General features: G+C 39.8%; 1 protein-coding gene across 3 annotated transcripts; it reads left to right on the top strand.

Annotated features, from left to right (window-relative positions):
* The first annotated feature begins 26,796 nt into the window (after positions 1 to 26,796).
* RPN13 (regulatory particle non-ATPase 13) lies at positions 26,797 to 69,971 on the top strand. 3 transcript variants are annotated; one of them, XM_087695943.1, is made up of 14 exons: positions 26,797 to 26,937; positions 27,028 to 27,120; positions 43,493 to 43,549; positions 43,635 to 43,673; positions 43,805 to 43,879; positions 43,955 to 44,021; positions 44,115 to 44,181; positions 68,349 to 68,482; positions 68,601 to 68,624; positions 68,708 to 68,802; positions 68,896 to 68,973; positions 69,066 to 69,120; positions 69,227 to 69,419; positions 69,533 to 69,971. In XM_087695943.1, exons 1-13 carry the CDS (start codon positions 26,890 to 26,892, stop codon positions 69,388 to 69,390), a joined length of 996 nt encoding a protein of 331 aa, XP_087552069.1. In that variant the 5' UTR covers positions 26,797 to 26,889; the 3' UTR covers positions 69,391 to 69,419; positions 69,533 to 69,971. The 3 variants fall into 3 exon arrangements, with proteins under 3 accessions (XP_087552069.1, XP_087552068.1, XP_087552067.1); XM_087695942.1 differs by having other exon boundaries at positions 69,522 to 69,971; XM_087695941.1 differs by having other exon boundaries at positions 69,227 to 69,971.
* The last annotated feature ends 2,118 nt before the right edge of the window (positions 69,972 to 72,089 follow it).

The raw sequence follows: 72,089 nt of genomic DNA, 5'->3' as shown, positions 1-72,089 counted from the left end.
ATATGGACAAATTGGAGGAGGTTGGATGTGGAGCTAGAAGAGCAGAAGAGACTAGAAAGAGAAATCAAGGAGCAAGAGCAAAGAATAAGGGCCTTAGCCCAAAGGCATAATGAAAGCTTGGAAGAGATGAAAGAAGAGCAGATGAATGGGTGGGTAGGAGTGAAGGAAGTGTAAGAGAATTAGCAAGCCGACGAGCCCTTGCAAAAGGTGACAAAGTGTTAGCAAAAAGCATGGTAGAGGCCACAAAAATAAGCTTGGAAGCCCAACAATGTGCCTTCCTCAACACTCTCTTAGATGCCACACAATCAAAAGAGGAGAAGGCCGTTAAATCATTAAGGAGAAAACTGGAGATTGCCCATAGGGCTTTGAGATACATGTTGCACATCCAAGCACAAGTAGTAGGGCCCAAGGAAGGAGAGCCACAAGAGCAATGGGGAGAGGAGATGCAAAGGTCGACTAAAGATGCAGGGCCAATTTGAAATGGGGTAATAAGACAAGGAGATAGTCCCATAGCCTCCCTCTCCACAGCCTGAAGTACAATAGGAGGTAGACACCACTACTAAAAGAAAAGCAGAGATTAGAAGGAAGATAACAAACATGTTGGACCATGCACAGAGGAGACTGAAAGCTCAACCAACAACGGCCCCAAAAGCACCCATCCCTCCAAGAGAAGGTTGTTTCCCTGAAGAGTGGAACACAAAACTCATAGTATGGGAATAGAAAGAGAGTGGCTGTGACCCTTTCGACTTTAATTTCTGATTTCCCACTACATTGAGTAGAGTGTTATTAACCAAGGTGGCGAAGGAGGTGATTAATGTAGGAAGAAAGCTGGTAGACATGTAAGTGGTTGAAAGAGAGAAGAATCCAACCTTACAGAGAATGGAGGCTCCTGACTACTAGGAGAACAATGTCATGGAAGTGCCCAGAATGGTGAAGGGCTACGAGTGTCGACCAAGGTGGAGAAGGTGCATCTAGAATGACAACATGGACACCTGGATGTCGTTCTGCAACATCCTACCCTTTGAGAGGAATAACTCCACCTACATGCCATATCCTAAAAGGGTAGGAGTGGACTTCAATCCAGACATCCATGGCTAATATGACTTCCCAAAAATTTCCAATGTCAATAATGCTAAGCATGAGGAAGCGCTCATCTTTTCTGAGAAGGACTTGTATGCCTCCATTGATCACTTTCTCAATGAGTTCAACTCTTGCCTAGACCCTGCCTTCCTCACAACTTGTAATTACCTTAGGCTCCTTAGAATATTATTAAGTCAATATCCTACTCTGCAAGAATACTTCCTCCCACCACTCTTTTTTTATCTCAATGACAGCATAGATAGTTGTGCAATGGCTAGGCTAATGATGCGTGCTACGCTCTTGCCATCTTTTTGTGTAGCCCTCGTAGAGAGCATGAGCGACAGCCGTTTCACTAGCTGCAACCATCCCTTTTTGTCCACCACCCCTCAATGTTCAAATGAACCTAAAAGGATACATGACGAGGAAAAGATTTCTTAGTAGGTCCCTTAAAACCCCCCCCCCCCCCCCCACTTCTCCCTCTCATGACCACGGCAATGAAGACTAGCTTCTTATCACAATTTGTTTCAAAAAAAAGGGGAAAAAAAAGGAAAAGAAGAAAAAAGAGAGAAAAAGAAGAAGAAAGACGGCAAAAGAAAGAGAAGAGAGAGGAGGAAAGGACAAGAACAAGTCAACATAAAAGAAAATCACAAGAAAAAGCAAGAAACTCATGAGTGTCACAATCACTGCACTTAGGGGTCCTCAAGTTAGGTGCGCCCAGTAGCTTCTATCATCCAACTCCTTCCTTAAACCCCTAGCCCATTTTGATCCTCCACTTCACGCTTAGGGTGCATCAATGGCAGGGCACACCTATGGAGGTCAACCTCGCCTATGGTTAGACTTACCTCCCTAAACTACACCCACTGTATCTCCCTACAGCACGAACTGGGTCCTCAAGTGTGGAACAACACTTGGCTTGACCCAACTTCCAGTTCCACTAGCGTGAGCACAATGCATCGCATGGTAAGGTAGACATACCCCCTAGGCCATGCACTTTTCTTCTCTTTGCAGATACATTCAAATGCTCCTAACTAATGACATGGGAGGCCTTGCCATCCATTCAACATCCCCTCAACCTCCACCATCTCCATCAATTGACAAGCTTTTTTCCCATGATCAATCCCCACAAGGCCCCATCATCAACTCACACGATCACTCTTCAAATCTTTGAGCCTCATCAACAAAGATCCGTAAGTGCCATGGGACTGGCACTCAACTAGGAGGGGGGTAATGTCAACCTCGATACGAGATGGAAAAAAAATCAAAATAAGGAATAATGCAAAAAAAAGGCAAACCAAAAAATGAATAAGAGAGGAAAGGCCAAAAGTGCAAAAGGTCAAGTCGAAGGTGAATGCACATTTTAAAATGCAAAGGCATTACCAAAATTTTGTAAAAGAGCACCAAGCTCCCTCTTATGCAAATTGTAAAATCTAGATGGGCATAGGTGAAGGGATAAAGCAACTAGAAGGGAATAGGGAAAGAGGACCTTGGCAAGATGCCCAGTCATGAAACTCAAAAAGTGAAGAATCTCATTATTTAGTGTGTGGCTAAAATGGCTTCTTCTTTCTCTCTTCTTCTCTCCTTCTTGCTTGTGTGTGCTTGTGCTTGAGAGAGGGAGTGTGAGAGAGTGATCTTCACTTCTCTTCTTTTGACCCGCTAACCCGCTGACAGCTTCTCTTGACCCGCAGACAGCTATGGAGAATGGAGCTCAAAGGAGGAGGCATGAGATTTCTTGAGCTTGCAACTAGGATCATGGAGCTACCAGAGTTCTTGCAAGAGGAGGCCACTCATTCAGGCATCAAGATAAGCTCACTGCACCCGTGGAATCGAAGGTGCGTCGGCTAGGTGAGAGATAGTCATTAGAGCTCACTTGAAATGCTTGAATAATAAGTGGTATGTGGGTCTTGGCAGTTGAGCATGAGCCACTATATGGGCCATATTCTATCTGAAGAAGGCATAGCTATAGATCCAAGAGAGATAGTAGTTTTCTGAAAGACCAAAACTCCAACTAATGTGTAAAAGTGATAGAATTTGTAGGTCAAGTGAAATGGTATAGTAGGTACTTAAGTTACTTGTCACATATTTGTTTTTCCCTTGCCATTTTAACCAATAAGGTTTACTTTGTGCAAGAATTCATGCATTATTTACTAGGCAATCAAGTGATCTTTCATGTGGACCACTATGTTCTCTTGTTCTTGATTAATGAACCTCAACTATAACAAGCAGATTGGCTAGATGGATGTTGCTATTACAAGAGTTTGATTACAAGGTCATTAATAATTCAAGGAAAGCACATGCAGTTTTGATAACTATCTCAATAGATTGAAGAATGATGATGTAGAAAGAGGAGTTCATGATCACTTACCCGATGTTGGACTCTTTGAGGTTTAGGTAGTAGACCCAGATTCATATTATGACTACCTATTACATTTCTTACAGGAAGGAGTCAAGCTAGTATATCTTACAACTGATCAAAAAAGGAGGTTGGCACTGAAGAGTCAATCATTTCAGGTTATTATGAATACATTATATAGAAGAGAAGTCGATAAGGTGTGTATTTGAATATGAACATCCATTAGTTCTTCATGAAGCCCATGTTGGACTATTAGGCTGTCATTTTTTCAGGGAGATTATAGGTAGGAAAATTTTGCAAGCTAGTTTGTGGTGGTCTACTATATTGAAGGATGCCCATCAATATGCTAAAGAGTGCTTGTAATGTTTGAAGGACGGTTAGCCTCTTGACAAAGATAGGATGCATGATCACCTTGTTGTTGAGAGTGTAAGCACGTGAACTCTCCTTATGGTGGAGGGGATTAGGGTAGCTGAGTGTGAATGGTTCTTAAGGGAAGGGGAAACCCGAACCCTAGCTAGCTGGGGCTATATAAACAGCCCATGGGTCTACATCAACTCATGAGTGAGAGTGACCCAAGTTGTACTTTCATAAGCAACTAAATAAGCAAGACTTTTTCTTGTACTTATGAGCTCTTCTCTCCCTCTTGTGCACACTTCAATCTTAGCTTCCACTTTGATTTTCCACATGGTATTAGAGCCATATTTGATCCTTGAGCTTCCCTTAGCCTCTTTACACACCTAAGTGCACAAGAAGATCCTTTGCCTTCTTATTTACCTTCTTTTCCACCATAGCCAGCTTGACCCCCTAACCTTGGAGGAGTTGGCATGTGCACAGGAGGCAGTATTAGCTCCTGATTCCTTCTGGAGATCTCCTCTCTATCTCAAGCTGCTTCAGTGCGGCACATTAAATGCAGAGATTAGGCGACGTGGAGGGCAACATTGCAATTTCTTCCAAATCTAGCACAGATTTTGCTAATGCCAATTCAGTTGATCGGCGAGGCATGTAGTTGGACACAATCTTCACGGCTATCATAGGGCTATTGTAGCCCCTATAGTAGCCATCTCGCTCTAAGAGGGGATTAACTTAATTCCTTTCCTATTGTCTGTTGTGACCAAAACCCTAATTGTGGGTTTTTTGGTAGCCATAGCCAAGAAGCTTCAAGCTTCCTATTTTTCACTTTTTTTCAATCTAGGAATCATTAACAGTGATTTTAATCACTAAAGCACATGCTATAAAGTGTATTCTTGATTTTTTAATAGCTTCAACACTCAGAGGACATCATAAGCTCACCGAGAAGCTTGCTCTCAACACCAGTAATTAGTCAAGTATCTCACCAAGCTTGACAATGTAAATACCTAAACATCTCAAGTGGTCTTAATCTTGAGATGAGTGCTTCTAAGCACTGGAAAGGTATTTAGTGACATTACTACTACTGTTGTATGATGAAACATGAACATTGATGTGATTGAAATCTCCTCGGACTCTTCACCAAGTGTCGAAGTTATTAATCAACCTTGCTCTTTCACTAAACCACAAGGTAGGAAGGAGCCAGAGGTCCAATCAAAGTTCACCTCATTGAAACCTAAGAAAATAGTAAAACTTAAATCAAGGGTTGTCCGAAGGAAAGGACTGCCAAAAACTTACCTTGAGCTATTACATATGTATGATTTCCAACATTTTTGATCCTTACAATTTTAAAGTTGGTTATCATTTGTAAGGCTATCAATTCTGTTAGTCAGTTCATACTTGGCCATTTGTAAAGGACTAGACATTACCATTGCCTAGGTTAATCGGTAAGACCTTCCTATTATGGTCATGGCTTATGCAGATGTAAGGCCTCACATCCACAAGTTTAATGGAAAAGATTTCCATCCTTGGCAAGTCTTGGTAAAATATAAAATGATGGAGCGGGGCTACTGGCCCTTCATAAAAGGGACCAAACATTAGGAGAAATATGGACTCTCTTTTTTGCCCCTTAAGGAGTGAATAAAGAAATATAGGCCTAACCAATGAGAGAGCTGGGATTCTAGATTCATGTAACATGAATCTTCTACCCATATCTTGGCCCAAATCTTCCCTTAGCAATAAAATAAGGGGAAATGTGGGGAATAAAATGCTCACACTTCCTAGAAATTTGTGACTCAAATTTTATGTTTGACTTTTCATTTCTTCCCTTTTCAATTTTCCCCTTTTTTTAGGCGGAACTCAAATTTATCATATCTCGTTCCCCTCTTCTTCTTTCCTGATGAAATCTTACAGCCTCATTGTTGCTTGCCCTATCTGTAACCCTGTGAAATTTCATTTCCTCTACACAAACACAGAGTGAGTTTCACATGTTTTACGAGAGTAGAGCTTGTTCTACCAAAGCCCTAAGATTTTTGTCACAAAACTTTACATGTATATTGTTCTCTTCTATAGATGTTTTATAGTAAAGTTTTATCTCATTTGGACAAAACTTGTGCAAGTTATGTGCATTCTTTGACATGTAATTTCTTTTGTTTTGGTACTCTAGGAGTCTCTTACAATCAAAAACAATGATCTTTTGAACACTCAACTTCTTCTTCAACATCTTATAGTTTATTTGTAAACAAAGTTACAGGTATGTTGTCTTGTTTTTTTGCTACTCCATAGTTAAGTTTTGTCTCATTTGGACAAAATGTATGCAAGCTATATGCATACTGAGTTTTCCTTTCTTTTTTTACTCCAATAGTCTTCGAGGGTGGAGAACAATGATTTTTTAAAAACTCAACTTCTTCAACATCTTTGGGCTTCTTTGCAAAGAGAGCCACAGGTATATTGTCACTTTTTTCTATTGCTCCATGGTCAGGTTCCAACTCATTTGGACAAAGCCTATGTAAGTTATATGTATGCTTTGACTCGATATTTCTTTTGTTTTTGTACTCTAGGAATTTGTCAGTGAAGGAACAATGGTCTTGTTATAAGTCAACTTCTTGTTCAACATCTCTAGGCTTCTTTGTGGAAAGAATTACAGATACAATGTTTTTTTTTTAATTGCTCCATTTAAATTTCATTTCATTTGGAGAGAACATTTGCAAATTATACACATGGCAATAGGTAACTTTTCTATTTGGTTATCATAGATGTCTTCACAAAGGAAAAACATCAGTAACATACTTGCAGTGGAGGTCTTTAATAGGAAAGATAGTGACGGTAATTGCATTTGTGATAAGTACTATAAGTTGGATTGGATTTTGATGCACCCAAGTACTCGAGGGAGTTTCAAGGTCAGGCGTAAGGATATTGCAGACCCTAGCAAACATTGGAAAGGTAGAATTTTAGAGTTCAGAAAAAGTGTTTAATGGAACAAGTACAGTAACAGAAGTGTTAATCCAATATGTTTATACGCACAAACAAATCTCTGTACACGACAAGAACTACATTGCAAATTATAAGCAAAATAGTAAGTTTTTAAATTTTATCATTGTTTATTCTTTTGCATCAAAGTTGCTTTTAAAAATCTTTGCAGTGTTCTAATTCAATCTTGTTTTACTAACAGCTCTATATATGTTTGGCATGAAGACATAGGTTCTTTGATCTATGATAATGACACTGCAAGTCAACTTGCAACTCAAAATATCTTTTTTTATAATTTATTGCATGTAGTAGAAAGCCAGATATTGTAGCATGTCCCATTGCCGCCACTATCTAGTGGTGAATGGTTGATTGGTAGCTTGGAGTTGTCACGAGCATGTAAGTCCAATATAAAATCTGACATCAATAGTGCTATGAAACCCACCACTAGCTCCAAAGATGTGCATCTTAGTTGGTTTATTCCATTCTCATTGTTTACACATTTGTTTGGTTCATGTTATGTTCTGAAGAAAACAAAGATTACTTATCAATGCACGTGTCCATCCAAGGAATGGATAAGTCAGCTATTGGGTGAGTCTTGGCAAGTCAAAAGAACACATTTTGATGAGACGATTGAATGCAAGGTCAACCAATCTGATCTCACATTCATGTAAATCTTTTTTACTACTTTGAATGCCTTGATTTAATTGATATAGGTATTGCTTAGATCAATTCTTGTGTTGTTTGCATTTACTTACTATTATTTTTGTTTTTATTACTGGTATTTAATCGTTAGACAAACTTTGTGCATTCGCTTTTGATATAGAAGATTGTAACTTTTGTGAGGGGAGTGGATCAGCTTGGATCAAGATACTCGAGATGAGACACATACAGCTCTCATAGATGGGTTACCTTGTGGAATGGTCATAATCCTTTTGTGGTCAATGCAAAGAGCCATTGGCCCATTTCTTTTCTAAGACAAGAAATCCAATTAATGTCCAATGAACCCCTCTACAACTTCTATTTCAAGTTAGATAATAGAAAAGTCAGGATTCATAATGAGCAATCCATGACATGTAAACAATGTGTTTCTCCACATATCCTTGAGATAGTGGAATACTTGTAAATTTTTTTAAATAAAGAATGAATATATATATATTTTTAAGCCTTTTGAGTGCTTTCAATTTAGATAATCTTAGTTTACTATGATCCAAGCGTGCAATAATACATACTGTAATTAGTCAATCGTACTGGTTAAAATCATAATTAAATTGCAAGTTGGAGTTCTATAATCTATGCAATATTGTCTTTGCATAATGATATATTGTAGCTCATCTCTTCTACTTATTTCTTAAAATTAAATATTAAATTGGATCCAAGGGATTTTGAAGATCTTTTAGATTTCTTTTCTTAAAAAATTTCTATATTTTCTGTAGTTGGACTTGAATATACTCAACGATCCAAGTATATTCGAGGATATAATAATGTAGAACGAAGCATTTATCTATATGAGTAATTTTAATGGTTACTTTAAAGTATTGAAATAAAGAAACTAAGGTAAGAGTTTTAATTTAAAACTTTAGGGTTAAAAAAGAACCTTTATTTAAAACCCTAGATACATAAAAGCTATAAATCCAAACTCATTTTCACTTTCATTCTCTATTTCCCTATACTTGTGCTCCCCTTCCTTCTCTCTTTGTATGCCATGGCTACCACTCCCGCCTTCACCACATGGATTAGCTCCACATGCTATGCACACATAGAAGACCAGATATACCCTAGGTTTTGTGTGACCTTGAGTCTAAAGAACTCGCTTTCCGTCATAGATCCTAGCTCTAGTTATATTAGCATCGTTTTGTGATGCGGCAGACCCTCTCACCTGCTCTATTCCAAACTTTGCTCTCAAATGGGTCCCCATAGATTTCCTGTATAGTTTACGTGCTGGATTAAGCCATGTAAAGGTAATAAATCAAGCCCTCATGCATGTGGGACAACATCTTCGTGCCTAAGCAGTGTCCACCTTATCCCAGGACCACGCCACAATGGATCTCATTGAGCGTGATGCAACATTTGCCATATATGTTTTGTGCACTGAGGTGCAAGAGGACTGTGAGGAAGACATCGACACACCCTCTTGGCCATAGCTAGAGTATTTTGAGAGGGAGCCTGAGGAGATCACACTTGATCCGAGAGTAGAGGTAGCACAAAGCTTAGCCATTGTGTACCCACCTTCTTGCCCTATTGAGATGCCGACAAGTGATGAGCCATCCATCGCTTCTCTCCATGCTATCATCATCGAGGGGGTGGAATATTTACTTATACAAGATGTACTAGAAATTTTGGAGCTAAGGGAAGAAGAGCTATATTGTATCATGGTGCGTGATGCACCTAATGATTTCTTAGATTTTGATATACAAGATGCGCCAGCACATGCTGATGAGGTGGCTCAATATGATGGCACGAGTGTCGATGACATCTCTGCCATTGTGAGCATCCAAGACCAAATTGAGAATGTGGTGCCACAGTATGAGATCTCAAATGAGGAGCTCGAGTGGTTGCAAGAAAGCATATTTGGATCTCGACTTGACTACGTAGTACCTTCCCAAGAGAGAGACGAGGGTGGCCCAGTTGCAAGAGCAAACCTGGATGCTCCATTATAGCAGCAGATAGATGATGCAAAGAAGGTAATGTTATCGGATTAATATTATCGGATTCGCATCAAAATTTACTAGTAGAGCCTCTAGGGCATCGGGAGTGTGCACATCAATTTCTGCCAGGATCGGCAGGCTCTAGAGCTGCCCTGGCCAGAGGCTTATGTCTGGGAGCTTGAATCTGTGAGCCTCCGAAGGGCAGCTCTGGGGCCCCGATCCCGAAAAATTTTGATGTGCACACTCCCGATGCTCTAGAGGCCACACTCCCGATGCCCTAAAGGTCCTATTGGTAAATTTTGATGCGAATTCGATGTATATATCTTTACCACACTCCATGCATAGTGAGTTTGACACAATGAGTCTGACAATGAACTTGTGTGATGTAGGACATTGCCTATATAGATGAATTTTCATCTAGACAAGGTGGTCAATCTGGTAGCTAAGGAAGGGTGCATGACTCGACAATGAAGGAATATATTGGCCAGCTTGTGAGCAACATTATTGTATTCCATAAGACATGCTCTCCGGCTTTTGCTGTGAACTTCTTGAAGTTGAGGGTACTAACAAAGGCTGGGCCCTTCAAGACCATCCCAACGAACTCTAGCTTGGAGAAAGTAGTGTTGCTTCGACGCTCAAAGCTCCTCTACTTATTCTCTAGTACTAGTTCTGGGCCACTTTTTTCCATGGTGGCCCGTGGCATGGTTGCTGGTGTTGAAGACCCTAATGTCATTAGGCAGGAACTACTAGGGAAAAATGTGTTGCTGCCTATGATCAAGAATAGCTTTGTGACCATGGGGAGTCTAACTCAAAGAAGCCCAGGAGAGTAGATATACTTTGTGCCAAATGATATCTCATCACCAATGTAATGTACTTTGTAATCTTCTCTTGAAGTAATGAAAACGTATAATTTTTGGATTTGTGTGCAATGTAGTTTGTCATACGCCTTGTTTATTATTATTTTTTACTTGAATGTTACGTCTATTTATCGGATTTATATGCAACACAATTCGTACCCTAAATTTAATACGTAGTGCTTTATCGAGTTTGTGTGCAATATGTATTCATTCAAATGCATGTAACGATAACTCAAAGACATAAATAAAACAAATAACAAGTGAATAAACAAAAATAAGATGCACCAAAAAATTTGTATTCATATTCATAACATTTTACATGAGATCCATTACAACCAGGGTTTTACAAAATCTCTTTGGAAGCTACATTCCATTTATGTTTTGGTAGTACACCCCTATCGTTGTTGATCTCTGCGAGGACTATTATTCGCTGAAAGAACCTCACTATCCGCAAATCCCTATCGGTGATGGTGACTCTCCTTGCATGTAATGTTGCATAGACCGAGTCTCCGAACAAGTCGATGACGTAAGCTTCGGTAGCTTCTTGTAGTGCAAGGAGGGCTTGGGTAGTCCAACGATTGGGTTGTTGCAAGCATGTTCCATCTAGGAAGTGCCTCCTACTGTTCTTAATGAGTATGCCGTCTATAATCTCACGTACTAGCTTTTGGAATGGAGCCTTTGGTATCAGGAGGTGCATGGTCTTCTAGTAATGGCAGATCTCACGAAGAGCCACTGTGCATGGCTTCCATCGACGCTTACGATGTTGGCGTGGTGGTGGTGGATCTGGGGGTGATGGCCTCTACTTAGGATTTCTAGGGGGTGTCTTCAGGCCGCTTACTTGGTGCGTGCCATGTTTTCTAGGAGAGAAAACTCAAAACTCAAAAGTGAAATGTGTAAAATGAGGTGAAACTTAAAACTTATAGCAAAACTTTTTAAAAACCCTTAAACCTAAATTAATGTATCCATACTTTGGAAAAATATAACCAGTGATTTGATTGACGTGAAATTTTACATGTGGACTCCTCTAGGGTACATCAACTACCAAAAAAAAATTGGCCTCATCAGAAGTCACTGGGACACTTGTCCGGAGGCTTGCATCTGGGGCCTACCTCTGGACAAGTGTCCCATAGACTTTTGATGGGGCCAATTTTTTAATATCCATGGATTTTTATGATGCCCAACATGTGGGTGAAGTTTCACTAGATTTCAATTTATAAAATTGACGGTTCAATCATTTTTTGAAAATGCGTTAATTGGATTATACTTCATTGATAATAGAAAAACTCACCACCGCACAGAGTGTATGCAATTGCATATTAAATGTGTTGTCAACCATACTACGTGAAATATTGGAAACTTAAAAATTCACAAAAAATAAATCATGGGTCAAATGGAATATCGCATATCAGATATAGTGTTGCCAAATTGCTAGATACAGTAAAGATATAGTGCATCGGCCCATGTACAACTGATCACTAATGTGTGCGTGATTGCGCATTGAATTTATCCTTAACCAAACTACTTTCAAATTTAGAAACTTGAAAATACACACAATGCAAATCATGGCAAAATAGAATATCAAATATTAGATTTGGCATTACAAAACCATGAAATACACGGTAGATAGTGCATTGCACCAAGTACAACTAGAGCTAGGCAAAATTTAGCTCCATTTTGTAGACCACTGCTATCAAATACTTGAAGGTCTACTGGAAAGATAAACCAAAACTAAGCTCCTTACAATCTACAACCAAACCTGAGCTAAAAACATAGATCCAATTATAAGGTAGCTTCTTAAAGCATATTGTTGACATTAAGATTAAATGCATCCTTGTTATTGCGGATCCTACGAACAAGAACCATATCTATGGGCTTAATAGTGATAGGTTGGGCATGAATGGCTAAAACTTGAGAATCACCTATTAGATCAATCAAGTAACTTTTAGCTGCTTCTTACAGAGCAAGCAAGGCTTGGCTTAACCATTGCCCCACATTCATTGCCTGATTCCTTGAAAAGAACTTATGATGCCCTAACTGCAAATCTTGTAGTATTTCTTGCACCAACCTAGAGAATGGTGCCTTAAGAATAATCAAGTTGGCACTCTTCTTGAATTTCCTTATCTCACATAGCCTAGTTGTGCTTGGTCTCCATCTTCACTTCTTATGTGTTGGAGGACATGTATTACCAGCTAGAGCAGTAGTGGGAGGTGGAGCAACTGGAGCATGTGGACCACCATTTCTAGACAATGCGAACCATCATTATTGACCACACTAGGGACACCATTGTTGGACACAGTAGCACCACCATTATTAGTTGCAGTAGGGCCACCGTTGTCGGCCACCAAGGGACCTTTGTCACTCATAATATGCTCACTAGATTCGGAAGGGTGTTGACCTCTTGCTCTTGTAGGTGCCTTCTTGATAGGAAGCTTGGAATGTGCCATGGTTGTGATGATGAAGGATAGAAAGGTGGAGGGTAGAGTGAAGAGTAATGGGAAAATTTGAAAGGAGAGACTTGACTTAAGTACGAAATTTTTAAACTTATTGTGGTGTAAATGAACTTTGAAATTAAAAAACATAGTTCAAAATCGACTTTGAAAAACATAATGACAAACTTTCGAAGTTTTAAACAAAATTTGCAAGACATCTCATGTTAAATATAGGAGTATTGATGTGTCATATCCTGGGTACCTATGCTCTCTCGTGGACTCTAAATGCATCAAAAGTATTATCTTTATCTAGGTTTCCAATTCTTGCCATCTCTCTCTTGGGTTGCCAACCATTCTGCGTGGTGTTGTCTAGCTGTGTTGTTTTCATATCTTGCTTTTCTCACTTCATATATTGCCCTACTTATAAATTCTGCTTGAGAGGTTTTGGACTTCTTTTCTTTTTCCTCATATCGTATCTCCAATCTCCTATACCACCATTGTAATAATTTCCTCATAGAATTGGAATCATTGATGCCACCTCCATGATTAGTTGCCTTTTGAAAAGCACAACGAGCTTGCCAATGAGATCGTTCCATGCCTTGAGTTGACCATACTGCCAAACTTCCTTGATCTGCAAAGTATGGACCATGTGCTTCAAGTATATACTACATAAGAAGAGAGATTAGAAACACAAACTAATTCAAAATTATGATTTTTTTTTGTAATGGTGACAATATTGACCATGTAGTGTGTTATACTATTTGTAGTCCATGCCTCCACCATGGACTTATGAAATTTAGCAACTATCTCTTTAAATGTATTGGCATCACCATCCCTAAACCTCAACTTTTGTAAGAGAGCTGCTAATCTATTTAGGTGTATCCACACTTCTGCCTTTGCAATCCTTGTTCGTCCCCCAATGCTCCAATCTGGAATAGCAAGGTGCAACTTTCTCCATGCTTCATACTTCTCTGGTTGTTTTACAAGTATATTGCCTTCCTCATCTCGAGTGAAGATATAAACTTCCTAGCCTTGGGTCCGCCAAAGTATGGTTTACAAGGGATATTTCCACTCTTTCTCAATTTTTTCTCGTCCTTTTTTATTTCTACTTGGCCCCTGTGCAATCCAACTTCAGAGAGGACTCGTTCTACCTTATTGCATGTAGCATCAACTTCTAACACAACCTGCATCTTGTATGCAAAGCATATATATTCATATACTAGCTTTTCAATTATTCTAACCAAACAATGCAACGTGCAAAAGCAAACCCTTGTTAGTGGTATTTCCCAAATAGGGCGCTAGTTTGGATCCATTGGAACTAGCATTCCATTTCTCATGACTTTTTGATAATGTGTTGGAGTACCTTGTTGTCTTGCCTTGGCAAGCCATTCTTTCTTTCCATCTTTCCCTTTCTTCCTAGTTTGCATGTAGTATATGCACGAAAATTTTGCATTCGCTGCATTTGATAAACCAAACATGCACTTCAATGTTTTTAAATCACCTGCAAGATGCCATTCAACTTGATAGTCCGCAAACCCCTCGATGTGTAAAATTGCTCTATTATTTTGTTGTTGAATAACACTGGGTATATTAGTGAGGTTAAAAAAAACTTTTAAGTACTTCATGGTTCTCCTTTGGTACTTCAAATGGCGCAAGCCACCATATTTCATTCTCTGACTATACACTGAAGTACAAAGGATGGTTTTCATCAATGTTGGGATCCAATGCTCGATTCATAAGTGTTATACTCACACATTCAAGTTTTTGCCCCTTAATAATCTCACTCTCATCAAGTTTGAGGACAAGCTTGTCTCTACATTCTTCCATAGACGTATTGTAGAACTTGACCATAGTAATCTGAATCCTACATATATCCAATACAAAGTTGTTGGATGCATTAAATACAAATGCAACTTCTTTGAAACCATACTTCAATATGTGTGTATTTTCCAGATGTGTTGGTTCACCAGTTAGTTCTAAAACTTTCTCATTTAGTTGTTTTCGAGCCTTCTTCACATGAAATGGTTTTGGCAGAGGCATTACTCGCTTAGTTTTGAAGACTTGCTTAAATCTTGTATCCAATTGTTGATAGAGCATACTATACGACTCAAAACTCATTCCCACCTTGTCACATAATCCCTAAGCATCCGTAGCAGCAAACAAGTTGCTCACATCCCTAAGATGTTTACTTGCGACACCATCTACAATGTCCCTGAATTTACGATTTTCCAATGCATTTTTTACCATATCCTTGCTTAAGACTTTGACAATAGTAACATTCTCTGCATGAGGGAACATATTTCTCATTGTAGCAGATTGAACATATATCTGTCTATGATATTGTTCACTTTCTTTGGTTAATTGGTGAATTGGTTTAACTAATCGGATGTGCCAACATGCTTCTTTGGTTTTTAAAGTGGGCCCAATCTCCAAAGTTTTTGTGAGCTTCCTCTTTATGCTTGAATTCTCCTTCTCCAAGTCCATAACTTTAGACTATAACTCCATATTTTGCACATGTGTAGCCTCCATAGCATCTTCAATGACAGACATTGCTTGTTGTAGGCTCTGGTTCTCCCTATCCTTCTCAGCCAATAATCTATCCTTTTCCATCAAAGATTGCATATTCCCTTGCAATCTTGTCTGTATATTGTCAAGGCTTGATGAACCCCCACTAATCATTGTGTGACAAGTCTGCATGTGTATCCATACAATCCTTCATTGCCTTCACAAATGAACTTTACAAATGATGTAATCCCTTCAAATTGTGGTGGCCTTTGAGTGACTGGATCAAGTGGATAAATGCACCCATCAACCCAAAGGTCCACCTTTTTTTCCTCTGTATTTCTTTCTTGTTGCATCATCCCTTTCTATAGTTCATTTGAATATTGGTGCATATTCATCCTCCAATTGAAAGTGAATATCTCTCTTTCTCTTGATACGTCCTGCACTTGCATCATGTAAAGAAAAATATATGCCAATTTTAACATTACACAATTACACCCCTTTTATTAATAATAAGCTAAGGAGTAAACACCAATTTTCTGATCAATAGGAAGAATGTCTAAATATCTGGGAGCTGCATGTTAGCATCAATCCAGCAGCATGGAGCTAATTCTGGATTGGCTCAAATGACACAATAACACCCCTCTGATTCACTATATCTATGTTTTTTTTAACCCAATTGGATCTTGTCTCTTTCTTTTGATTTTAGTCATGATAGACCCTAATTAACCCCTAATCTGCATGTAATCTTAGCTTTTAATCTACCTCTAATCAGCATCCAATTTTATATTCTGTTCTATCCAAAATATTCTCTCTCTCTCTCTCTCTCTCTCTCTCTCTCTCTCTCTCTCTCTCTCTCTCTCTCTCTCTCTCTCTCTCTCTCTCTCTCTCTCTCTCTCTCTCTCTCTCTCTCTCTCTCTCTCTCTCAGTGGAGCCGGTGGAGGTATAGATCTCAGTGGAGCCACAGTTCATATCTTACTATATGCAGATGACATTGTGTTGGTCTCAGACTCAGCTCAGGGATTACAGCAGCATTTATTAGCATTGGATGATTTTTGCATACAGAGAGGCATGACAGTGAACCTTGGTAAAACCAAGGTTCTTATATTCCATACATCAGCTCAGATACGCAGACAGAGTATTTTCATGGCAGCAGGAGGGAGTATTGAGGTCACTGGATCATATGTATATTTGGGAGTCACCTTTACAGCAGCTTCAGGGACTTTCTCGATGACACAGGCAGCTCGTGACCGCCTCACTAGAGGATACTCAGCATTGGCTCTTATGGAGCGACAGTGTTATCAGGCACATTTCCAGGAGCCCCGCACCAAGGGGTGGCTCTTTGATACTCTAGTCACTCCAGCACTGATGTATGGAGCAGCTATATGGGGGCCAGGCCTTGCCGATTATGTATGGACATTGATGGAGAGACCTCAAGTGATCATGATATCTAGATTGATTCGTAGCAAGGCTTCAGTTCCACATGACATTGTGCGAGCAGAGCTTGCCACACCGCCCATGCTAGTCGAGGCATTATTTCAGACAGTCTGCTTCCTACACAGATTTCAGGATATGGACAGAGATCGCATTGCATATAGAGCATATATGGCATCTCAGGAGATGGCTCGAGCGGGGGATACCACATCATGGTATGCACAGACTAGAGCTTGGTTTGACAGACATGGGCTGGACATTGATAGACTCCCACCTCTTCTATATGATACTCAGGCTCCCACTTACACCCTCTCTCTCTCTCTGAGAGGAACAGAGTCATCAGACAGGAGATATGACATATTTATATACAGAGGACATGGGTCAGCCCTGCACAGCCACTGCCATCGAAGATGGCACATTATTATACACAGTTCTTGAGCATATCAGAGCAGGGATTCATAGAGATTCCGAGATATATGCAGATCTATATGCCACATCGATTGAGAGTTCTTATTGGACAGCTCAGGGTATCATCACATCAGCTTATGATTGAGAGTGGCAGAGCCAGTGGCATCCCACGGGAGGAGAGGATATGCCCCCTTTGCAGATCAGAGGTGGAGAGTGAGGAGCATTTTGTTCTCAGATGCCCGGCATACTCAGAGTTGAGATCTAGATACACATTGAGCAGCTCACTTCAGGGATGTATGACTGATATGGACCAGAGATCATTTGGCCGTTTTCTGGGAGAGGCATGGCACATCAGAGAGCAGAGCACACAGCGGGTCCCAGTCAGAGAGGGGCCCACCCAAACGACTATTACACAGTTCTTTCAGACAGACAGAGTGAGAGCTACTATACCAGCCTCCAGCCAGACCTCCGGGCTCACACTACAGCAGGCTGAGGACCAGCGTACCCGACGCCGCACGAGGATCCGGGGGTTTCGAACCCCACAGCCACACCGACAGGAGATCCGGAGGATTCTTGATCTGCATCGACAGCAGACTGAGATCCGACGACACTCGACACATTGGATCTCAGATCTCCAGTTTGCTCTTTCTCCACCGCCGATGTACCACATCCTGCATCTAGGAGGGATCACCTGCTATTAGCGACTTCGACAACTGCTACTACATCCCAGGATAGTATATCTCCCTGCATCTGTTACATATACACATTGCACCACTTTATCACAGCCGACAGTTGTTCCCCTATCACAGCCGACATTTGTTCCCCTTTTGTAGCCATTATCTGGAGTACCAGAGCTACATACGCACATACACATATACGACACTTATCACACTCACATCACCGTATTTTCAGTTTCCAGTTTTTAGCTTTTCATTCAGCACTTTATTTTGGATAGCTGGACCTCATCAGTTGTATCACAGTTTGTCTCATAGGCCAGTTTTGGTCTTTAGAAGACGTTAATATAACTTTCTTTCTCTCTCTCTCTCTCTCTCAAGAAGAATTGATCAAAGATATTTAAATACATTTATACAGAAGGTTGGCTAGTGAAAAACAATAACATCATCTTATCTTCTATCCTAATTTACTATTTGTCACTCTATCACTTATTTTCTTAGTTTATCCCACACGGTCCTCTCTCTTTCTCCCCTTCTCCCTCCCTCTCACACACACACACACACACACACACACACACACACACACACACACACACACAATTGACACTTAAGGATTAAACAACAACTATGAAGAATAATAATATCACAGAGATTAAAAAAATAAAGATACCTCCATTATCACTTGATTGCTTGTAGTATAGAGTGTTGAAGACGAAGATATCTTATAGCACAGTACTGAAGAGGGAGATTGATTGTAGCAGGGTAGAGAGTGTTGTAGATAGAGATTATTTGATTTCAGTAATGCTATCAAAACCATTCCTAAGATTGCTTGTAGCACAGTAGAGAGTGTTATAGATAGTACTGAGCGTTGCTTCAGAAGAATTCGTATGCAAGAAACCGTATTTTGGAGGGAAGGAGAAGAGTACATAAAATTTCAGACAAAACTAGAGCTTTGAAAGGGAATGAAGAAATGCCCAGAAATAGGCATATACTTGTCCAAAAACGATAAAAATTTACAAGAAAACTCTTGAGTAAAAAAGGTATCTCTAGGTAAAAAATAATCTTAAAATATAATGTGTACGTCATTTTATATCATTTTTTAACTTTCGCCCTTTTAAAAAGTAAGAATGAGAAAAATTTTAATATATTTTCATGTTGAAGAGTCATGAGGGCATTAAAGAGCCATATATTAATGATTGGCTCTATTTTTAGAGAAAATAGAATTGTATTTTTTTAGTTATGAGGATTTTGAGAAAAAGTGACCTTATCCTACAGTTTAAGAATAAAATAATAGGTGAAATCTATTGAAAATACAAATACGAGATTTGCTTGATTATAGAAAATCTCTTATTCTAATTTTATTTTGGAATGTCTTTTTAGAAAGAGAGAGGTGAGAGAAACCCCTTAAGGGTCAAAAAAGAGAGTCCATATTTCTCCAAATGGTTATTGATCTATCAAATCCACGTGATGTAGAAGATGATGAGTGAGCTCAAGCCATCATCATGCTTCATTTGAATGAGTCCCTAATTCATCATATTGACCAACTCTCCACTGCCAAGGAGAAATGGGATGAGCTTGAAAAGCTCTATGGTGCTACAAGGAAGAACTCCAAGATTTTTCTAAAGATTGAATTTTTAAGCTTGGAGTATAAACAAGGAGAAGACCTAAGTAAGTTTATTTCACATATGAAGGGGCTCATGGCACAGCTGGCCTCCATTCAAGCACCAATTCATGATGAAGTTGCCATTGCCATCCTTATGGAGGTTGTAAAGAAGGTCTTTCTAACCCTTATGACTACCCTTACCAATATCCCTAATCCAAATTTGGCAAGTACCATCTAGACATGTCTGGATGAAGAGAAGAGGAACCATAACAAAGGCACTTCAACATTTACTTCCCGTGAGCAAGTGTTAGTCCATACAGTTTTTACAAAGTGCTCTTTGTGTCATAAAAAATAGCATATTTTAAGTAATTGCTAGAAGAAATACAAAAAAAAGAAGTGCAATAAATGTAAAAAGATTGGGCATATCACTAGTAAGTGTCCCAGTGTTCCAGAACCACCTAAGGAATTGGAGGCTAACTTTGCCTCCCAATCCATTGAAGATCGACTTTTTTGAATCTTGTAAACTCTCTACCTATAACCATCCTTTGTAGCTTGACTTATAATGGCATCTCATCGTGGATTAAGGGGGGGCATCCTATCATGCTTTATCTAATGCCACTTGGCATGGAGGGGGGGTGTTGAGAGTGTAAACATGTGAACTCTCCTTATGCTGGAAGGGATAAGGGTAGCTGAGTGTGAATGGTTCTAAGGGGAAGGAGAAACCCTAACCCTAGCCAGCTAGGGCTATATAAACAACCCATGGGTCTACATCAACTCTGAGTGAGAGTGACCCAAGTTGTACTTTCATGAGCAACCGAATAAGCAAGACTTGTTCTTGTACTTGTGACCTTTTCTCTCTCTCTCTTGTGCACACTTCAATCTTAGCTTCCACTCTGATTTTCCACACTTGTTTTACCGCTTGAGCCATTTTAGAAATGGGGAATGGACTTTGTTGGACCTATTAAGTTGGCTGCAAAGAGGACATGTTATCAATATATTTTGATATGCATTGACTTTGTTGGACCTATTAAGTTGGCTGCAAAGAGGACATGTTATCAATATATTTTGATATGCATTGACTACTCTATAAAGTGGGTGGAAGCTCAAGCCTTGAAAGACAATAAGGCAACTAGTGTGGCTAAGTTCTTATATTCTAACATTATGACTAGGTTTAGATGCCCTATACAGTTGGTCAATGATAAAGGTAAACATTTTTTGAATCAACTCATTCAAAAATCTACATCTAGGCACATGATATGACATAAAAAGTTTACCCCATACCATCCAGATGCCAATGGGTAGGCAAAAAGCTCTAACAATATTTTACTCTGTATTTTGAAGAAAATAGTTAAAGGCAATAGGAAGGATTGGGATGTTGAGTTAGACTCTACATTATGGACATTCAAGATAGCATGCAAGGTTACAAAAGGACTTACATCTTTCAGGTTGCTTTATGGGTTAGAGGTAGTTGTGTTAATGGAGTTTGTGGTTTCTAGATTGAGAATTTGCTATAGAGAAGAAGTTGGATCCTAAAAGCTCAGTGCAATACAGGTTGGAATAGCTCCTAAAGTTGGAGGAGGATAGGGTAATAGATTCCTATGTTGCAGGAATTGCATAGTCTAGAAGGTAGGAATGCATGAATAGGCACATAAGAAATAAAATTTTTGAAGAGGGGGATTGGGTTGTGGTATATAATTCAAGACTTGGAAAATTTCTTGAAAAATTAAGGCTCGAGTATGCTTGACCATTTATTATCCATAGGAACCTTGGACAAGGCATAGTTTTCTTGAAGGACCTAAAAGGCAATGTATTGAAACCTGCTGTGAATAGCATTAGGTTGAAAAGAATGGTTCAACCCTATTATGCCCTCATTAACCTTATCATTCCTACTTAGGGACAATTGTTGTTAAAGGACAGTTATTTGTGTGAAGGATCATTGAATGATGGGAATGACTTGACTTTTGGCACAAATGGAATAAAGCTCCAATTAGACTTGAACTTTGCATTGTAAATGAAGCATGACAATGCTCGGGTTTCTTTGTCACCGTTGTTCTTCTAGGATCGTGCTAATGTAAACACAACGACACACATTCGGCAATCATCTACACAGAATCTTGTACTCTCCAAACATGCTAGGATAGACATGGAATACGACAATGATATTGAGTATGGGGACGATGACAAGCATGGGTAGCCTAAAGAGGGTGAGATAACTTCTAAAAATAGTAACATTCTTTGAAGCCCAAGTAGTGTGATTACCCCATTTGTAGATTCAAGCCTTATTCTTGACATTGATGAGGATGCACATCATGAGTGGTTGAAGAAAATCAAACTATTTGAGTATGCATGCTTGCCATGGGAGAAAAGGTCTTCTCATGTTCATGCTTCGATTCAATTCGATATACTTTGGCAAACAAATGGCCTATTGCAGGAAAGCTTGAATTGTCAAGTGAAATGGTTGCTCGTGTGTTTGCTCTTCCATTCAATGATAACTCGACATCTCAAAGATTCTTGGAGGAACAAATGATTGATGCTTTTGGAGATCCCATAGGGCTGAGGAATGTGTATATCTTGAAAAAGCTTGATGCATTAAGAAAGCTCCAGCTTAGTTGGTTTATGGAAAGGTTTATGATGTTCATCAAAATTGATAGCATTGCATGGGAGACATATAACATCATACATTATGTAGAGCATGTTGGTAGACCGAATTGGGCAAGATTGATGTATGAGAGAATAATGGCTAAAATTAAAGTCTCTAAATCAAATAAAGTTTTTCATAAGTCTTGAATGGGTTGTTATCTTGATGTACTTTATGAGTTGCTAGGACTTTGCATCATGAATTGACATCTGAATATCTTCTGAATATAAATGTAAATAGTGGGTAGGATAATGCAATTAATGTTGATGATAATTTTGATGGTGTTGAGTAGTTTCGACAGGATGATGCTCTTGATGTCATGTTTGATGGTGATGCTCATAAACATGCTATTTATAAAGTCCTTCTAAAGTTGGACATGAAGAACCTTATGCTAAATATTTGGCCCATGAATTTGTCAAGAAGGTTAACATTGATGATGCCATTGATGTCTCTGCGGATGCAAAAAAAGAGGACAAATTGCATATGCCTAAGTCATAGGGCCAAACACATCTCAAGAAGAATATGAAAATAAGGAAAATTTGGCTAAAAAGTGGATAGGCAGGATGATAAGCAGCAACATGTTTCTAATGAACCTAAACTTCATGATAAGGGTCAATATATGGGTGATCATGTAGATGTTCATGAGGCCAATGTCCCTTGTTCTTCTTGATATTCGATGGGCTAATGCTTTGAAAATTGGCAGTATGACAGATGTGTTTGATGTTGTGCAAAAAATTACAAGTTATCTCCAACAACATGATAAGGAGAGTACTCAATCAATGGCACTAATTAAAAATTTGTAGGTTTAGCTTCATGACCAGGAGTTCGAATTTGAGAGCTTGATGCATCAGGCTGTAGCATATGCAATAGGAATTTGATGCCATGAAGTTGAGACATGAGGAGAAAATTGTAGCATTGCGGTAGGCTATTGCAACAAAGGGTAAGATGTCCATTGTTTGTTATGAGAAATGGACTAAAGAACCTTAGAGCAATGCATAGTTGAAATGAAGAGTTTTATGGAGATGCATGTTCAGTTGCAAGTGGAGCATACGTTATTACAAGAAAGGGTTCAACCTTTGTAGGAAGTTGAGAAGCAAATATTGAAAAACATAGAGGTTGATGTTGATGCATCAATGGTTTGGAAATCTAAAATTCAAAATATCAGAGATGCTTTAACTGGTTGATGTCAAGAAGGCACGGGAGATGGTAGTTGAAAGATTCACTTGTGTTATATTTCAACCATATTCAATGCTCAAGGATATGTTTGTTTCAATAGATACTAATTCATTATTGCAATAAAAGGAAATGTTGGTCCATAGGGTTCATGAGTTGGAAAATGAATGCAATAAGTTGGTCGAAAAGTTGGATAATGCCTTAGATGCTGAGGAAGAGTGATGATTATGTTGCTTCTTTGTTGCAATAGAAAGAGTTTGTCTACCAACATGGATGTTGTGCTTAAATATGTTATTCATGAGGTCAACGTAGAGTTGACGGGAGTGAAACATGAGTCTTCTTTGGAACTAAGTGGTGATTAGTTAGTTTATGAGGTGTTTTCTTGCATTTCCATTATACCTTATATACCTAGTTATAGTCTCTAGTTTCCATGTTAGCTGTACTTTCTCTTTTGTTTCATCACAATCACTAGCTTCATTTTGTTGGCACGTAGGACTAGTTATACAACTGCACCAGAGGGCTTTGAGTATCCTAGAGGAGCTCTACTCACTGCTGCTCAATGTGGCTGTCAAGGGATGCAAGCCCTCTGGCAAGGTATAACTATGTTCTTTGGGCGAGTCTTCATATTACTTAGTTTCATATATCATGTCACTTAGCTACATGTTGGTGGGTTGTCCTAGTCATCCACTAGGTTGTGCCAAGTGTTAGGGCTTGAATTGCTCATCCACCTTAGGAATCATATGCATGTAGGTGTTAATAAAATCATCATATGTAAAGTAACCTGGAATGTCATGTGACTTCATTTGAAGAGTGGTGTCTATCATGTGTATCATAATTGTATATTTTCATATATTTGATCATTTGAAATGTGAAAGATCTTCATGACAACACCTAAATATGGTCACTTATGCCTAATTCTATGAATCTGTTGTGATCTCCTAAAAACTAATGCTATCTACGTTAAGTTATTCATTTAGGAATGGTCATGGTGATAGTAATCTCATTGATATTTTTCAAGAGAACAATGCTTTGTGAATGATTATAATGTGTATTTTCCATTTGCCTCTTGGTCCTAAATATTAAATGTTCAATATGGCTATAAATCGATTCAAGAAGTTGTCTACATCACTAGGGATATTTTAGGCGAATTGATGTTTCTTGTGTTTCTGTTGTGGTCTTGAGAGGCCATAATAGTAGCCATGGTGCTCTATGATTAAAATATTGATCTACAACACTTCACTCCCACATTCTAGATGGCAAGACCTAACTAACTACACATGATGTATTTCTCTATGAATATGTGAAGAGTGTCATCAAAGCCTCCCAATGTGGTGCAAAGCCTTGTAGATGCATGGCAAATGGCCATCAAAATGGTAAAATGGGTTCGGGCCTAGATAGAAGATTTGATAACACTTTGAATCAAGTAATTTTGTTTCAACTAGTGCCATTTCATTCTCTTTGGCGATTGCAATATGACTATCAACTCATGTGATAGGTCACATGGTGGTCCTAGCATGATTAAGGAGAAGAAGATTGCTTGTGGTAGTTACTGAGCATTAGCAAAGAGCTTGTTGATTTGATTGAGTTAACTAGATAACCTAATCACCAAATTACATGGCATGATAAACAATTCGGTGGTTACAATAAGAGTCAACAAATTGCTAAATTTTTAGTTGTAAAGGTTCAATTGAAGACACTTGATATGTTGGTTGGCAAGTTTGCACCTTGTTTCTTTTTTCAGGCTTTGAAGGCCAAGTAAGCAAGGGACATTGTTGGTCATTCCAAAGATGATGATGGTAAGCCAGTTAAGAAAGAGGAGGAGATCATAATGAGGTTTCTCTGACATCTCTCTCCTATCATGGGCACATGACCTAACTTGGTGGATAGAAACGAAGAATGCATCTATGCCTTTTTTAGCCCTATCAAAGCTTTTGTGGAAATACAGGTTTTTCTATCACTAGAGAGACCTTTCTCCACTAAGGAACTTCACTTTATTATCAAGAAAATGGAGAAGGGGAGGGCCCTTGGAATGGATGGAATTCTATATGAGGCATTTCTTGCTTTATGGGATATGTGTAGCAATGACCTTTGCTCTTTCTTGAATGCATGTAGGACTAGTAGCACCATGTTAAACGAGAATAATAACGGCTTAATAAGGCTTATTCAAAAAGGGAAAACGAAGAGATCACCCAACCATTATAGACCCTTAACCATGAAGAATGTGGCATATGAAGTCTATTCTAAAGTGTGAGCTTCGAGAATCAAAGTTGTATTATTGAAGTTTTTGTATCTTGCATTCTATGGTTTTGTGCACTAAAGGAGGATACATGATGTTATCATAAATCAAATCTTTGGAGTTGATTATGGATTGGAGCAATAGGAAAAATACCTCCTCAATAATATGGATCTTAAAGCCTATGATAGAGTTAGTAGGGCTTTGCCTTATGGATTCTATCTTTGGTGGAGTTTTATGTAACATGGCAAGAGCTATGTTTGCTAATGTATATGTTATTATTGGTATTAATGGCTATTTCTCCCCCGCCTTTGATTTTGAAGAGGTTCGTGAGGCAAGGTTTCCCACTTGCCCCATTTCATTTGCCATGGTCACATAGTCACTCCTAACCCCCATTGATTTCAAACTCCAGTAAGGAGTGATCAAAGGCTCTCAATGCCCAATGAGAGAAGCTTTGCTAACCAAATGTTTATAGACAATAAATCATATATTGTTGTGCTAATGACAAATCTAACCAAAAGTTGCTTGTTGCTATTTATGAAGAGTATGCCAACCTCTCATCATCGGAAAAGATCAAGATGCAAGATCTAATTGATGATGGAGATGGAGTTGTTGCCTTGAGGCCTTCAAATTAATCAAGAAGGGCCAGAAATTTCAATATCTTGGTGCTCCATTGGGGATTGTTGTCTCAATGAGATAACGATTTGATTGGTGAATGGCCGAATTCTAGGCTAAACTTTAATAAAGAAGCAAACTTGTCTCGATCTAGCAAGTTGCCTCATAGCTCTCAAGTCCATCTTGACTTCTATGATTGTATTTAATGCATAAATATTCCATCTTACTAAAGCAAATTGGAAATGAATGGAAAGGCTATTTAGAAGCTTCTATTGGTCTTTTAATGGAAGGAAGGGTTTGCATACGGTATCCTAGAAGCAAATGACTTTGCTCTAATAATTATGGTAGACTTAGTATAGAGTCTTTGTATTCAAAGTTACTTAGACTCACCTTTCAATTCCTAAAAAGACTTGATGAACAGCAACCATGGTGCTTTATGATTAAAAGCTAAATTTGCAACGCTTCCACATGCTATGTGGCAAGACCTAACTACACGGGATGCATTTCTCTATGAAGATGTGAAGAGTGTCATCAAAGCATCCCAAGCGGTGCAAAAGCTTCTAGATGCATGGTAGATGGCCATCAAAATAGTAAAATGGGCTGGGGTCTACATAGAAGATTTGATAACACTTTGAATTAGGGAATTGGTTTCAAGTAGTGCCATTTCATAATGAGTATGTGTGCATTAAGTTTGATGTTTGGAAGGGCCACTATATTCGTAATATAAACCTACTCGCTTTAGGAAAGACAAATATACGCGCTATTTGATCAAAAAATTCCCTCCAACATTTAAAGCTTAAATGTATTTAATAGAACCGATGTTTGGCTTGCATATTGAGATCTTAGGTTATCTTCTTCTCCAGTAAGTAAGTAATCACGTAGAAGTACCGACAGTACTCGTCTCGTCTCAGTTGTCACTCTTTAGACGGAAAGATGGCGTCTTCCTCTACCTCAAAGATCCTCGGGCCCGACAGTCACGAGGTACCGTTTGCATCCCCTGTTGTTCCTCTGTTTCGATCGTACAGATGCCGGCGAGCAAGCTGTGATTTTGACGTCCGTTTTGCGGAACAGGAGACTCTGCTGGAGTTCAGGGCGGGCAGAATGATTCGGGAAGGCAGCACTGTCAAGCCCGACCTGCGCAAGGGCCTCTGTCGGTTACTACGGGTGCGTCTCGCATTGAATTCGTGCAACATTTGGACAGTCGATTTGTAGAATGCTCAAATTGACATTTGTGCAGCATTGTGGTAAAAGATTCGCAGATTATTGAGCTTTCATTTGCATATAAACCCTCTCTAGGAATATCGAGGATATCTGTCTCTGTAGGCAAGTCAAAGCTTGACGGCAAGTGGACATTTTCTGTTCAACTGAATGGGTGTGACATTGTCTTTTGGTGCAAGTAGTAATCACAGAGCTCTAGCTTTAGTGACGGTGTCTGGGGTTTCCTTTAGTAGGCTACAAGCCCTGAGTAATTATATGAGCTAGAATGCTTAATGTTGGATTGCCTCCCAGCATGCCGCAGGGTCCCATGATTAAGGCGTGCCAATGTTTTTAAAAGGTTCCTCCCGTGCCAACGCATTAATGCCAGAATCAGAAAACAACCCTCTTGAAACTACATGCCCTATTATTTTGGCTCATGGATGCCTGTGCATGTGAGTAACAGCAGATCATGTTATTTCTAAGTTGTATTAGATGCATCCAGTTTTTCATTATGAATAATGAGCATTCTCCTCAGAACAATTCTCAGTAAAAAGCACGAGACTGTTGACTTAAGAAAAAAAAACTGTTTATCATCCATTCTTTGTGTACTGCTGCTCAAAGTTCAGTGTCATTCAATTAGTATGCTCAATCTATGACTGTATTTACCAGCAAGCTTATTTGGGCTGGTCTTGGTGCTGTTGTAATACCTGCTGTATTTACCAGGAGACATTATGTTCCCGTAAAAGTTGAAGATTATTCCTTTACCTTTTGCATTAAAGTCTTATGTCAGGACCTTTCCATGGTTGCTTCTTGGATCAGTGGTGCTTTTTGGAGCCTTAAGGTGCAGTTATAGACTTCTAGAGAGGTAACCTATGGGATTTATTTTGAGGTGGAGTGGTTTGCCAACTGGGAAGTCATTTTGTGATGGTGTTCACCTATTTGTCTCCAGATTTAGGTCTTGTGCAACATCAGGCTGGGGAACATCACAAGCTTTATGGCTGAGGTCATTGTGTAGTTTGACCAAGCTTCTCCTACATGTGTAGCCAACATATAGGCAGATCTAGCCCCATAGTCCTGTACCCAGTTCCCAAGTTGGGCTGTCCTAGTAGAGGTAGTTTCTGCTCTTTAGCATCCTTATTACTAATTTCCTCATACACCACACGAAGGAGCTGTCTATTTTATCTCAGATTTTGCCAACTATGAAATTGAATTTCTTGCACAATGCCTTCATGCCTTATGTCTGGAGATATATTCCCACAGCTTTTTGTTGTAATTTTGACGTGATTAGATCAAGTGTGTGATTGGCGATCTTTAAATTCACTAGAGGATTGCATCCTTTCAGCCTATCAATGTACACAAGACACTGTTGTATGCATCATTCTTGTGATTGGTATATGGATTCCATTTCCCAAGCATTTTTTGGAGTTCTCTTCTTTGCAACGTTCTTTTGTGTTTTTCTCTTTTGTTCTTGTGTTTAGCAGTTTTTACAACATTTGTTTATGCTTCCATTGTTGTATCCACTTTTGACATGGTATCAAATTTCAGGACTAGGGTTTTGTTTCAAGTTCGTGTTTTGGTTTTTTGAACTGCTGATTGGACTCGTTCTTACTTGTTGCGACTGATTTACAGCTTAGGCGACCATCTTTTAATGATTCTTGGCCTGCTTTCATCAGCGTTTTGGTGTCTACGAGTTGAGGCGACGTGTTTCTTGGCGAGACGACTACATTTATTGTAGTTTAGGTCTCCATTTTTGTCATGAGCTTGTGCATTTTGACTGTTTGTCCTTGTGAAAGGCTGGGTGATAGTGTTTTAGGTTGGGTCTAGGTGTGTGTGTGTGTTTTTTTTTTCACTTTATCCACTATGTGTGAACTCTCTCGTATAGTTTGTGCTCTTGGTTTAGTTGTATTCTCTCTCTCTCTCTCTCTCTCTCTCCTCTTTTTTCCTTTCTTTTATAGTCCTTTCCTCTTTGATGGCTCCCCCTTCTTATGACAAATTATGGCCTTGATTACCTAGCATGGAGTGCTGTTGTGAAGGCATGGTTTGTGCAAAAGTGGTTATGGTATGTGGTGTCTAGAGTTTTTAAGCGTCCTACTTCTCTTTCAGTTGATTTCGATGAAGACAACTATGAAGAAACCCTGTTGATATGGGATAATAATGATTCATGTGCTTATTTTGCTCTTCTTTGTTGTGTATCCAAAGAATTTCTTTTCACGATCACCTCTTGCAGGAGTGCTCTAGAGATTTGGTCAAATCTTCAAATGTTATACAAGGCTTCTTTGTCTATATATGTCGTCGCTCTTTATGGCTAGTTCTAATAGATGAAGTTCGAGTTGAATGATACGATTCAGTCTTTCTTGCTTCGTGTCACACAGGGATAGGACTAGCTTCGCCACATGCAGTCCACCCTTCTAGAGGCTCATCTTATGGCAATTGTGCTCTATAAGCTCTCTTTGGAGTTTAATGGAGTGGCCAACACTTTGAAGTGTCAGATGTCATCGATACCTATCAGTTTTCTACAGATGTTCTCAATGTTGATTGAGCATGAGACGTCTTTGCAGTAACAAGGGAGGCTTCCATTGCAATCTGATAGCTCCAATGAGGCCTTTACAGCTTCAAAGAGAGGTGATAGGAAGAAGAAGTTGAAGGCCTAGTGTTATCATTCTCAGGAGGACATGAAATTTTGAGATGCTTTAATCTTGTCGATAACATTTGATTAAGTTATAAATGAAATGTGCAAGGTTGTTTAACACATGTGATGCACATGGCAGTCATTTCATGGTAATAGGCCAAGGACCCTAAGGACGCAGTGGGTGTCAAAGGCAAAAGTTGTAATAAGTTATGCTTGATAGGCATTAGGTGATACTTGGTGTCAGATTTGGGCCTAAACCAATTTATTGGCCACTAATGTCTGTGGTAATATCAAAGACTAGGTATTAAATAATTAATTAATGTTGGTCTAAGAGCTAATAATTGCCCAGGGATACTTGGAAGACAAATTGTTCGAGTCAATTTAATTATTGGCTTGTGAATTTTTTTTTTTGAGTACTAGAATAACTATTAAATTAATTTTCAAAATTTAAATATTGAAAATTAATTTGATAAGCTTGATAATGCAGAAAAGTGGGATTAGAAGCCACTTGGCAAAACATCCTATGCAAGTGAGAAAAACGTTTTTAGGGGTTGGTGGAAGTTTGTTCCATCACTGTGAGAGAGGAGAAGGTTGTTAGAGAGCAAGGGGATGCTGTTAATGTGATTTATAGCCCTCGAGGATCAATCCTACAGCATATGACAATAGTTTGGAGTCCTCCAGGAGTAGTTGACAGCAACCCAAGGTCCTCCTGGTGCAGATGACACAGCATATGACAATAGTTTGGAGTCCTCCAGGAGTAGTTGACAGCAACCCAAGGTCCTCCTGGTGCAGATGACAACATACAAGAGAGGGCAACAGTCTTTTTGGTGGTCCTAAGCTGTAGGTGATAGCTTTCATGACTGTTTGAGTAGGGCAGCAGCGATTTTTCAGCGTTTCTCGCAATGAAACGTTGAAATTTCTCTCTACAGCATTTTCTCTCACCCCCAATCATTTTCCAAGTTATTTCATGATTTTTCGGTAGATTGAGCTATTAGAGGAAGAGATTTCAGTTAATATCTGTTGTAAACTCTAATTTATAGCAAAAATTAGAGTTTTGACAGCCGCCTCGAAATGCGTGCTTAGAATTGAGGTCCTAGGACTTAAATTCTAGTAGCTGAATTTGAGAAATTTTAGGAAGATTCAAGAGGTTGGCCAGCCAAAATTAGATTCAGGACTGGATTTGTCTTTGAAGTAGCAGGGTGAAGGCCAATTCCCAAGCAAACCAAGGGGCCAATTGTTTGGAGACTTGTTGGTTAATTTTGACAACAAGAGGCACTTGGATTAGCGGAGGAGATCAAAGGATCTTAGTTGTACTCCTTCCATTTGCAATATAAAATAAACAAGTACGGCAATGAGTGCCAATTTTGGGGCCAACAAGATGTCCAATGTCCAAAATTAAAGTGGTAAAGTGTGTATTTTCAGTTTATGTGAACTTTATGCTGTTATAATTAGTACTTAATCAGAGTATTTACCACTCTATTCTGAGAAGGAAGGTTGGTTTCAAGCACTATGATAAGAAGGGACATTTGTATAAGGATTGCTAATAGTTAGCAAACTGGAGGAAGAAAAGGAAAATAAGAAGGATAAGGATTCCTTGTTGAGTCATCCTCTTTCTCAAACTTTAATTGGGATTCTCTAGCCAAGGTCAAAGCCAAGGCGTAGACATGATCATCTTCTTCAGATCGCAAGAAGAGTTTGGCGCCCCTCCTTCTTTGGATTTTGAGTATACGTGATGTGGTTCTCTCTCACAACTCTCCAATGCCTGAGAGGGAGTGTGAGAGTGTCACGTGGCTACCTAACAATTTCCTGGTAATACGTTTTAGTCGTCCATTGGGGAATTATCCTAGACGGCTTCACCTCACACTCGCGAGAATGCACGGGGTCTATCGTCTAGGTTTTCCTAAGTCCACCCTGTAACGGAAGGTATCGACCTTCCCCACGAGAATCAACCTGTAAGCTCGGGGTCCTAATTTGACAATTGAAGTCTCGATACATCAGCTAGCTCCATCGAAGGTGTCCCACAAGGGCTTCTCGTTCGACTGGAGCGATCGTAGTTATCCTTGGTTCATGGAGTGCAACACTTTTTCCAGCAATTGGTTAGGATTCAGGGAACCTTAATGGAGTTTTGGCATAGCCGCCGCACCTTTCCTCTAAGATAATTCCTCATCAAGGTTTTAAGACCTGATTCTAGGTAAGTCAACGCTCAGCTCTACCTAATTTTTCCTAATTAACGTTTCGTTCAATCTCTTGAGAGAAGCTCCCAGTTTACTGGGACCACCCATCCATAGGACGGATTTGTCAGGGATCTCGTCCATCCGCTTTCCACAAATGGTTTTCTTTAGTTTTCTAATTACCTATCACATTAAGTTATGACATATGAAAGCAGCTTCGTTAATTAACCCGTTATCACATGTTTCTTCGCATAATTTTAGGACACAACACAAAGACAGAAAATAGTATTTTGGTAAATACAATGCTTTTTCTCCTCTGCCTATGTAGAAGATAAACCTCAGTTTACTGGAAAATCCCTTTTGTCTATGCAGAAGAAAACAAAACCTCTAAGATTTCCATCTCTTCACTAGTACTGGGGACTCCAGGATCCCATCCTGATTCGTGCGAGGGTCAGGCAGTTCCTAGGAGCGATCGAGAGATTTACGGCCAGAGCCCCCTTGGCATTTCTGTCTCTTCCTGTCTAACAGATTCCTCACCGAGTGACCTCTTGCCATCGGGGCCGGTCGAAAGCTCCTTGCGGTCGGCAGTACAAAATAATCCCCCTTGGAGTAGGGTTTCGCGTCTAGCCATGGAGAAGGCATAGCGCAATCTTTTCTCTTATTATCTTGATTCTATATTTACAATCAGATTTTATTGTTGCAAGCACGATCAATATTTCTTGTGCAACCATCAATGCATGCACAAATAAAAAAGAAATAGCATCAAGTGTTTTTAGCATAGGAAGCAGTCCACCCAAATTTAGGGTTTAACTTTTAAGGTTCCACCTTATTCTTAGGGTTTCGCTTCCTACTTGCAACTCTTTTTCGGGATCCGCAAGTCTTTCGTGAATCTGAAGTCTATTTTATCCTTATTTTAGGTTAGGTTTTTTCAATATTTTAGGTTAGGTTTTCTCATTGATTCATACGTGGGTCAACTCATGATATTGATGCTCTCGTTAATATAATCATTAATATTAACATTGTGTGTGCTTTCAACAAGAAAATAATTGGACATTTCTTTGTTCTTGTATAGCTTGTCAAAAAAAAAAAAAACTCACTCAAGACCTTTAGTTTATATCATTACTCTATTCTATCTACTTGAGACAATATGAGCTATTGATTTGTGTTTTCTTGGGCTAGGTTATTAATTGTTCATATTCTTCATTATATTCATAATCTAATCAAGATCAATTACCCTTTTGATACTCCTTTGCTTCGCAATGTCAAGTTTTAGATAGTATTTATGTTATCTATCGCGTGCTTGACCGGTCAATTTTAACTTGGCGATCATAGCTTGATTAGCAGGGGTAGTTCCGGTGGCAGTAAAGTAGTTCTCCGTGGTCTCAATCCAAATCCTTGCCTCAGCTTCAACGTCTTTGTCCTTGCCATCAAATTCCAGTGGCTAAACCTGCTTAAGGAGATACTTCTTCTTTTGAATTTGAGTCGGACTAGCGATAGCTGTATTACCTTGGGTTATCATAAGTTTCACAAATTAGTTTAGTGCTTAAACTTTTGAGCTTCGTTTACACATTAACATATCTTATTAGTTTTGTAAAACATGAAGACTCAAAGAACACAATATTTTTGCAAAATCTAGCCACTGTTATCTTTTATTATTAGTAGCCATATGCTACGATTTTTACAAGTAAGGGATATTTACACAATATCATAAGTTTCACAAATTAGTTTAGTGCTTAAACTTTTGAGCTTCGTTTACACATTAACATATCTTATTAGTTTTGTAAAACATGAAGGGTCAAAGAACACAATATTTTTGCAAAATCTAGCCACTGTTATCTTTTATTATTAGTAGCCATATGCTACGATTTTTACAAGTAAGGGATATTTACAAACAGTAAATTTTTACAAATAGAGATACATCAAATTCGATAGGATAGGTTGGATGCTATGTACAATTTTCAAAACAAAATATCATTATATTTTTCTTTTTCAGGGATGGATATCGATTACATTTATGTAGAAGAAGGTAGGCCAATTGCTGTCTATGTCCAGAAACCTATACTGTGGAAATGACAGGTCCGGAAAACCATGGATACGGTAATCTTGATACTTGCGACGTCCTTGGATTATAATCCTGTCGATTGGGATTACCTTCAGTATTTTGTCATAGACATAACGGTCTAGACGTATCTACCGACCACTGGTAATCATAAGTGGATTCCTTCTATACGGACAAAAGATAAAGGCCTCAACTACTTTTAAATTTCTCATGCATTCAAGGCGTTTTAGATTAGTTTGCATGTTGAAGAATCGAGGCCTCGATGTAACAATAACGCTCATTCCAGAACCATCTTCTTTTGCGATTCACAGGGGTTGGATCATATAGGCGATTGAGTATCCTCATCATTTCTCGTTTCCACTCGTCATCCGTAAATTTCAGTGCAGATGTGTACATTGCTCGAAAAACAAGGAACTGGTTCTAGGCTGCATTATTCTGTCAAAGTTTATCCCTTAATAATCAGCAGGCTGATTATTACTTAGAATAGTTGGTCTTAAAAACCATAGATATTTTTAATTTTAATTATGCTTTGATACCACGTGTCACATGCCTACCTAACAATTCCCTGGTAGCACGTTTTAGTGGTCCATCGGAGAACTATCCTAGACGGCTTTGCCTGGCACTCGCGAGAATGCACGGGATCTATCATCTAGGTTTCCCAGAGTTCACCACGTAACGGAAGGTACCGGTCGTCCCCACGAGAATCAACTTGCAAGCTCGAGGTCCTAATTTGACAACAGAGGTCTCGATGCATTCGCTAGCTCCATTGGAGGTGTCCCACAAGGGCTTCTTGTTTGATTGGAGCAATCGTAGTTACCCTTGGTTCATGGAGTGCAATGCTTTTTTCCAGCAATTGGTTAGGATTCAGGGAACCTTAACGGAGTTTTGGCACAGCCGCTGCACATGTCTCCTAAGATAATTTTTGATCAAGGTTTTAAGACTTGACCCTAGGTAAGTCAACGCTCAGCTCTACCTAATTTTTCCTAATTAACGTTTCGTTCAATCTCTTGAGAGAAGCTCCCAGCTTACTGGGACCATCCATTTGTAGGACGGATCCGTCAAGAATCTCGCCTATCTGCTTTCCACAAATGGTTTTCTTTAGTTTTTTAATTACCTATGACATTAAGTAATAACATCAGAAAGCAGCTTCGTTAATTAACCCGTTATCATAGGTTCCTTCGCATAATTTTACGGTACAACACAAAGACAGAGAAAACAGTCTTTTGGCAAATACAATGCTTTTCCCCTTCTGCCTACGTAGAAGATAAACCTCCGTTTACTGGAAAATCCCTTTTGTCTGTGCAGAAGAAAACAAACCCTCCAAGATTTCCATTCCTTTACTAGTAATGGGGACTCCAAGATCCCATCCTGATTCGTGTGAGGGTCATGTAGTTTCTAGAAGTGATCGAGAGATTTACTTTCAGAGCCCCCTTGGCACTCCTGCCTCTTCTTGTCTAACAGATTCCTCACCTCTTGCCATCGGGGCCTGTCCAAAGCTCCTCGCGGCGGTACAAAATAATCCCCCTTGGAGTAGGGTTCCGCGTCTAGCCATGGGGGAGGTATATCGCGATCTTTTCTCTTATTATCCTGATTGTATATTTACAATAAGATCTAATTGTTGCAAGCACAATCAATCTTTCATGTGCAACCATCAATGCATACACAAATAAAAAAGAAACAGTAGCAAGTGTTTTTAGCATAGGAAGCAATCCACCCAAATTTGGGGTTTCTATTTTAAAGTCCCACCTTATTCTTAGGGTTTCGTTTCCTACTTGCAACTCTTTTTTGGGATTTGCAAGTGTTTCGCGAATTTGAAGTCTATTTTATTCTTATGAAAAATTTGGTATTTCCACCCTAAAAGATAATATGGGCATTTATACCTATGGCAAGTAGTCCATGCATTGCCTTGCTCTAACCCGCTCTTAGCAAGGTTTCAAATGCTTTTCCAAGTCTGTTTAGACTTTAGAATTTATATCGAGAAATTATTATCAATATCCAACAAGTCCTACAGGCTTTCGATATTTATTTAATTTCTCGATAATAATAGTTTCAAGGTTGTCGAGTATTTTATAGTTGTTTTTGCTTCAACATTCTCGATACTTTAGGTTAGGTTTTTTTATTGATTTATACGTGGATTAACTCATAATATTGACGCTCTCGCTAATATAATCATTAATATTAACATTGCTTGTGCTTTCAGCAAGAAAATAATTTTTATTTTATTCTACTCATATTCCATGGTTTAATCGACGATGTTCAACCATTTGTCGAACTTTCAACGTTATCTAGAAAGATCAATTTTCATTTAGCTATGTCCTAAGTGCAATGCTGATTGTTTTTTTGAAAACTTTATTCTGAGCAATGCAAAAATCATAAGTGCAATTTTTCTTTCATCTTTCACACATCGAAATATATTTCCACGCACTTAGTTTTTGCGTTTCTAGTATATATTTTTCTATACAATTTTTTGTTGATTTAATGCATTGATTATTTCATGATATTATCTAAATAAATTTTTATAAATTATTATAAAACTTATATGCGTCTGTTTATCATTAGCAAAATGAAATAGAGAGCCACTTTTAGGAAAAAATTATAAAATATTCCATTCTTTAATACCGCCTATCTTTTTATTATTATTATGATCACATGTGTCATTAACGAAATAACAATAAATATAACGAAATAAATCATAATTACGATATTTTCTTAATGACAGGCATATAATCCTTTTTCAAGTGAAAGAGTTTTTTCATTGAATAGTTAATTATTATATTACTTAGGCTATTTTCTTAAGCGGCAGTTCACATGCATTTTCTTTAAAATGCGTTTATAATCATTTAAAGCCAAATATAGCAAAAGCTTATAAAACATTATTTTTTTCCAAACCCATGAGATGTTACCTCTCTCAGGTTTGTTATAACAGGGGTTTCGCCAATTCCTATGGCGTCATATTTTCCATCGGCCACGTTCTTTGCTTCCCTTGCTTCAAATGGGCTTTTTGAATTTCTACGATCTCGTGGGGCCATGGATGTCAGGCGAAATTGACGTGGTAGTTTAGTGAGAGTTGATGGTCATCCAAAATTTTTTTGCTAGCGTTTTGCTTAGCGATATGGCTGTATGGAAGGAAGGCGTAATAGGGGGTAGAGAAAATGGAAATAAGGTAGAAGAGGGGTATTTTACTTCTTCAAGGTTCAAGCTACAATGGAAAAGAGAAGTAGAGAAATTTTTTTATCATCACCAGGTCTTCCTTCTTGCTTTCTTTGTGAAGGAGAAGGGGTGTATTTATAGCCATGAGGGGGAGCATGCAGTTGACTCATTCTTTTGGCTACTTGCTAAGAGCCAAGTGAGCTTGATTTAAAAGGCATTTTGATTGCCTACCTGTTGGATGGTGGCATGGGGATAATTTTTAAATGCTTTTTCTCCCTCCAGGCGTAAAAAAGGTCATGATTTTTTGCCTATTTTAAAAAAAACGTCTTTTTTTTCTTCAAAACGGTTTCATTTGGTGGTTTTTGCCCAAGTTACTTTATGACTTATCTAGTTTATAAAGTCATGCTATACTCTTTGATACTTAATTTACTCAATATCATGCTCGTTCTTGCACGTTCTTTATCTATTGATTAAGGCTTTTGCAATTTGTCTTGCGGTTATGAATCAATGCGATCTTTAACACATTAAATGGAATTGGGAATACTAAATCAAATAGAATGCGAGAAAAATTATGATCAAGCCGCCGTAATATTATTTACGAGGCGTCTTTGCTTTTTGTTGGCTGGAAACATCGAGACATCTTCTCGTGTCGGATTGCGGAATTGATTTAATGCAAGACTCGATATTAAGAAAATTATGTGTGGTCACTTATGTGATAGCTCGACGAGTAATTTTTTTAAAAACGCCTCAAGCCCGAATTGGTTTCTTGATATGAAATGTTGTGGCGGGAATATTACAAAGGGGGTGGTGCAGTAGGGCCAACGAGGGTCATCTATACAGATATACAGGTGCATAGGTTCTAGAGAGGGACTTTCTTGATGCATTGATTGAAGTTTGGCAGATTTAAATCCTAGAGTTGGGATTGACATTGAGGTTTATGATGGGCCATTACTTGACATAGAGCGGGATTGACTCCTAGTTCGAGCTCACATGAGGGGGCACATTGGCTGTCTTGGCTGAAGGTAAAGAATTCATGGTCACTTATGTTCAGAGGCATTTTTAACATGATGATCTTGTATGCTATTGTGAGACATTGTTGACGGACATAGAGATCTGTTATGACTTCTCTTTTTATTTAAAGACGGTACGATTGACATTGACATCATGTTCTCTTTAAGGCACTTTGGTAGTGGCTTGATCATCCATTGTGTGGGTATCCATGGTTTTAGTCTAGTGATTCTTTGTTGTACGAACTATGATTAGACTTTATCATTGTATTCTTGTATTGTATCAGATGACCCATGATCTGAGAGAGGGTGTCACTAGTCTAGACAACTCGTGTGAGTTTGAGTTATAATGGGCATGGCTAGGCATTTTTAGGTATTTTATTGTGGTGTCTATGATACTTATTTGAGCATTTTATGCTTGTCGACTTGTTGCGATTTTGGCATTGTTTTCTTCAATTCATATAGAGCTCCCTCCTCAGTTAGTTACATTATCACCTGTAGGTTTTGTGAAGAGAGGGAGTCGGTGCCAGTGCCTATGAGCTAGTCACTCACTGTTGTATGCATCATTCTTGTGTTTGGTGTATGGATTTCATTTTCAGAGCATTCTTTTGTAAATTCTTCTTTGTATTGTTCTTTCCTGTTTCTCTCTTCTGTCCTTTTGTTCAGCAATTTATTACTATGAGTGCACAACGGAAGAGAAACATGAATACAAAGAGAAGCGCACACACACACACACACACACACACACAGAGATTAACGTCTACATGAGGGCAATGTGGCCTATGAGACAAAATCCAGAGTGCATCCATGTCTAATGTCATCTCATCAGTAAGGTAAAGATAACATTATAAGTAAGTGGGTGGCCTATGAAACAATATTGAAAATAACTATACGATGGGACTATACTAGGGTTGAACCATTTGTAGTGTTGTTCCATCGATAAAAAAGAAAAGGATTCTTTTACGTCTTCTATTTCTTCAAACCCCTTCTTTTCCGTCTACTCCTTTCCCCTCCTTGAATCTCCCTTCACCGGCTGTCTCTTACCCCTGCGGTAAACTTTCGACCCCAAACGCTCTGACAACATAGCCCAAAGCGTCAATGAGAACACTAGATCAAGTTGATGACGATGGTAGCACTAAGCATAGAGAGTTGGAGTGCACACTTGTAATGGAAGATTGAAGATTGAAGATGAGGACACTAGATTAGGTTGATGATGATGGCAGCACTAAGCATAGAGTCGGAGTGCGCGCTTGTAAATGGAAGACTGAAGATTGAAGAGTGTGTGTCTCTGTCGAGTGAGAGGTGCAGCTATAAATAGCCAAAACACCAAAAAATTGGCTGACTTGCTCTTGCAGGGGCCATAAATATTGACCGACAAGCAATAAATGCTGGTCATTGAAGAGAAAAATGCCAAAAAAATAGGGGGGACCTCGGAAAAAATCCTAGATGACAATGACCATGTCTGTAGGTGTAGGCAGATTGTGGAAAGCAGAAAGTGGCGTAGGAATGCAGATAGGAAGTTGACAAATAAAGAAAATGCACCTAAACTGTTGGAGCTCCTACATCTCCGTTAGACTCTAATAGGAGCTCACAGTGACGAGATGACAAACTGACATGACTAATGTAGGCAAGCTAACAATTACAGCATACGTTTATGCTTCCATTGCTGCATCCACTCTTGACAATGTGCTTGAGTATCTTGCAGATTGCCTTCATGCCTTATCCATTTTGTCACATTTTTGACATGGTTACCTTATGTGCATTATTGATTGGTGATCTTTCACTTCATTAGATAGTGAAATAACAATTTTCTTTGTAAGCAAGTTGACATTTTGACCAAGAGCAAACACTGTAGGACCTAGTTTGAGGCATACAATCTTGATAGGATGTGCATATGCTCAAAGCTCTAGTTACAACTGTATAAAGGATACATGCTCGCAAAAAAAAGCTTCAGAATTTACAGCATGAGAATGAAATAGCTGCAGGAGTTATTGGAGAAAGAACTAGTGTAGCTTGCCCTTCAAGAACCATGAACCATGACCCAAAACACTAAAGGATTTGTAGGTTGAAAAAGGATGAAGATGTGACCAAAATTAAAGGTGATCTGATTTTGAACAGCACAATGCAGTCCAAAAATTTCGTATTTGTGTATAGATGTTTTGACTAGTTTGGCTTGATTGATTGAATGGGCCCTTAGAATGATTTCATGCCCTAGACAATGATTTGTGGGAAGTTTCAAGACTTTTAGGTTCAAAGAGGTTAGGAATATAAAATTGGGGTTGAGCATGGCCAAAGTTTGGGTAGGGGCCATGTACATTTCATTTAAATCTATTATTATTGGCTGGAAATTTAAGTCTAGAGACCAAGTTTGCATGGGCATGTTTGACACTTGGCAGTTAGCTAAGTTTGGGAGCCATGCAAGGTCCTCTGTGACTGTTTGGGGCAAATTTGGATTCAGAGGGTGGAGAATTCATTTGTGGGCTGAGAGAGAGCAGCTAAGCCATCAAAGTGACTTGGTCTGGGGCTGTTTTTGGGGCAGTGAATAGCAAGAGAACCCTAATTTCAGTAGGGTAACTTGATCTACAACATTTTCTTGGGCTGGAACAGCAAAATGACTTGATCGATGACACTTTTTGGGGCTTGAATGGTAGGGTAAACTATCCTACTGCATTTTTTGGGGTAGAAATAGAGGGCAACTGTTGTGCAAGCATTTCTCTTGTGAGAAAGTTGGATAATTCTATGTAATCAAGTGCTTATCTCTTCTTCCTCAGCAAATTTGAAATCTCTCCCCTCAATTTGCTGTTACAAACTTGATTTTAGCATAAATTAGGGTTTAGCAACTGGCTTCATATTTGTGCCGAAAAATATCAGCCATTTATGAAGGATTATTGCTATAAATCTAAAGATTAACAACAAATTTGAATTTTGAAGAGATCTGGTGATCTACAGCAAGATTGATCTGCATGTTGTTGAAGTTCTGATTTGCCCTCTTTATCATTTAGAAACAAGGGGCAAATTGAGGATTAATGATGTTGGTGACTATTTAAGCTGGAAATTGATGATAGTTGCTTTTTTAGGGCTGAAAATCAGAGATTTTTCTCTCATGCTTCTGCTTTTTCGGATACATGTGCAATCTAGCAATGGAAATTGGAGATTTGAGCCTTGGATTTGTACACGATGTGTCATGAGGACATGTATTTTGGAAACCTCAATTAACATGTGGATTAATTTTTAATCACATGATTAAGTAAATGTTTTACATGTGAGGTGCAACTGGGGTTAAAGTAAATTTATGAGCTCGAGACCCGAAGAAATCACAGGGATGTCAAAGGCAAAAGTTGCTATAAGTTATGCCACACATGTACTTGATGGTATCTGGTGCCAGTTGTTGGCCTAGGCCATCCATTTGGCCATAAGTGTCAATTGGTGACACTAGAGAAGTGGCATTTAATGGTACCTAACGTCAATCTGATGGTCAAAGATGGCGCAGAGATACTTGGGAATGGAAGTTGCCTAGCCAATTTAATTATTGGCCAATCAGATTATTTTTCAAGGCACCGAAATAATTATTAGATTAATATTCAATATTTAAAGGCTGAAAATTAATATTTAATTATGAAAAATGTTAGAAAAACCATTTGGGAAGGCTGCCACTTGTCAAAAATGCCCATGCAAGACTAAAAAACGTCTTTAGAGGTTGGAGAGAGGCATTTTTATAAATTCAGCCTGCAAGAGAGAGGAAGGAGAGACTGTTGGTTTGATTTGCAACCATTGGAGGACCTTCTGAGGTTGTCAAGGGCAAGAGAAGACCAATCAACAGCAGGAAACAACATCTACAGGCTGTTGAGACGAGGCAACAGCAGTAAATGATTGATTTTCTTCAGTTCTTTGCATCTGCAAGCTGTTGTGGCAGGGCAACAACTGCATTTGATTGACTTTCAGTCATTCTTTGCGACAAAACTCTGAATTTTCTCTCTCTACAGCTTTTCGTCTCATCTCCCAACCATTTCACAGTCGTGCTCCGAAGATCTCAGCATTTGGACCCATGGAGGCTGAGAAATTTCAGATTTCTCTGATGTAAACCCTAATTTGCAGCAAAATTAGGGTTTACCAACAGCCTCAGGAAGTGTGTCAGAAATTGGATGCTGTAAGACTTGGATTCAACAGGGTTGAGGCTGTTTTTAGCCTATTCAAGTGGAGGGACCAGCAAATAATTGAATTTGAGGCGTTTTCCATCTCTATCAAAGCGGGCGAAGGCCAATTGATTGCCCGAATCAAGGGGCAAATCGGATTAAAGACTTGGTGGTGATTCATCACAGCAAGGGGAGTTGGAATACCAAAAGGGATTGGGAGAATCCCATTTTAAATAAACTTTTTCTCTAATAAAGCTAAAGAAATACCAAAAGGGGCGCCAATTTTGGGGCCAATCGGGTGTGCATTGTCCAAGATCAGTAGGTAAATTTGTATTTTCAAATTTGCACTAATTGTTTGTTGTTGTAATTAAGTTGTAATCAAGGATTTACCACCCATCCACGGAAGGAAGGCTGGTTACATGATGTGTTGCTAATTGGGGATTTGTTGATCTGAGTTTGAAACCAGCAAGGTTTAGGGTTTGCATGGCTAGGTTGGAATGCGAGCATGCATGCCTTAGTGATTGAGGAAGGTTGCTGATGTAAATTCGATTAGTGGACATCATGCAACTGGAAAAGAATTCAATTTGAGCTTGCTTAATGGTTGAATCAAGGGGCAAATTGGATTTTATGATTGCTGGTCATAGAGTTGTAAGAGAATTGGCTCGATTGATAGAGGAAATTGGGAACTCCAAGGCATATCGACCATCGAGACAAGGCCTACCATCTTCTTGGCGATTTGAGTCAAATCTCAATTGTACAACTACTTTTTTTGAATTAATGCAAAAAGAAATACCGCCACGGGTGCTAACATTTTGGGGCCAACCGGGTGTTGGCTCGTCTCAATTCTTGAGGGCATTCTAGCTCAAGGTGGTAAAATGTTGAATTTTCAATTCGTCATTTATTTTATGAATTTATTGCTTGCCGTAATCAGTATATTTTAAGGTTCCACCACCCTTCTATTAAAAGGAAGGCTCGTTTCAGGTAGGTGGGTGAATATATCTATGTATTAATATACATAAATAAGTAAATAGGTCGATAGAGATTTATCTATAAATCCATAAATAAGTAGATAAATAAGTGAATCAGATTTGTTATGATGTGTGCACGTGCATACATATGAGAGAGAGAGAGAGAGAGAGAGAGAGAGAGAGAGAGAGAAACCACAACATTATGCATGCATTTCAAAACAGGGAGAAGGATTTCTGCGAGTTCAATGGCAGGAGAGGACATTAGATTCCCTTGAAGATGTATCCTATGTCCTGATTTTTATTAGTGCGTAAATGTGTGTATATGTAATCCCAAATTTGAGATACAACTCCTTAATTTAGCCAGGATATACTTGTATTTCCACACGAGGCAAATTATGAGAAAGTACAGTACAGTTGCCCTTCTGAAAGTTCTTTTCTGGCTTTTAAGTATTACTTTTTGCCTCCCTCTTTTTTGGACACACTATATCAGTTACAACTCATAATTGCTTGTTCACTGGCTTGAGTATTATTCAGGTACAACAATCAAGCGGGCGTGTTTATATATTGAAATTTAAGAATGATGACCGAAAATATTTTTTTTGGATGCAGGTATACTAAATCTGGTAAGTTTGGATTGTGTATAATGTTTGAAAAGATTGTGATTCAGCTGTGGGCCTACTGCAGGAGCCAAATGAGAAATCAGATGATGGGATATGTCGCCTTGTTGATTTCTACTTAAATCCTCCTCCAGGTTCACATGAAGGCCTTTAATTTCACTGTAGTGTCAAACAAGTTCCTTTATTTATTATCAATCGACACTGATACTTGGCTGCAACATGAACAGAATCTGATGACGAAGAAGAAGAGCCAGCATACATTTTTGAGACAGTCGCTCAGGATTCTACTTCCAGGTTCTTATACTGTATCACTTCACTGCTTCAAGCAATAGTCTCAAAACGCATAACACCTTAGTCTACGTTCAGCTTTTTACTTATGTTAGTGTATCTTGTAATGGGTCCAGGCAGCACTTATAGCTACTGCTCTAGTGGAAGACCCACTGTAGATACAACAGTTTAGGTCCACATATTCACTAATTGCAAGAAAATCATGTGATAAAGGTCACTTTTTCCAGATTCTCCATGCTTCCCGTTTGATCAGTATAGCCCAATGTCTCACCAATCTAGAGGCTTAACCAGAGGAAGAAAAAGCCTCAACTTGGTATGAGAAACCAAACTATACCTTATATGATTTGATCATCAAACCAATGGGAGTGGGTTGATGCTTTACTTGCAGCCAGTAGGACAAATGTACACATTCCTGGGCTGATACTTTACTTGCAGGCAGCAGGTGTAACGTGTCCTCCTAGTGTCATCCAGGACACGTCTTAGCAGTCCATCGGAAAGGATGTCTAGAAAGCTCCACCCGGCACTCCCATGGAATGTTACGGGATTTGCGATCTAGGACTTTCTGCATCTGCCACGTAGCGGAAGTATCCTAGCCGTTCCCACTTAGGATCGACCGGAATTAGGGTTTTTCTGATTGGTCATTAACTAACAGCAACTAGCGTCGGACCCCAGCGAACTACTTTACGCAGAAACGCTAGGTCCGAAGCGGATTCACGCTGCACTTGGTTCAAGGAGAATGCAAAGCTCAACCTCTCTGCCATAATGCATAGTCCCATTCCGTTCCCCTAAAACAGCGTAAATCGGGTAAGACATAACTCTAGGTCATCGCTTCCGTTGTTCATCTTGATGATTATCTCGCTGTTCTTCGAGATTTTTGAGAAAAGTTCTCGGCTAACCGAGACCACCCAACCGTAGGACGGACCCATGACCCATCCTCCGCACTTTCCTCGGTTTGTTTTTAGTTATGTAATTATCTAACACATTGATTTGACATATAACAATCAGCTTCTTTAATTAATCCATTAAGCACTGGTTCCTTCACGTAATCTTATCACGTGACATAGAAAAACAATATCAAGTAAGTTCTTTATTAGCATTTCATCATTTTATCTTTTGAAAATACAATGAGTTCCGCCCGTAGGCTTGTCCATAATCTGCCCGAAGGCTATCCAGTAATCCGCAGGGATCACTATTCCAAGCTTCCGCCCGTAAACTAGTATGCGGGCATCGAGATCCAATCCCGAGTCACGTGAGCCTCTTGCGCAGGACCCGGAAGGCGAGGGATTTACGGCCAGAGCCCCCCCTGGCACCCAAGCATCCTCCTGCTCCAAGTAGAGCTCAACGGAGAGACATCTCGCGGCGGGTTCGGTCCACGTTCCTGGCGCGGTTAACAACCCCCTTGGTTAGGGTTAGACAGGCAGTCGGGGGTAACTGAAATTGCCTCTCCCTTCAAGCCTTCAACCTGAAGTATAGGTATTCATTTAATTTGTAATTCATAATTCAAACAGTGCTAAAAAAAAATCTCTAGCAAGCACAAACATTTCCATTAAAATCGATCGTGTTGTTTGGCAAACTGCTAAGGAATTATTCTTTCCTTTTGAGTGTATCAGCACTCGTTCCCAAGGTGTCTTGTAACTTGGCGAGATCCTTTATAGTCCGGGTTAGGGCGTACCTTATTAACCCAACTTGGTCAACCCTAAAGTTTATTAGATATTTTAGTTTCCGGTTTATAACTTTCCTTATTTAGAAGGATATTTACGAATACGTTCTTTTGCAAGATAACTTGCGTAAGGATCTGCCATCTTTGTTGAGGTTATTTACCCTTTCGTCTTGTGAACCAGTCACAAGACTACATGACTTCAAACTTGCTGCGCACGTCCTACATTGAAATAATCTGTTTAGGTTTCTTTAAGCTGACGTATGTCGAACCTAGGGTTTCTTTTTAAGAACCTCAGGGACAAACCCTAGTTCTTTATCTTTACGAATTTATTGACCCTACAATAAGGAAAGTAGTCAAGTGCTTAAGGTATGAATGTTTCTTTGGTCTTTAAATCATTTCTAAGGCATATTTTTGCGGGCATGGTATTTCTAAGTTTAGATTGGTTTGGTTATCTTTTGGAAGGTAATATTGATCGCCTCATCACGGTTTTGTTATCCTTGTGACAATTGATTTTTCAGTCGGTACAATTCAATTTAATCTTCCTTTTTTCCTTGCAGACGAACTCATGCAATTAACAATCGTTTCCCTTGCTAAGATGTGCAATTAGCAATGATGACTTCCTAGTAATTTGAGCAACAAAAAGAACCTTTCATGAATTTAATCATTTACAATGATTCGTTGCAAAAAGGAATAGGACTAATGGTGCAAGATACAATTTCTATACCTTCAGGATTTAACTGAAATATACTACTATAGTAAATAGATAATCTTGCTCGTAATTTATAATGTATGATGCTATTCGAAGGAAACTATGTTCTATACATTATCATTCATTCAAATAAGCTAAAGTCCTTCATTACAAATAACTCGGACAAATATATCCTATCCCTAACAATTTCTCTTTGCATGATTGACTTAAAACCGAATTAAAGCCAAGAAGAAAAACCTGGTTTTGGGGTGAGATATCCACATGGATACCGGGAGATGAATCTCCCGCAGCTACTCCTTGGACTTTCTTGGGCGGCATCGTAGTTCGAATGTGAAGGTAGCTTTTACTCTTTCTTCTGGAATTCCACCGTCTCTCTTTCGAGGCAAGGTGTCGTTAAAATGGTTGGTCACGAGAAGGAATGATAGGACCTTTAGATTCTTAGATTCTTGGGAGAGGAAAAGATTTACAAAGCCTAAGAAGGTCCTATAGGGTCTATACTTGGCAAAAAGTTTATGGGTGAGTGTGGTTTTGCAACCACAAGAATCCTTGGAGAACTTTGACTTGGGGTAAAAGGTATAGAAGGCACTTATTCTCCTTCCTTGCACTTCCTCTACTTTTTTCTTCTCCTTCCCTACTCCTTCTCCTTCACTCCTCTTTTTTTCCTCCCTTTTTACCCTTCTATCTCCCTCTATTCCTTCTCTACTCTTCCTCTTTTACTCCTTTCTTACTCTTCTTTACCTTTTCCTCACCCTCTACTTCTTTCATACTACTCCTTTCTCCTTCACTCCTCTCTACTTCCCTTCCGTATCCTCTACTTTCCTTCCTTATCTTTTATCTTTCCCCACTCTTCCTCCTTCACTCCTCTCCTTCTTTTCTTTATCTTTTCCCTACTCTTTCTCTTTTACTCCACTCCTTTTCACTCCCTCTACTTTCCCTCTTTTACTCTTCCTCACGGGCTACTTCTTCCTCACGGGACAACATCCGGGCCCATGATGATGGTTTGGATTTGGGGTCCAGGGGGGGGAAAGAGAGAAGTAATGGGGACACGGGGGATAAAAAAAAAAGCTTAGGGGTTGTGAAAAAAAAAGAGTTATGAGGGGGGGGGGGGGATGAAAAGGTTAAAAGGGATACTCGGGTAGGGTGAAAGGGGGCTTAATTAGCCCCTCCCTTAGGAACCTTCTACAAAGAAGCTTCCTTATCACGTGGCAGGAGGGGGGGAAAGATAATCTGGCAGGGGGGGGTGGCGGGGGGGGGGGGGGGGGGAGGAAACTAGAAGTCAGACGGTGGCGCTGTGGAGGGCAGTTGTAGGTGATGGGCGGCAGCGGCGGCTAGTGGCGGCAGTATCAGCCGGCAAAACTCGGGTAGGGCAGCGTATATGATCTTCTCCTCCTCCTCCCTTTGTTTCTATCCGAGCGGACCCCCTGTTTAAATAGGGGAGGGGAGGGAATCCTCCCCCCCTTACCTGTCAGACTGCATGGCGAGGGAGCCAAGCAAGCTCCAGCGAGGAGCTTGCTGGCTTCTCCATCCTCCCTCGCACACACCAGCACCGTATGCCGCCGTGGGGCGGAAAAAAATTCGTTTTTTATATTTAATATATTACATTCTCTCCCCCTTAGAAAAATCGAGATGTCCTTATCTCGAGATAAACTGGGGATATTGATGGTTGAGAGTGCCTTCATCTACCCAAGTGCCATCCTCTTCGGAATAATCTTTCCACTAGACGAGGCATTCTCTCAAGGTTCTAGATCTTAACTGTCTCTCCCTAACACCTAAGATCCTATCCGGCCTTAGTTCAAGGACTCCTTGACTAGGCATTACAATTTGTTGGTCATCAAGTACATGGTTAGGGTTGGGTACGTATTTTTTCAATAGGCTGATATGGAATACATTGTGAACCTTTAGGTTCTCAGGGAGTCGCAATCTATAAGCATTGGGTCCTAGGCATTTGAGGATTTTATACGGCCCACAATACCTTGGGCTTTGCTTCTTGCAATCTCCTAGGGATAGAGAACTCTTTTTAGGGTATACGCGAATGAAGACCATGTCTCCTTCCTTGAAGACTCTTTTTTTACGCTTCAAATCTGCGTATGCCTTTTGTCTATCCTTGGCCGCTTGTATGTCTTGTCATATTGACTTTATTTGGTCATCCATGTCTTCCAACATCTGCCTTGATGCTTCAACCCTTAGGGTTGGATCAGAAAAGTTTAGAGGACTTCGACAATCATGACGATACAATGCTTGGAAAGGAGTCATCTGAATACTCTGCTGGTAAGAAGCATTGTAGGCAAATTCAACCAATGGTAAGTATTGAATCCACCTTTTCGGCTCTCGACAGCAGTATGCCCTAAGCATATCCTCGATGACTTGATTTACTCGCTCTGTTTGGCCATCCGTTTGGGGATAGTAGGCGGTGCTAAAACAGAGTTGAGTCCCAATAACTTCAAAGATAGCTCTCGAGAAGTGTGATGTGAAGAGAGAATCTCGATCACTAATGATTCTTCTAGGTAACCCATGTAGCTTGAATATCTCCTTGATAAACAATCTTGTAATGTCGGAGGCTTTATAGTTTGTCTTTATTGGAATCAGATGTGCAACCTTGGTAAGCATGTCAACCACAACCATGATGGAGTTGTATCCTCCCTGGACTTGGGGTAAGCCTACAACAAAATCCACACTGATGAATTCCCATTTCATTTGAGGGATGTCAAGCGGTTGCAGTTTCCCTGGCATCAAGACATGTTCAGCTTTGATACGTTGGCAAGACAAACACTCAGTGACATATTTGAGAACGTCACCTTTAAGCCTCTTCCAATGGTAGCTCTTTCTAACTGCATTAAGAGTCTTAGCATAGCCAGGATGTCCTGCGAAAGGGAAATCATGAGCTTTCCGTATTATCTTCTGCTTAAGTGACTGGCTTGCTGGTATACACAGCCTTGTTCTGTAGTAGACAAGTCCATTATAAATGGAAAATTCCTGATACTTAGCTTGCAACTTTTGATTCTGCTCCTTGGTAGATATTTCCTTTAGCATTGTTTGGTAGGCCAAATCATGGCATGCTTCCTCTCTAGCTAGTTCAAGTATAGGGTTGTTTGGCATAGATACTTTTGTAGCCAGAGATCTGGCCGTTGATGGGTTCTGCAAGATTAGGGAATTTAGGAAGGCCTTGCGACTGAGTGCATCGGTAACTACATTCTCCTTTCCTGGTCGGTACTTGATTTCAAAATCATATTCCTCCAACACTTCAATCCACCGACGTTGCCTCATGTTGAGCTCGTTCTGGGTAAAAATCCATTTGAGACTCTTATGATCGGTTACTAGAGTAAACTTGTTACCCAACAGGTAGTGTCTCCAAAGCTTTAGGGCATGGATGACAGCTAGTAATTCCAGATCATGCGTGGCATAATTCTTTTCATGACTCTTCAATTTCCTTGAAGAGTATGCTACTGGATGACCTTCCTGCATAAGTACACACTCCAAGGCAAGAATGCTAGCATCTGTTACTACCTCGAATTCCTTATTGAGGTCATGCGTGGCATAATTCTTTTCATGACTCTTCAATTTCCTTGAAGAGTATGCTATTGGATGACCTTCCTGCATAAGTACACACCCCAAGGCAAGAATGCTAGCATCTGTTACTACCTCGAATTTCTTATTGAGGTCAGGAAGTTCTAGAATAGGTGCTGGTACCAAACTTTGCTTCAATCTGTCGAAGCTATTTTGTTCGGAAGTTGACCATGTAATGGAAGTTTGCTTTTTTAGTAAATCCGTCAAAGATGCTGCAATCAAAGCATAGTTTTTGATGAAGACTCTATACCATCCTGTCAATCTAAGAAAGCTGCGTATTTCTCTGACAGATACTGGTGTTGGCCATTCAAGCACATCTCTGACCTTGGCTGGGTCTACTGATATTCCTTCTGATGATACTATGAATCCTAGATATTCAATCTGACGCTTGAAGAATGCACACTTCTTCATTTTTGCATACAGCTTATGTGACCTCATTGTCTCAAGGACAATCCGAAGTTGAGATTCATGATCTTCTTCCTGTTTAGAATAGACTAAAGTGTCATTGAAGAAGACAAGTACGAAATCGTCAAAATATGGTCTAAAAATGTCCTGCATTAATCTATTGAAGGTAGCAGGTGCATTCGTAAGCCCGAATGACATAACCAGAAACTCAAAGTGCCCATATCTTGTATTGAAGGCCGTCTTTGGAATATCTTCTTCCTTGATCCTTATCTGATAGTAACCTGACCTGAGATCAATCTTGGAGAAGATCTTTGCACCTTGAAGACGATCAAGAAGCTCATCTATTCTAGGAATAGGATACTTGTTCTCGACTGTTGATTGATTCAACACTTGGTAATCAATACATAGTCGAAGTGTCCCATCTTTCTTTTTCTGGAATAGTACTGGAGCTCCCCACGGTGAATTGCTAGGCTGGATGTAGCCCTGATCTAACAGTTGCTTGAGTTGTTCCTTCAACTCTATTGCTTCTGGTATGGACATTCTATAAGGTCTCTTTGCAATTGGTGCAGCTCCAGGCACTTACCTAATCTCATGATCTACTTCTCTTTGAGGCGGAAGTTCAATCAATTCTTTAGGGAATACGTCAGCGTATTCCTTTAGCCAAGAAGGTCCTTCATGAGACTCTTGCTTTTGATCTAACTTGTTGAGTTTGATCAGGTAAACGGGTAATCCTTTTCTGACTCCTTTTATGATCCGAGATACTTTGGCCAATTGAATTCTTGGCACTCCTGTCTCACCTTGAGTTGTGACAAATTCCCTTTCAGAGTTTTGAAAAGAAACTTGACCCTTTCCACAGTGAATGTGGGCGTCGTTGGCCTTAAGCCAATCCATTCCGAGTAGACACTCATGGATACCTAAATTCATGACTCTGAATTTGATTGAAGTCTTCTTTCCTCCTAGAAAGAATTCCACCTTAGCAGTTTGCCTGGTACAAGTTACCTCACGACCATTTGCCAATTCCACAAGTAGGGTAGGTGCTCCTATTGTGGCTATTCCTAATCTTTTTGCACATGCTAGTGAGATAAAGGAATGTGTACTGCCACAATCAATCAAGGTTTTGAAACCTTTACCTTGATAGTCCGACGGTGTCTAAATCACCGAGAACTGGCGATTCGGCCCTTTCTTATGTAAAGCGGCATGGACTGTCGCTCTTTCGAATTCTGCTTCCATAGTCGGATTTTTCTCTTCTTCTTCTTCGCATCTTTGCCTATTGGCAATGCAGGCGGTTCTTTCTATTCCATGGGTGGCGGCTCCTTGACCGCGGCCTGCTCCTTGGAAAGGCGTTTGGCGATGTCCTCCGTTGAGCTTGGGACATTGCCTCTTGAAGTGACCGGGTTCGTTGCAGTGGAAACAACGGAGGTTTCGGCCATTATTTTGAGTAGGAACAAAGTTGTTGACGTTATTTGTCTTTGCTTTCTTTCTTTGTCCTTGATTATGACCTTGAACTCTCTTCATTTGAGGTCTGAATGCTCCTCTGTTCGGGTCACTATAAGACCAAGTTTTGTTACCCCTTGGTCTAGCTTGCACCTCCTGAATTATAGGCGCCGCTCGAATGAGTGCATCCTGAAGATTTGATGGACGCATAGATTCGAGACGGGTATTTACTGGTGGATTTAAGTCCGCACAAAATTTGGACACCTGCTGTGTCATGTCCATCTGTGGCGCATACTTTAAAAGTGAGACGAATTTGGAGTAGTATGCGTCAAGAGTGAGTCCTAGCTGTTTTAGCTCGTAGAACTCGTTCATTTTCTGCATGCGATATGTAGGTGGTAAGTATCTACCCTGCACGGCTTTCTTCAGCTTCTCCCAGATAACGGATCCCTCTGCGATCCCTTGATCCCTGCACCATTGCTTCCACCAAAGTCTGGCTTTGCCGGTGAGCTTTAACTTGGCGAGCATAGCCTGATTGGTAGGTGCAGTACCGGTTGCTTCGAAGTAATCCTCCATGGATTCAATCCAAATTTCAGCATCAGCCTGGACAAACCTGCCTCTCTCGTTAAACTCGGGTGGCTTTATTTGCTCGAGGAGGAACTTCTTCTCCTGGATCACAGCAGTACTTGATGTAGGAGGCGAATTTGGAACTTGTACCTGGGGTTGTGCCTGGATAAAGGTTTTCTTAACGTTATTATATGATAATCGACGTTAGCTTATCTTTTAGTTCAGCTATCTCGTAAACAATGTAGCTACTTAACTTCTTAACAATTCTTATGCACAGCCAGATATTGATAAAAAGAAGTCTTTATTTGTATTTACGTGGGCATAGCCTTTTTGAATACAACATTTCATGTAATGATAAGCCAATCGTTACATTCAGTTTGGGGAGAACAACGTTGTATTGCATTTGTCTACTGGAACTGTGTAATAGTAGGGTTTTGGGTCATGGATCTTTAGGAATCGATAATTCATTGGAAGTTCAGGATACCCTTTCCGTTGGAATCCATACTTCTCATGGCGGCCCAACACTTTAATCCTGTCGGCTGGGATTACACGGGTTACTTCCTCATATACATATGAGTTCATCTCAACCCTCTGACCTCGGATATGTAGAGTTGAATTTAGGTGAGCTTCCACAAAAATGAACAGCTTCACGACCTTCAAGTCTTCCAACCACCTGATCCTCTTTAGGTTGGTCTGTAGATAAGCAAACCGGTGGGTGGCTATATAGTAGATTCTTGAAGATCCCGTCCATCTTCGTTCTATGTATAAAGGTGATGGATTATAAATCTGCTCCAGGATGTTCATCATCCCAATTCTTTGTCTATAAAGCGGAGAATGCATTGCAGTCATATACATGACCTGAAATACAAAAAACTGGTTCCACTCTTCATAATTCTGCAAGACAACATTGAAGGTAAGGAAATGTTTTGAACAGTAACAATTTCTTTGTTTCATTTTATTGAGATATCATAAAAACAGTTCCGTTGTTGGTCGGCTCTGATACCAACTGTAACGTGTCCTCCTAGTGTCATCCAGGACACGTCTTAGCAGTCCATCGGAAAGGATGTCTAGAAAGCTCCGCTCGGCACTCCCATGGAATGTTACGGGATTTGCGATCTAGGACTTTCCGTGTCTGCCACGTAGCGGAAGTATCCTAGCCGTTCCCACTTAGGATCGACTGGAATTAGGGTTTTCCTGATCGGTCATTAACTAACAGCAACTAGCGTCAGACCCGAGCAAACTACTTTACGCAGAAATGCTAGGTCCGAAGCGGATTCATGCTGCACTTGGTTCAAGGAGAATGGGAAACGAGAGGGATGCAAAGCTCAACCTCTCTGCCATAAGGCATAGTCCCATTCCGTTCCCCTAAAACAGCGTAAATCGGGTAAGACATAACTCTAGGTCATCGCTTCCGTTGTTCATCTTGATGATCATCCCGCTGTTCTTCGAGATTTTTGAGAAAAGTTTCCGGCTAACCGGGACCACCCAACCGTAGGACGGACCCATGACCCATCCTCCGTACTTTCCTCGGTTTGTTTTTAGTTATGTAATTATCTAACACATTGATTTGACATATAACAATCAGCTTCTTTAATTAATCCATTAAGCACTGGTTCCTTCACGTAATCTTATCACGTGACATAGAAAAACAATATCAAGCAAGTTCTTTATTAGCATTTCATCATTTTATCTTTTGAAAATACAATGAGTTCCGCCCGTAGGCTTGTCCATAATCCGCCCGAAGGCTATTCAGTAATCCGCAGGGATCACTATTCCAAGCTTCCGCCCGTAAACTAGTATGCGGGCATCGAGATCCAATCCCGAGTCACGTTAGCCTCTTGCGCAGGACCCGGAAGGCGAGGGATTTACGGCCAGAGCCCCCTCTGGCACCCAAGCATCCTCCTGCTCCAAGTAGAGCTCAACGGAGAGACCTCTCGCGGCGGGTTCGGTCCACGTTCCTGGCGCGGTTAACAACCCCCTTGGTTAGGGTTAGGCAGGCAGTCAGGGGTAACTGAAACTGCCTCTCCCTTCAGGCCTTCAACCTGAAGTATAGGTATTCATTTAATTTGTAATTCATAATTCAAACAGTGCTAAAAAAAAATCTCTAGCAAGCACAAATATTTCCATTAAAATCGATCGTGTTGTTTGGCAAACTGCTAAGGAATTATTCTTTCCTTTTGAGTGTATCAGCACTCGTTCCCAAGGTGTCTTGTAACTTGGCGAGATCCTTTATAGTCCGGGTTAGGGCGTACCTTATTAACCCAACTTGGTCAACCCTAAAGTTTATTAGATATTTTAGTTTCCGGTTTATAACTTTCCTTATTTAGAAGGATATTCACGAATACGTCCTTTTGCAAGATAACTTGCGTAAGGATCTGCCATCTTTGTTGAGGTTATTAACCCTTTCGTCTTGTGAATCAGTCACAAGACTACATGACTTCAAACTTGCTGCGCACGTCCTACATTGAAATAATCTGTTTAGGTTTCTTTAAGCTGACGTATGTCGAACCTAGGATTTCTTTTTAAGAACCTCAAGGACAAACCCTAGTTCTTTATCTTTACGAATTTATTGACCCTACAATAAGGAAAGTAGTCAAGTGCTTAAGGTATGAATGTTTCTTTGGTCTTTAAATTATTTCCAAGGCATATTTTTGCGGGCATGGTATTTCTAAGTTTAGATTGGTTTGGTTATCTTTTGGAAGGTAATATTGATCACCTCATCACGGTTTTGTTATCCTTGTGACAATTGATTTTTCAGTCGGTACAATTCAATTTAATCTTCCTTTTTTCCTTGCAGACGAACTCATGCAATTAACAATCGTTTCCCTTGCTAAGATGTGCAATTAGCAATGATGACTTCCTAGTAATTTGAGCAACAAAAAGAACCTTTCATGAATTTAATCATTTACAATGATTCGTTGCAAAAAGGAATAGGACTAATGGTGCAAGATATAATTTCTATACCTTCAGGATTTAACTGAAATATACTACTATAGTAAATAGATAATCTTGCTCGTAATTTATAATGCATGATGCTATTCGAAGGAAACTATGTTCTATACATTATCATTCATTCAAATAAGCTAAAGTCCTTCATTACAAATAACTCGGACAAATATATACTATCCCTAACAATTTCTCTTTGCATGATTGACTTAAAACCGAATTAAAGCCAAGAAGAAAAACTTGGTTTTGGGGTGAGATATCCACATGGATACCGGGAGATGAACCTCCCGCAACTACTCCTTGGACTTTCTTAGGCGGCATCGTAGTTCGAATGTGAAGGTAGCTTTTACTCTTTCTTCTGGAATTCCACCGTCTCTCTTTCGAGGCAAGGTGTCGTTAAAATGGTTGGTCACGAGAAGGAAAGATAGGACCTTGAGATTCTTAGATTCTTGGGAGAGGAAAAGATTTACAAAGCCTAAGAAGGTCCTATAGGGTCTATACTTGGCAAAAAGTTTATGGGTGAGTGTGGTTTTGCAACCACAAGAATCCTTGGAGAACTTTGACTTGGGGTAAAAGGTATAGAAGGCACTTATTCTCCTTCCTTGCACTTCCTCTACTTTTTTCTTCTCCTTCCCTACTCCTCCTCCTTCACTCCTCTTTTTTTCCTCCCTTTTTACCCTTCTACCTCCCTCTATTCCTTCTCTACTCTTCCTCTTTTACTCCTTTCTTACTCTTCTTTACCTTTTCCTCACCCTCTACTTCTTTCACACTACTCCTTTCTCCTTCACTCCTCTCTACTTCCCTTCCTTATCTTTTACTTCCCTTCCTTATCCTCTACTTCCCTTCCTTATCTTTTATCTTTTCCCCACTCTTCCTCCTTCACTCCTCTCCTTCTTTTCTTTATCTTTTCCCTACTCTTCCTCTTTTACTCCACTTCTTCTTTTCACTCCCTCTACTTTCCCTCTTTTACTCTTCCTCACGGGCTACGTCTTCCTCACGGGACAACATCCGGGCCCATGATGATGGTTTGGATTTGGGGTCCAGGGGGGGGAAAGAGAGAAGTAATGGGGACACGGGGGATAAAAAAAAAAGCTTAGGGTTTGTGAAAAAAAAAAGAGTTATGAGGGGGGGGGGGGATGAAAAGGTTAAAAGGGATATAAGGGGGGGGTGAAAGGGGGCTTAATTAGCCCCCCCCCTTAGGAAGCTTCTACAAAGAAGCTTCCTTATCACGTGGCAGGAGGGGGGGAAAGATAATCTGGCGGGGGGGAACTAGAAGTTAGACGGTGGCGCTGTGGAGGGTAGCTGTAGGTGATGGGCGGCAGCGGCGGCTAGTGGCGGCAGCATCAGCCGGCAAAACTTGGGCAGGGCAGCGTATATGATCTTCTCCTCCTCCTCCCTTGTTTCTATCCGAGCGGACCCCCCTGTTTAAATAGGGGAGGGGAGGGAATCCTCCCCCCCTTTCTTGTCAGGCTGCATGGCGAGGGAGCCAAGCAAGCTCCAGCGAGGAGCTTGCTGGCTCCTCCATCCTCCCTCACACACGCCAGCAGCATACGCCGCCGTGGGGCGGAAAAAAATTCGTTTTTTATATTTAATATATTACAGCAGGACAAAGGTACATGTGTTTTACCCCGTTAGTTTGTAGCGATCAACTGTTCTTACAAGCTGCGCTTGCTTGTGGTAAGCAAATTTTGGATCAGAATGTGGTGCCTCTACCACCTGCAAGTCTGCATTACATGGCTGCAATGCATAGTCACATGGAACGGGAAACGGGAATGGGAATGGCCATGAATTGCTGTTCCCTGTGACTATATAGTCCCATGGAATAGGCATGGGAATGGAAAATGGAGACAGAGAACAGAAAGGGGGGACAGTGGACCCAAAAATGGCAGTTCCCTACGACTATGTTGCAATGATTTCTAATTTTGTGTGATTATTTAGGGTGAAGAATGGTTCATTCGTACTATTGGCTGTGCTTATATCTAGCAACAAACATTGATATTGTCTTTATGGGGACCTACGCAGTCATGCATAGGCATCTTCATTGCCACAAAGAAAGTTGTAAAACCGTTGAAAAGGTAGCAAATTTTAGTGATGAGCTGTTCCATTATGTAGCCATTTCACTTTGCTCATTTTGATCTAGCTTTTGTTCTTGAATTTCATCAAAAGTTTAAGAAAGTTGCTTCTCTATTAAGAAAGTTTGTTTCCCTAATATATAATATTCTCATGTATTAACTAAACTTACCATAGGATTAAGTTGGTTCTCTGTGATCAGCAAATGTGCACTTCATTGTCTTGGGGATGCGGTTGTATAAGTCGTTGGATGAGTGAGATGAATGATTTTTTAAAGGCAGAAATGGCAGAAATTGTACTAGTTATGAGAAGTTGAGTAAAATTGATGGACTAATGGCACAAGTAAGACTTGAAAATTAAAGTTGGAGAAACTTGTACCAATTGAGTAAAGAAGCATATGAATTTTTGGATGAATGAGACGGATAAGCTGGTTCTTGGTGGCCAGCAAATGAGCGCTTCATTGCCCTGTATGAGTTAGTTGAGGATACAGTTGTATAGGTCGTTGGATGAGTGAGATGAATGATTTCGGAAAGGCAAAAGTTGGAGAACTTGTATTAGTTACAAGAAGTTGAGTAAAGTTGATGGACTAATGGCACAAGTAAGACTTGAAGATTAAAGATGGAGGAACTTGTATCAGTTGAGTAAGAAACAATGAATTGTTGGATGAATGAGACAAATGATTCTTGAAAGACACAAGTTGGAGAATTTGTAATAGTTTTAAATAGTGGAGTAAAGTTGATGGACTAATGGGACAAGTGAGACTTGAAGATAAAAGTTGAGAAACTTGCATTAGTTGACTAAAGAAATGTATTCCTTCTAGATACGTTGCCTATGTTAGATTCGTAAAATGTGAATACTTAAGAAAGAGGTCTTAAATATGGGTTTGCATTTTTGGGTGATTGACCATCAATGCCCCAGGTGCTCTTTCATACCCATTTCTTCACTTCTATTTTCGTCGCATTATTTAATTGGTCCTCCGTGTTCTTCTATTGATGATAAGCTCAAAGGCCTTGACTACTTAACTTGGAGTGTGATTATGTAATCTTGGTTTGTATAAGCAATTGTGGTACCTTGTTTTAGAATGGACCTCTCGTCCTTGAAATTGTCTTCCATGTGGTGGGGATGAAGATAATTTTAGGGAAGTATTACTCAATTGGGATATTGATGATACTAAAGCATATTCAATACTTATTCTATGTATCTCAAAGGAAGTCCTATCAATGGTCGCCGCAAATGGGACAGCTTTTGAGGTGTGAGAGAAGCTAAAACTTATGTATAAGTCTCTATCAACCATGAAGGTTGTTAGTCTTTATGGTCAACTTTGGATCATCCTATTCGAGTTTACTACACCATTCAATCATTCCTTCTTTGGGTGATCTAGATTCAAGACCAGCTTTGCAACGTGTAGTTTGCTGTCCCCAAAGCTTATTTGGTGGGCACTCTCCTCTACAAGCTGCTTTGTGAGTATGATGGTGCGGTGAATACCTTACAAGCCAAGATGTCATTGACTCCAACCAATTTCCAGCATATGGCATCTGTGTTATTGGAGCATGAGTTTGCACTTTGGTTACGGGGGAAGCTGCCATCTCTGTTTAGCTGCATTCTTGCTTGAGCATTTGCTATTTCAAGGAGGGGTGACATGAAGAAGAATAGGCAATGCTACTTCTATGGTAAGAAGGGGAATCTTGAGGAGGAGTGCAAGAAGCAAGGAGCAGTGCAGAGGCAGAAGGAATGAAGGGCAAGGTTTCCACAGACCCTTCATCCTCTTCAGGTTCCAATTCACATTTTGATTGCTCTGTCAATGCCATGGTGGCCACAGAATCAGTCTTCTGGCTGTAGTGTGCCATCATACCTCAGGACTCTCTAGTGCTAGAGAGGTAGTGTGAGCAAGTAGTGAAGGTGAGGGATTTTCATTTTTGACCCAATCCATATTTAGCTGTGGTAGATCTTGAGCGTGGCTTTTTACACGCATTGATGCAGTCTAGATCTGAGAGCTAGTTTGCCTTTTAGGCTCAAGAGACGAGAGGTTAGAGTCTAGACAGAGAGTGGTGTTTGCTTCTAGTTTGTTTTTGTATGAGGGATCCCTTATGGTGGTTTGGCTGTAGGTGGGGAATTCATGGTCATGATGTGCTCTTTGCAGAGTTGATTCATGACATGTATCGATATTTGGCTATGTCTACTCTTTGCTGTAAGGATTTTGTATGATTGACATTTACAGGAATCTCGCCGCCTCTTTGTGCTCCTCATTCATTGTGCATTTGCATGTGTTGGAGAGAGGTAGACTGGAGGCACCGTACGCATCTCCTCATGCTTTGGTATATGGATTTCATGGCTTATTTTTTCATTCATTGAGTTCTTGTGTTCTTGCTTTCTTGGTCCTCTCTTTCAATATGTAGTAGTTGTTTCTTTGCTTCTGTGTTGTATCTCTTTATTATAGACATTTCTATTGTTGTAGTAAATGGGAGTTTTGCCATGCTCAGAGATATCTTGGCATCAAGAAAAACTTGCTTTCAATTTCAGTCATTGCATCTACTGGTTTCATGGTTAGATTCCATATGAACAAATGCAGTGTGCATTATTGCAATGATGGGAATGACCTCATTGTCACGAGCGCATTGTACAATGGACTCTACAAGCTTGAATTGTATGAGACGGTAGCATTAGAGGATGCATAGCAGTGGATTCTAAAGTCATGGATGACATTGAGTTGTGGCATGCTCGGTTTGGTCACCCTAATTATGATAGCTCACTTCATCTACGAAGCAAAGATGTGATGCATGATCTCCCTCTATTGGAGGTATCAATCAAATATGTATATGAGTTGTATTCTTGGCAAAAATGCATTGTGCTTTCTTTACACAAGGTGGATCTATACAAGCTGATTAGAAATTGAGCATAGTGACGTTTGTGGTCCCATGCACATCCAATCCATCAATGGATACTTGTACTTTGTGACATTCATTGATGACTTGACATGTCATCATTGGATGTACATGTTGAAGCACAAGTCAGAAGATGTAGTTGCTTCTTCTTCTATTGCTTTGTAGTGTAGATGATACAATTATCCCTCACAAGTCTCCCATACCAGTGGGGGAGTGTGAGAGGGTGGTGAGGTGAGGTAGGCGAGCATTATCTATATAGGTATACATATGCAAAGGATCCAAAGAGAGACTTGGCAAGTCTTGAAAGCTTGGAGTGGGATTGACATCCAAGTTCATGATGGGCTGTTTTATGACAGAGAGCGGGACTGGGTCCTAGGCTGAGCTCACATTAGAGCCGAGACACTTTGACAGTTTAGCCAAAGTGTCTAGCCAAAGACAGAGGATCCTTGGTCACATTGTTTTGAGAGCGGGATTGGGTCCTACTCCGAGCTCACATGAGGGCCGAGACACTTTGGTAGTCTAGCCAAAGGCAGGGGGATCTATCAGGAGGACATGTATTTTTGAAATCTCACTTAACATGTGGATTAATTTTTAATCACATGATTAAGTAAATGTTGCATATGTGAGGTGCAACTGGGGTTAGAGTAAATTTATGAGCCTGGGACTCGAGAAAATCACAGGATGTTAAAGGAAAAAGTTACTTTAAGTTATGTCGCACAGGTACTTGGTGGTATCTAATGCCAGTTGTTGGCCTAGGTCATTCATTTGGTCATAAGTGTTAGTCAGTTTTGTTGATGACACTAGAGAAGTGACATTTAATGGTATCTAACTCCAATCTAATGGTCAAAGATGGCATAGAGATGCTCAAGAATGGAAGATGCCTAGGCAATTTAATTATTGGCCAATCAGATTATTTTTCAAGGCACCAAAATAATTATAAGATTAATTTTCAATATTTAAAGACTAAAATTTTTATAAAAAATTATGGATAATACTGGAAAAACCATTTGGAAAGGTTGCCACTTGTTAAAAATGCCCATACAAAACTGAAAAACGTCTTTAGAAGCTGAAGAGAGGCATTTTTAGTGATTCAGCATGCAAGAGAGAGGGAGGAGATGTTGCTCGTTTGATTTGCAGGCATTGGAGGACCTTCTGAGGTAGCCAGGGGCAAGAGAAGACTAATGAACAGTAGGTGACAGCATCTATAGGCGGTATGGGATAGGGTAGCAGTAGTAAATGATTGATTTTCTTTAGTTCTTTGCATCTACAAGGTGTTGTGGCAGGGCAGCAGTTGCATTTGACTGATTTTCAGTCATTCTTCGCGACAAAACTCTGAATTTTCTCTCTCTACAGCTTTCTCTCTCACCTCCGAACCATTTCACAGCCTTGCTCCGAAGATCTTAGCATTTGGATCCTTGGAGGTTGAGAAATTGGAAATTTCTCTAATGTAGATCCTAATTCACAGTAGAAATTAGGGTTTAGCAGCAGCCTTGGGAAGTGTGCAAAAAATTAGAAGCTCCAAGACTTGGATTTTTCAGGGTTGAAGGTGAATTTTACCTAAATTCAGGTGGAGGACTAGCCAGCCATTGAATTTGGGGCATTTCCATCATCCATGAAGTGGGTGAAGGCCAATTTAGTGCCCGAATCAATGGGCAAAATAGATTAAAGACTTGCTGGTCACTTTGGACAGCAAGGGGAGTTTGGATTGCGAAGGGGATCGGGAGAATCCCATTGTAAATCAACTTCTTTTTTAATAAAGCTAAAGAAATACCGAAAGGAGCATCAATTTTGGGGACAATCAGGTGTGCATTGTCCAAGATCAGTAGGTAAATTTATATTTTCAGATTTGCATTAATTGTTTGTTGCTGTAATTAAGTTGTCATTAGGGATTTACCACCCATCCATGGAAGGAAGGTTGGTTTTATGGTTTCGTTGAAATCTCACTTAACATGCGGATTAATTTTTAATCGCATGATTAAGTAAATGTTGCACATGTGAGGTGCAATTGGGGTTAGAGTAAATTTACGAGCTCGGGACCCAAGAAAATCACAAGATGTCAAAGGCAAAAGTTGCTTTAAGTTATGCCGCACAGGTACTTAGTGGTATCTAATGCCAGTTGTTGGCCTAGGTCATTGATTTGGCCATAAGTGTCAGTTGGTGACACTAGAGAAGTGGCGTTTAATGGTACCTAACGCCAATTTGATGGTCAAAGATAGCGTAGAGACACTCGGGAATGGAAGATGCCCAACCAATTTAATTGTTGGCCAATCAGATTATTTTTCAAGGCACCAAAGTAAATATTAGATTAATTTTCAGTATTCAAAGATTGAAAATTAATTTTTAAGTTATGGATAATGCTGGAAAAACCATTTGGGAAGGTTGCTACTTGTTAAAAATGCCCATGAGACTGAAAAACGTCTTTAGAGGTCGGAGAGAGGCATTTTTAGTGATTCAGCTTGTAAGAGAGAGGGAGGAGATGATATTGGTTTGATTTGCAACCGTTGGAGGATCTTTTGAGGCAGCTAGGGGCAGGAGAAGACCAATCGACAGCAGGTGACAGCATCTATAGGCGGTATGGGACAGGGCAGCAGCAGTAAATGACTGATTTTCTTCAGTTCTTTGCATCTACAAGGTGTTGTGGCAGGGCAGCAGTTGCATTTGACTGATTTTCAGTCAGTCTTCACGACAAAACTTTGAATTTTCTCTCTCTACAGCTTTCTCTCTCACCTCTGAACCATTTCACAGCCTTGCTCCGAAGATCTCAGCATTTGGATCCTTGGAGGTTGAGAAATTATAACTTTCTCTGTTGTAAATCCTAATTCACAACAGAAATTAGGATTTAGCAGCAGCCTTAGGAAGCGTGCCAAAAATTGGAAGCTCGAAGACTTGGATTTTTCAAGACTGAAGTTGAATTTGACCTAAATTCAGGTGGAGGACTAGCCAGCCATTAAATTTGGGGCATTTCCATCGTCCATGAAGTGGGTGAAGGCCAATTAAATGCTTGAATCAATGGGCAAAATAGATTGAAGACTTGCTGGTCACTTTGGACAGTAAGGGGAGTTTGGATTGCGAAGGGGATCGGGAGAATCCCATTGTAAATGAACTTCTTTTTCAATAAAGCTAAAAGAATACCAAAAGGGGTACCAATTTTGGGGACAATCGGGTGTGCATTGTCCAAGATCAGTAGGTAAATTTATATTTTTAGATTTGCATTAATTGTTTGTTGCTGTAATTAAGTTGTCATCAGGGATTTACCACCCATCCATGGAAGAAAGGCTAGTTTCATGGTTCCGTTGAAATCTCACTTAATATGTGGATTAAATTTTAATCACATGATTAAGTAAATGTTGCACATGTGAGGTGCAACTGGGGTTAGAATAAATTTACGAGCTCGAGACCCGAGAAAATCACAGGATGTCAAAGGCAAAAGTTGCTTTAAGTTATGCCGCGCAGGTACTTGGTGGTATCTAATGCCAATTGTTGGCCTAGGTCATTTATTTGGCCATTAAGTGTCAGTTGGTGACACTAGAGAAGCGACGTTTAATAGTACCTAACGCCAATTTGATTGTCAAAGATAGTGTAGTAATTGTTGGCCTATGAGATTATTTTTCAGGGCACCAAAATAAATATTAGATTAATTTTCAGTATTTAAAGATTGAAAAGTAAATTTTTAATTATGGATAATGCTGGAAAAACCATTTGGGAAGGCTGCCACTTGTTAAAAATGCCCATGCAAGACTGAAAAACGTCTTTAGAGGTCGGGGGGAGGCATTTTTAGTGATTCAGCTTGCAAGAGAGAGGGAGGAGATGTTACTGGTTTGATTTGCAGCCGTTGGAGGATCTTCTGAGGCAGCCAGGGGCAGGAGAAGACCGACCAATCAACAACAGGTGACAGCATCTATTAGGCGGTATGGGACAAGGCAGCAGCAGTAAATGACTGATTTTCTTTAGTTCTTTGCATCTACAAGGTATTGTGGCAGGGCAGCAGTTGCATTTGACTGATTTTCAGTCATTCTTCGCGACAAAACTCTTAATTTTCTCTCTCTACAGCTTTGTCTCTCACCTCCGAACCATTTCACAGCCTTGCTCCGAAGATCTCAACATTTGGATCCTTGGAGGTTGAGAAATTGCAAATTTCTCTATTGTAAATTCTAATTCACAACAGAAATTAGGGTTTAACAGCAGCCTCGAGAAGCATGCTAGAAATTGGAAGCTCCAAGACTTGGATTTTTCAGGGCTGAAGGTGAATTTTAGCTAAATTCAGGTGGAGGACTAACCAGCCATTGAATTTGGGGCATTTCCATTGTCCATGAAGTGAGCGAAGGCCAATTAAGTGCCCGATTCAAAGGAATACCAAAAGGGGCGCCAATTTTGGGGCCAATCGGGTGTGCATTGTCCAAGATCAGCAGGTAAATTTATATTTTCAGATTTGCATTAATTGTTTGTTGCTGTAATTAAGTTGTAATCAGGGATTTACCACCCATCCACAGAAGGAAGGCTGGTTTTAGGATCCTTGGTCACGTTGTTTTACAAGTGGTGAGTGAAGATAATCCTCTCACACAATCCGAAAATGAGATGACAAGGAGTGTCGGTTATTCGATTGACTTTTTCTAAATACTACATCAAACGAGAAATTTCGAAAATCAACAACCAAAACACCAGCAAAACCTATCCAAAATATACAACAACTATGCCTCTTGTAGCTTCAATTACACCGAAAACACACACAATGTAGAGTATCTACAAAATCGAACAAAGTTAAAAATGTGAGCTCGAAAAATTACTGCATAGATTCTCCATACCTCATTGGGATTGTGGTTATACACCAAGCTTTCAGGTTTAGGCCTGAGGAAATTCGACAAACACACTCTAAACTTTGAAAGCTTGTATGTGACCCTCCTCTCTTCTCACATAAGAGGCAAAAATACAAATTATGAAGATCCCTAGCTATTTGTTTTCTCTCATTTTATAGACTTCTTTTTCTCTTGGTCACGCATTTAAAACTTGGAGAAAAAAATGCAAAATTGGATCCATGCTATGCAATCATACAAGCAATGCTACACATGAAAAGATGAATGCATTGAAAAATATAGTGTCTAGCCTATCTACATGTGTTTGTATGTCTATGCAAAATGCAAACACAATTCCTTGATTACTTATACGATCCTTAATCTCACCTCTCATTATTGAACAAAGAAAAATGTTGTATTCCGCTCTATCCTCCCTTTAAATCTCACATTCACTCAAAAAAATATGCTCCTCATGATGTTGACCAGGTATCTTTTTCACAACTTTACGACCCTCAAAATTCACCCAACCACCTTTCCCACTCATCTAATAGTTTTTATTTAGGTGATAAAATCCCAACTCATGCGTGCACAATGAGAGATCTTCTCTTAAGTGTGCATGCATTTAAAATTTATTGCATATAGCTGTATCGGGAATTATGCCATGCTAGTGCTCAACGAAGGTGCAAAATGTGCATCAACCCAACCCCTGGCATGGAAGTAATTGATAAAATTAGGAGATGACTCCCGAGTTCAGTGTATTAGACAAGTGCTACGTGACGTGCTCGTGAACTCATAATCCTTGTGATGTGCAAGAGTATCAAAAAGAAAATGTACGGGTTTCAAGATGTCCAACAGCTACCAATAAACTCCTGCTCCAATCTATTAAAAAAAGTACCAATCTCAACCAAGACCATCAAGTTTTCACATTCAAAAAGATCCAAGTAAAGTGACAATAACAATTTCTGATCTAGACAAACACAAAAATCCTAGCTACAAAACAACGAAACAAATGATTACACAAACAACTAAGCTGCAAAAATCCTATCTACCTAAGGTTTTTCTAGGGGTTTTCAATTTACACAAAACTACTTGATAACGTATGCTCAGAGCCATTGGTGACAGGATGGTCATCTATGCTACAACAAGGCATTGTTGATAGACATTGAGAGCTGCTATGATTCTTCTCTATTTTCAGGTTCTTGTATGATCAACATCGACATCAGGTTCTCTTTGAGGCTCCTAGGTAGTGGCTTGATCACTTACTACTTAGGTATCCATGGTCCTATTTTGGTGGACTTTGTTGTATGGACTACGAGTCATTATCGTTGTATCATTGTATTGTATCAGATCACCCATGATTTGAGGAGTGTTAGCAGATTAGTCAACTCGTGAGTGAGTTTGTGTAAGTGTATTTGTGGGCTGGGCACACTAGATTATTTTAGGCATTTTTTTGGCAATTAGTTTTTTAGGGTTCTGGTGTTATTTTATGGCTGACCAGCATTTTATTGTTGGCTGACCTGATGCATTATTGGCCTTATTTTATACCTATATATTGAGGCTCCCTCCTCCTTAGTGTCATTATCATCCACTTGCAGATTCCTAGTGCAAGTTTTGTTGGAGAGAGGGAGTGGGTGCTAGTGCCCACACAGCTAGTGACTCATTGTTGTATGATATGTGGATTCCATTTCCCAAGCATATCTATGAGTTCTCTCTTTGTAGTGTTCCTATGTTCTTTGGTTTCAATTTTCTCTTTTCTCTTGTGTTCTGCAGTCTATTACAGCAGTCCTCTACACTCCCATTGCCGCACCCACTTCTAACAACCATTTGGGGACTGGTCTGCCATCCCCATTGAACACTATTGGAAGAGAGACCTTCACTACAAACCAATTACAAAAGCCGAATGCACAACATAAGACAAACAATAGGCAAGTTAGGATCACTCTCACCTTGTTTGTGCTGGCAATCATGGAATAACTGCTGGTTCTCTCTGTTGAAAGCCGATCTGGGCTAACATTCAGACTGAAGAACTTTCAATTGTCTTTGTTGAAAGCTGATCTAGGCTAATATCCACCTCATCACACAACTTTTAACTTCAAAGGTCTTAGGTGTAGCTTTTGTACAGATCACAACTAGAAAATGCAAAGTTAGGATAACAAACTTGAAAATCTGTACCATGTTGGAATTGGTCGAACGATGTAGCAAAAGAACACGAACATGATAGCAACTTATGCATGGCAACTTGACATAGGAGAGAATGGGGAAACAAGCAATGATTATAAGGAATGCATAACAAGGTGCAATGCAGAATGTGCTCAAGTCTCCTCTTCTCCCACTGGTGCAAAACAACATTACAATGAAGTGTCAGTGTGTCCAATGCTACAATCGACCACTATGCACGCGAGGATTGGGAGTACGTTTAAATAATTCAGACGTTTTCAATCATGGCCACCTTTTTGAGACCCCCAAAAACTGCAGTAAAGTTGAATTTTCAGAGAAAGTCCCGTAACCTGGTCAAATTGATCTTGTGTGTCAAAATGGTTGCTCAATGTAAAGAGAGATACATGGGGCTGCATTGGTTATGCTCTCTCCCAAGCATGGTGCAGCTGTGTCTTTCACCTTTGCTTGTAACTAAGGGTTTTCATCACTTGTCAAAAGAGGCAAATGCATAAATTGTAGCTTTTTTGCAAACTAAAAGGCATTTTGATTACTCTTTTTGTTATAAGATGCATAAATGGTATCTTGTTTTGCAAAACTTAAAAGCAATCCATTACTCTTTTTGCATATTGAACAAAACTGACTTTAGCCTTTGACAATCACTCAAAATGTGTACTAGCAACATGGACATACTTTTCCAAAGGTTACTAGTAATTGTATCGTACATCTACACTGACTGTGTTTGACTTTCAAGATAATCCTTTGTAGCTTTTATCAATCTTTTTTTGATATTGGGTGCAGTCTAGACTTATGTTTAGCCCTTCTGCTGACGCACATGCTTTCTTGGTTGAAAATTCACAGTTTGGTATTTTGCACTCTAGCACTTGGGCCTGAAGTAGATTTTCATCAATGTCTGTCTGAGTAACAGGAGTTTGTTTTTTGATTTCAATATGTTGATGGATGACTCATCTTTTCTGATTCTGTTTGACAAAAAGCAAGGTAGAGGTTCTTCCAAAAGATGGCAGTATGCTAGGAAGTATAAATAACATGCCAGCTGCTCAAGGGCCAGTTCAGTTTGAAGACTTGCAAAGAATACTTAGCTCCATCAATTCGTCGGGAACAATCTCAGGTGCATTCTCTCACCTATCCGTAATCTTGGACTTAAGGTGTGAAAATAGTGCTTTGAGATTTGAGAAATCCTCACTAATGGAAGTTTTCTGCTGCTCATTTTTATTTGTTATTCAAAGGACCATTGCAGCCTCGCGAAACAGGTACTGCAGGGCTTTCCTACTGTGAAATCCAGGCACTTTGAAACTAAATAGGAGTGACTTTTCTTCTTCTACACTTACTGCAGGGCCAAGTCTTACTGATATACTGAAACCTGAGCTCGTTGTGCCACTTCTTGAAAACTGCCATTTGGAAGAGAGACTGGCCCCCTTTCTGCCTGAGGTTTGCTACTGAGCTCTGTTTATTGAGCTCATTGTGTATAGTGGAATTACTGGTTTTGCTGAGGCATCAAATGATGTCTGTTTTCAATGGAAGGGTACTTGGACTCGTGAAGCCATTGTAGAACTGATGCAGAGTCCCCAATTTCACCAACAAGTGAATGCCTTCACTCATGTAAGCTAGCTAACTATTGAAATGCATGATCTTCTTAACAATATGTTTGATTATCACCGGAGTTCTACTTCTCTAACTTCACCTTCCATCAGGTCCTTGAAAGTGGTCAAATTGATCTCGCTCAGTTTGGAATCGACTCCAGTAAATGTAAGTGATTCTTGGCTTCTTGTTTGAGTGTGTCGCACTCATTCTTGTGATGTTTCTCAATCAAAATGGTTGCTAATATCTTACTCGTTTGCGATGACTGAAGCAGATAACTTTACTGTCTCATCATTTCTAGAAGCCATCGAAGATCAGGTAGCAGAAAAGCCAGAGCAGAAAAATGGGTCTACTTCTGAGGGTACAGATAGCCAAGGTGATAAAGGGGCAGAGGAAACTCCTCCAAGTAAAAGTGACCCGATGGAGGAGGGTAGTTAGTATGGTCCATCAAGTATAGCTAATTTAATGTGAGTACTGGCTGGAAACTTGTAAATAGCCTGGCAATTTGTTGAGTTCTGCAAGAGAGAGGATATGCAACATGCTATTTTCTGATTTTGAGACTCACGAAGGTGCACTGCAGCTCTGTTACCTGTTACTGTGAAAGTTCAGTGAATCATGTTGGCAATTGGACATTGTCCAAGCAGCAGATACTCAAGTCATACGATGCTCCCTTACCATTAGATTTGCCATGGCAGAAGGTCTCAAACAGGAAGCCTCTTTAGAGGACGGGACTAATGTGTATGTTATTCAGAGGTCAGTGGCCCTTTCAGATAGCTACATATTTATTACAGAGGTGACTGACTCTTTTACATTCATAAGAGAGCCGGTTATTGGGGATTTAAGTCTAACCCCGCGGATTGGAAAGTTCTTGATAGCCATTATTTTAGTACACCAATCATGGTTAATATGCTGCATGGATGAGCTGCTACCATTTGTAAGAATACAGCACTTTCTGTTGTATCATTTGCAGTTTTGCTAATAACAAACACCAGAAGGTGTAGAAATTTCAATTCAATAAATGTCTAAGGAAGCTGTTAGGTATTTGGCTTTTTGTGTACATGAAAGAAGCTTGTGGTCTGTTGGAAAATACTGGCTATTGTTCAGTGCACAGTTGAAGAAATTTCACTATATTAATACACTTTGAAGAAATTTCGATTTCGAAGATTATTTATATGATATGATTCATGAAAGAAATTTCAAGATAGTCATCAAGGTGTATCATATGATAGCGATGGTGATTGTTAAGATCCAAGAACATAGAAGTGTTTTGATCTTACTGCATTTTTGTGTGGGTGGAGTTTCTAGCTTATATATGATTACATTGACTTGGCCTCCAAAATCTAACTACTCATTAATGTATGCTTCCTAGTCGATTGTAAAAGCTTATAGAATTTTACAAGGTATTCACACCAGCTTTGACTTTCGAGGTATCCACTTTTGTTCTCAAAACAATCTTTTTGAAATTAGATAAAGTTGAAGCTCATGACCTTGAATTGTCAAGAGTTGGTCAAGGTGGAAAAGGAGTGTTCTTTCAATTACAAACCATCAAGGCAATGACTTTGTAATGATGATTTCTTTCCCTGATATGACCCATCCAAACCAAGACTGCAATCTCACTTGAAATGGTCTATTGGTAGCCATACCAACATAGATTGTAGAATGCTCTCTCATAATTTTTCTTGGGAACATATTTAGAAGTTTACCATTTTAAATAGCCCTTAGTGGGTTTTTTGTCAATGAGGCCTCCAGCACATCTTGGTCAGAGTCTAAGGTTAACATTGATTCAAAAAGCTATGTCATGAGCTAGTCAAGCTATTTATTCAAGGCTTTTAGTCATACTTTAATAAATTGCTGACGAGACCAAATATGACATAAATAGTCTTCACCTAGCCATGTTCCTGAACTGTCTTTGTGAGACCAGCCTTTTGCCAAGACCAAATATAGTTTTGAGTAGTCTACAATTGGCCCTATTACTTGGACAAGCATTTTGTCATTTTCGTTCATGTTTCAATCTCTTCCATGCACGGCTAGTTTGGAATCTAGTGTCCTAACCTCAAGACTATGTCCATGCTGCCCCTATCACTACCCTGGGCAACGTAAAATGCCATTAAGCTTTTATCCAATGGCATTAGCTACTATTGTAACTTGACTTTGTTACAAATAGTTAATCATGCAATTCCAATATGGAGGATATTTGTAATTGCAATCTAGTGACTCTTTCGCTATTATATGTTTGTTGTGTGGAGGAATGGTTTTTGAAGGTGTTTCATATGAGCACATAATCAAGGGGCTATGGATAACAGCATAGGTAGAGAGGAATGCATGATAGGAGGACATCTTAGGCATAGGGAAGGTAGAGAGAGATGCTAAAACCAAACAACTATAAGGATGCTTTCGTTTAGCAATAGATCACAACAATCATAGCTAGTGTGTAGCCTCCAAATATGTGCACTTCACAACTTACACATAGTATAGTACTCTAGCTCATAAGAGTAGAAGTTTGAGAAGGGGGTCATGATGGTGGTGGGTGGCAATCATCAATAGTAGAAATGGCTATAGTAAAGATTGCATGATCAAAAGCAGAAGCATCCAAATTGGCATTAACATAGTTTAGGCCATCATATTTTCACCTTGTAATTGAGGCTAACATAGCTAGTAACCATGGCCATCTAGAGGGTGGCTAGGGGCTACAATAGGAGGCTCCTTGACAAGAGTAGGCGCCAAGGTGGTCATCTCTTTTATCATTGGAGTTTGTTGGAAGATAAATTGCATGAGAGAGAGAGAGAGAGAGAGAGAGAGAGAGAGAGAGAGAGAGAGAGAGAGAGAGAGAGAGAGAGAGAGAGAGATATGCACTCGCTATTCCATTTTCTCATTAATGTTAGTTACCTTTGAATAGGCTTGATATAGGATAGAGCTCTTTGAAGTCCTTCGAGGGTTAGCCCACAATCACATGCTTACCCCCTAAATGGGTGGATGCACCCCTTGATTCTCTCCACCTCTTGGTGGATTCTTCACACTAAAGCTCTTCTAGAATCACATCACATAACCATGTTTTTGGATCGAGCTTCTATTGTCCTTCAATTAATGTGGTAATCCCTAGCTAGTCTTTCTCATCCACTAACACCCGCCCTCAAGCA

This window comes from Lygodium microphyllum, chromosome 16 (genome assembly GCF_053477565.2).
Source record: "Lygodium microphyllum isolate KBCC chromosome 16, Lygodium_microphyllum_v1.1.10, whole genome shotgun sequence".
NCBI classification, from domain to species: Eukaryota; Viridiplantae; Streptophyta; class Polypodiopsida; order Schizaeales; family Lygodiaceae; genus Lygodium; species Lygodium microphyllum.
The sequence above is the reverse complement of the archived record's forward strand: the minus strand, read 5'-3'. Positions and strand labels throughout refer to the sequence as shown.

Excerpts from the sequence above, each read along its gene's own strand:
- RPN13 (XM_087695943.1), top strand. The coding sequence starts at position 26,890 with ATGGCGTCTTCCTCTACCTCAAAGATCCTCGGGCCCGACAGTCACGAG. Across the intron at positions 68,625-68,707 it reads ATTGCAGCCTCGCGAAACAG|GGCCAAGTCTTACTGATATA; the intron begins GTACTGCAGGGC and ends CACTTACTGCAG. Across the intron at positions 68,803-68,895 it reads TGGCCCCCTTTCTGCCTGAG|GGTACTTGGACTCGTGAAGC; the intron begins GTTTGCTACTGA and ends TTTCAATGGAAG.